Source organism: Patella vulgata, chromosome 6, assembly GCF_932274485.2.
Source record: "Patella vulgata chromosome 6, xgPatVulg1.2, whole genome shotgun sequence".
Taxonomy (NCBI): Eukaryota; Metazoa; Mollusca; class Gastropoda; family Patellidae; genus Patella; species Patella vulgata.
In genome coordinates this window covers 17,859,309-17,931,397 of record NC_065884.2, presented here as the reverse complement: position 1 = coordinate 17,931,397, position 72,089 = coordinate 17,859,309, and the positions used below count along the sequence as shown (strand labels likewise).

Below are 72,089 nucleotides of genomic sequence, written 5' to 3'. Positions count from 1 at the left end.
GACCCCACCGCTTCTAAAATTCATCATATCCTTACAAAAGCGTGTCTCGCATGCAAGCATTAAAAGCGCACAGGACAACAATGTACCCCCCCCCCCCGCCCCCACATCCGCCGCATACACCTAACGTGGTGCAATAGATGATTAGAAGTGGCGCAATGCATCCCTGTGATAATAATAAAGTAGTACAGTCAGGGCCGTAACTAGTTCAAAGCAACGAGGGGTGGGAGGTGTTCTGTAAAATTGACGGACAATGGCCGACAATGTTTTTGCAGGGGTGGGCGAAACTTTTTGCAGGAGGGTGGGGGGTGCAATTACGGGCCTACTCTTTATTTATAGCGATTTTTTTATTTCATGTACATCCTTAATATCGAAAGTTATTTTCTTTAATACTTATCTTTTCTCAGTCATAAAAAAAAAAAAATGTTTAATGAATCGAACTGGGAAAGAAGTGCTTTGTTCTGCGCGTCTATAAACTTATTTTTACAATGAAAAGAGTTGCATCGAGCACCCGAATTCGTGTGTGAACTAAGTGACACAGTATGTAAAAGTTCTTTTATTTTGATTTAATCCCCATTCACATCCACAAAACATAAAACTCGTTGACATAGAACTAGAAATAGTCGCCCCTTCACATAGCCATGACGGAGTTGCACTATCAAGTGTCTACTGTTATTCTGTATTCATTCAACTTGATATGCTACGAAAATTGAAATATATTTTAAATAAAATCTCCCTGGACATAATCTATAAAACATATACAAGACCTAATCTAGAATACACTTGTCAAGTTTGGAATGGGTGTAATGAGCTCGATTGCGCCAAATAAGAAAAAGTCCAGTTAGATGCTGTCCGCATTACTATTAAAGGAGCTAAATCGCTTTCTTTCGCAACTAGAAATGGACACAAATGAGTTGAAACGTATATAATAATGTAATATGGATGTCTATAAACTGATTTACATTCAATCGTTTATGTTTACTGTAATTTCTTATCAGTTACGTTTGGTGAAATACGCGAAGAGCCCAAATTGAATGGCAGTCTTTAAAGTCTGATTATTGCAGTCGACATCAGCAGTATTTTCCTGTGGGATATGGTTAGCCCCGTCCATTGAGTCGCTTCATTACAAATGCCGCTCAAAAGCATTCTGTCCAAAGTTTTAGGGAAGACCCCAGATTAAACGAAGGGCTGTCACGTTGCTGTACTTAGGAGAGATTTGATTGAACGGGAAGAATAGACACACTCCTCAAAAGATCAAGTATCAGAAGTCAATCCAGCAATAACCCTATAACAAACGTTCTTGCAGTTTTCCGATTTCCTTGCTATGTCAGATATTTGCAAATGGGGTCATAATTTCAAGGGGGGGGGGGGTGGCTGAATGGTTAGCGTGCGCGCGCTGTATCATAATGTCTGCCATTGAGTCGACTGGCGTGGTTTCGAATTCCCGGTTGTACGTGACAAGGAGTAGGGTCGCCTGTCCAACCTCTTGGGGTTTCTCCGGGTCCTCCGGTTTCCTCCCACAGCTAAAGAACCCTATGCGCAAGCGAATTATTGAAATAAAATTAAAAACCATATGTTAGTCCCGAAATGACCTAGTTTGTGTCGAGTGGACGTTAAACCCCATCTCTCTCTCTCTCTCTCTCTCTCTCTCTCTCATTTCAAGATTCTTGCACACACTGAATTATCAGTTATTATTTCTTCTGTCTTATGGTCATTTTGTCAATCTTGAGATATATTCCTCAACACCATTTCAATTCTCTTCTTTATTATCTTGAGAGGTCGGGTGTTCGATCCCTGCATTGGCCGAGAAAGTTCATCTGGATTTTCCGACCTGGTTTCCCCTTGTCAGTGGTGCAGAACGGAGGGCCTGACAAGGACATCTGTCTTGTCCTGCGGATGAGACGAAAAACGGAGGTCCCGTGTATACATTGGAATGCACGTAAAAGATCCCTTGGCAGTTGGAATTCGATATAAGAGTAGGCGATAGTGCCGCTGCCCGGGCAAAATTTCCCTCATAGCACACTGTATGGCGTATGCCCGTCTTCATTAGCCCAGTATAGGAGCAGAACAGTCGGACGTTAAACCCCATTTCATTTCATTTCATTTTATTATCTTGAATAATTTATTGTACTTATGAAGGAATGGATATTTTTTTAAGTTTATGTAACTTTTGTCCAATCCTTTAACTTTATGGTAAAATAAAATCTGTTAAAACCAAAAGATTGGACACCCTTGCTTTAAATGTATAGCCCCCCTTTCCCCGTTTTGTATGGCGATGTGTGTTGGTGTAACATTGAAGAAACGGGTTTGAATTTACATTTTCTGTTAGGATTTGGTGAATATTCATAATTTTTAGTCTTAAGGGTAAGAGGTTGGTTACTCTGAAATTTTGGGTGAACAGATTCGTGTTTGCTAATAGGCTACCCCCCCCCCCCCCCCACACACACACACACACACACACACACACCTCCTTTGTGGATCTCAATATAAGAGTTTTATGGTAAACCTCGCACACGCTTTGAAGAAATCTGTAGAGACGAAAATTGACACCAGAGTCAACAGGGAACTCAATAATTATTGTCAAGGTGTAGTTTATACTGTTACCGGACTGTAGTGTAAAGGGAAACAACTCCACAGTGACTATGGAGGCAGACCACCATTAATTTCCCCATTGACTTCAATAATTAATTCTGTCTCTTCTCTTTGCCCGGGTCCAGCGTTCCCCCCAAATTTGCGTTCGATCGAATGCTTTCCACTACAGAGAGAGAAACAAATGGTCATGTGTTTGCACCAAAATTTGTATGAGGTTGACCACCAAAATTTTATGGTACACAAACTTGAGGTAGCATGCTAAACACATGTAACTATTTATTGTTTAATGTGGTATTTAGTAACCGGACGAGAAAGCACATGACACAATTATATGGAATACACGTTACTTGACGGGTTTATTTCATCAATTTGATTAATAAAGACGGGAGAACCCTCGTCGAAATAAACCCTTCGAGTAACTTGTATTCCATATAATTGTGTCATGTGTATGTAACTATTCGCCGTACATATCACTGTAACCAACCTGTTAACTCTGTTATCCTTCCGCCTCTAAATCTTGAATATTTACCAAATGGTCAACCTCATACCAGTATTGGAGAAAGATATGGCAAGGTGTACCCCCATCTAGGGTGCAGTGCGGTTGGCCCAAGGTAAATTGGGGTAAAGTTGGAGCCAACCAAAGAGACCAAGAGTAACATTATGGTCATTAGGGGAATCTATGGTAGGAGAGCCGAGGTGGCTCACCGAGTAAGGCGCTGGCGCGATAGCTAGGAGATCATAGTTTCAATCCCGGTGTTGTCCCAGGCAGTTGCTCTGTATTTTCCGGCTTGGTTTCACCTTGTCAGTGGTGCAGAGTGGAAGCTTGACAAGGAACGTCGTTTAGCTGTTGGGGTGGGACGAAAAACGGAGGTTCCGTGTTTAATTCGCGTGCAAAAAAAGAACAATTAAAAGTTTGAATTCAAAATAAGAGTAGGCCGTAGCGCCACTGTCTGGGCAAAATTACTTTAAAGATACACTGGAAAATGCCCATCTTCAGAGGGGGTTAAAAGTAGGAAATTAAAACTCATCTAATTTCATTTAAATTTATGGTCGTCTGCATCCACATTGTACATTTTCTGCCCGGGGAGTTATGCCCCTTGATTAATAAAAGTGAAACCTATCGTGGATCGTTCACTCGACACAAACTAGGTCATTTCGTGACCAACAGATGGTTTTAATTTTATTTCAATAATTCGCTTGCGCGTAGGGGGTTTAGCAGAGGGGGGGGGGGGCGTATCGCTTGTGAAATTTGGACAGAGTGCAGAAGGGGGTTTAACTTTTCTGCAACAACTTGTATATAATAAAGAAGGGTATTGACAACAACTTTAGACGTCCTGTTTCCGAAACCTTGTTCACGGTTCAGGATCCACGCTTATCATTAGCTTTTTCATAATGTATTTTTTCAGGCTACAATAAGAAAAGTACCGTATCGCATTTTAGAAATTTCCAGCTGCAATTCCTTTCAGAAATATTTATTGATTATCAAATCTTGTATTGGCTAGGCCCTGAGATAAAATAAGATCGGAAATGAGATTGTAGACGGGCATGCGACATGAAGTGTTAAGGAGGTCATTTCTCTTCATCGAATTCCAGCTGTCAAAGACAGGGCCCTCACATGGGGGTGGGAGGTGCATATACCAGGAGGTGACACATCTTGGGGGCGGCAAATTATATAAAATAGTAAACCACATAACAGTTTTTACATATAAGTTGATAAATAGTTATTTAGATAAAGATTTGATAGTATAAAAATTGTATATTAAAATTTCTTTATCATTAAAAATCAACACAGGCACTGAACAAAGCAGTTACAGTATGCAAGTGTTTGGGGGCGGGGGGCGTCACTGAAACTTTTGCCCACATAAGCTTGTGAGGGCCCTGGTCAAAGGTACTTCCATGTGCACACTAAGATGTGCAAGGTTAGACCTTGGGTATTTGACCCTCTGAACAACTAATCACTTATTCTTGTAAACCAAATAGCAAATATACGCCGACATTTCATGTTAACTCTCTACAGCACAGCGGATTTGAGCATTGTTTTCAAACCTACCTGAACTTCATTGAAAAGTCAACTATGCATAGAGATTGTTTGGCTGGTCCTAATGGGGGACCGTATTGAAATTCATGCGAAGGGTTACTGCCCTGCCAGTATTTAATGCAGTTGTGTGTTTTCTAGAGGTCAGAGATTCGAAAATTTTCTTTCGGGCTTGGTTTTAAATTTGCTGGATGGGAACCTTTTCGACATTTAGAAATTCCTGCTCATGTCATCGGAAACTGGCGAGGATTGACCTAGTCCTTAGTGGGGGGGGGGGGGGCTATTAAAATTCAGATTTCACAAATGGTACATAAATGTTTAATGGGAAGCACGGATGTAGGTAGCATCCGAGCTCATTTGAATCTGGATTGGTTTTTCATCTCAATTTTGAAATCAATATACTCAAATGATGTCGATCAATCAAACGCCCACTAAATTCCCAGAAATATTTTGACAGGCGCACAAAAGCTTTGTTTCGTGAGAAGAAGAAGATAGTTAGAAGTGGGGTTTAACGTTTCTACTCGTCACAAACTAGAGAGAGAGAGAAATGGGGTTTAACGTCCACTCGACACAAACTAGGTCATTTCGGGACTAACATATGGTTTAATTTTATTTCAATAATTCGCTTGCGCGTAGCATTTGGAGGAAACCGGAGGACCCGGAGAAAACCCACGAGGTTGGACAGGCGACCCTACTCCTTGTCACGTACAACCGGGGATTCGAAACCACGCCAGTCGACTCAATGACAGACTTTATGATAAAGCGCGAGCACGCTAACCATTCAGCCATCCAACCCCCCTCGTCACAAACTAGGTCATTGAAGGACACAGAGAAAACCTCATACGGGTCTTCACTTTTATAAAAAAAAGGAAATACATGTATGTATAATTTATGACTTCTGTAACTATAAGTATTACTTCACTGGTAATTATTGACCTATTAAAGTAATTTATTTCTTTTTGTTAAACAATTATTGGTAAAAAGCACTTTCTTCGTGACTTTTTTTTGCCCTTAAGTGTTATGTATTATTTTATTGGGCATTATATTGAGTTATTTACCATAAATTGTTCTAAACTGACAGGTGAAAATGCAGGTAAGAAATTTTCTCACATAATTAAATCATATTTCCATAAGGTATTAAATGGGATGGATAAAATAAAACCAAGTACAAACAATTCAAACCATTAGATACAATTGTAAAAAACGGTATCCGCAAAATAGTGTAATCAGCAACTGGACTGTTCACCATAATACAAAATACATGATGAACAGGTGTTCGGAAGAGTAAGTTTACCCTGCCTGGCGCCACACCCGCCATAGCTGCATCTAAACCATTTGACGAAATGAAGGCATCTTTTACGTGCACGCAATGTATACACAGGACCGTTTTTTTTTTGTCCCATCAAAACAACCAGGCCCTGCTCCACTGACAAGCGCAAACCACGCCGGAAAATGCCTGTATCTGTTTAACGATGGCATTAGTTGGCTGTCAGTCGAGGAGGTTACCCTTAGCAAAAAGTCATAGATAACCAGTGTAATTTTCTATACAACATTCTAGGGAGTTTTCTGTAGTAAATTCTAAGGTTATCGTTTTGTCTTTAATCATGTTTTGTGAAAAGACTGCACAGTTATCCCATTGTCTCCAGTTTCTAGTTAACTGTCCGTTAGCTAACGAATAATGAAATTGACTTTCCAGCAACAAAAATGTAACGGACCGTTAACAGACCGTTAAAGTTTAACGGATCGTTAAAATAACTTTGTTTTGAGCAACCGGTCCTAGGTCAATATGACGGCCATAAAACTGTTTATGGGTCTTTCTAAGTTTAGTGGGCAAGTATCCCTGTAGTTGAAGCTTAGATGACAAATATCTCGATCTACTTAAAAGGAACAACCTCCCGCGTATCGAATTAACGGAGACACAAGCTGGTGATAGTTGAATGTTACTCCATGTACTAAGAAACCCGTCTTCATTAGCCCAGTTTAGGAGTAGGACGTTAAACTCTATTTTATTTCATTGTACTAAGAAACGGAAAGTTGACAATCGGAAAGTCAAAGTCTTAGTTATCACGTTTACCGTATACTCATAACGTACTTCAGGTATATTGTAACATCATCACCGCTTTATCCAGTATCAAATAATCGGAATTTAATAATTTAATAAATTTCGTAGAATGCAGTTAAAGTCCTTTTAATAGTATACAACGTGGAAAGACAAATTAACGGGTAGGGATAAGAATCTCATTTCACAAGAAATTGTGAAGAGACACCACACAACATACGCCATATTAAAGATACATTATGGGAGATTAGATAAAGAGCTGGCAGATATCACTATAATAGTTAAAAACTAGATAATATAAAGGGAATTTTCTGAAAATTTCAGTCAAATTGATCCACCCTGAAGCGAAATTTTAGCGATTGAATTTTCGGCCTAGCCTCGATCATCATTACTAAAGTCGGTACGATTAAAAAAAAAATAGTCTCGATTATCCATTTCATGATTAAATCATGAATGGAAGTCGAACAGCAAATCGGAATCTAATCCAATAAACATCGCAGGCTAGCTATGACATCGAGAGTTGATTATGGTCTGGATAAGTTAATTAATATCTAATTAATAATTTAGATAACATTTCAGACCTAAAGAAAGACCTTTAATAGGCTCTTGCATAATGTATGTTTAAATATGGGTATATACGCCCACAGGAGTTACAAGATTATGAACATCCTCACATTAACTTTATAAAGGTAATAATTTCCAGCCAATCGTTTGGGACAATGGGGTGCTAGATTTTTCACAATGATGATCAAGGAAGTTACCTTGAACGCAATTACAAAAATCGTCCAAAATTTAAAAGGCAAGATAATTATATATATCTGTCACTAGGAATAGGCTATATACATGACATATGATCTAGTTACATTAGATATATGGATCCTGTGTGTTTGATAAATGTAAATATTACATGTATATATTATGTTCCTTAAAAAAAATGTTACACCCAAAATGAATCTGGAGCAACGGTGGATAAGTGGGTAAGACGCTGGCTCGATAGCGTGGAGGTCGCCTGTTCGACCCCTGCATTGGCCGAGAAAGTTCATCGGCATTTTCCAGCGTGGCTTGCCCTTGTCAGTGGTGCAGGACAGGGGTTTGGTGAGAAAACTGTCTAGTTGTTCGGATGGGACAAAAACGAGGCCCTGTGTATACATTGCGTGCACGTAAAAGATCCCTTAGAGGTTGGAATTCAATATAAAAGCAGACAATAATGCCACTGCCTGGACAAAATTTCCCTCATAGTACACTGAATGGCGTATGCCCGTATTCATTAGCCCAATCGGGGCAGAACAGTTGGACGTTATACCCCATTTCATTTTTCATTTTCAAGGTAAATCCTGATTTCCTGTGAATAAATGTTCCAATTCCATAATGAACTAACCATGTAACAAAAATCAACGGGCATCCTCGTCAAGACTGCAAGGACGACAAACGGACGAACGGATATGCGTGACATGAACATTAAATTTAAATTGTGTCATATATAAAATAAAAGTGCATGTAACATATACTGCTATAAATATAACACACAAGAAAACACTGAAATGTATTTGTTTCGTGTTTATATTTGATTTGTGATGGGTGGGTTTACAAGCTTACAACATATAACAATAAATTATAATTTTACAACACCATGCCCTTATACAAATAAAGATCTCTTTGTTAAACAGCTGATTGTTGCTATACTAAAAATAAATATGTAAAAAGTTCCATCTTTTTATGGAAGGCGACCTAAACCCTTTCAAGAAGAAAATAAATCTTATCAGAATTTTGTATACAATCTAATTTGAACAATCTTGATTTAACTTACACATGGCATTCTGGCCTAATAGCAAACAGATCAAACTATATCAAACATTGTGTAGGTAATTTCTACTGGGTATTCCCACACACGACCAAGACACAGCGCCTCGATACAAATGCCAGCATGACATCTTACACTCCTCATCACAAACAGGTTCTTAAAAGAGAAACACCAGCATTATTTTGATTGATTTAATCGGTTAGTGGCGAGGCTTTTTGCAGAATTGATGAAAAGAGGGGTCCTGCCTAGTATACGGAAACACGTCAATGACACGGGGAAAATAATTTATTTTGTCAGGGAGAAGAAAATCTCATAGCAATGTACATATATAAATTAACGGCAGAAATAAAATGGTACAAAGAAATAAAAATAAATATTTGATACGATTGAAAAAAACCAAACAAACAAAAACAATAAATAAATGAACAAACGATATGAAGGAGGTTAAAACGATACGACCACAAGTATTAAGTTCAGTCGCTGAATACGGTAGAGAGATGGGGTTGTTGCCAGCCCATGGAATGGACCGCATGGTGTAGCCTGGTAGTTACGCACCTGTATAACAATGTATTGTATGTTTACATAATGTTCCTAATAATAAACCTGTTTTACCTGAAGTGTGTCCTGGGGTTTTTTATTTGTTTTAAAAAAGTGGGCATTTATCTACATTTCAAATTTTAAGTCTGAAGATAGAACTAATAGTCGACACGTGAACTTAATTTTAGGTCCGCAGAAATGAGAAGTGGCATCAAGGATTAGTTTAAAATTCACGCGTATAAGAACTTAATGATATGTGAAGTGGTTTCAGGAGCCCCGGAAATGAAATGCGCCCCCTACCCAGTAGACGACAACTGACACTGTAACTATGAGGAAATTAGGAACCAGTTAACAGGTAGGAAACAATAAGCTGGGCACTGTAGAATACTTCCCTCTAACTAACGTATGGTCATATTAGAAGAGATAATTGTGACATGGCTGCTCCTTTTCTTGCATCTTGAAATTGTCCCATTCGAACGACTAAACACACACTACTGTTTAGCGAGTCGTTATACCTTATATGTTGGAAGTTGGCTTTCCTTCAGCTTTACAAGACATATGCACAATACGAGGGGCAGGAGTTGGCCAGGGCAGCATAACGCTTTGAATATTTATATGCATGGTAATCTTTCCACATTAAACAAAAGAACACATTACATTCAGCATAAACATAGCACCGGTTAAAACAGCAAGGAAGCACAATCAATAACCGTGTATGTCGTCATGCAAATGTCAGCGTTTCAAGAAAAGAGTGGTAAGATATTGTTTCCACCACCATGCCTTGTTGACATTACTGGTTTCAACGATCTCTGTACCATATTCACCGGCTCTCTGGCCGCCATGATGAATATAACATCTAAAACTACGTAGATACAATACTGGGGATCCGCTTGACCCGGGGCAGGTTTTACCAGTATACGATACACTACATCGATATTCTGCCCCCGTCAGGTCTAGATTAATACCCAGATCACGCCCGAAGGTTACCATCTTTCTCCAACCATGCGGATGCCCTACGATGACAACGGTTTTTATTGGACAATGGGCGGATAACTCATCCTGTAAATTCAAATGATCAATTACGTCCTTGGGTGGCGGTTTAAAGGGAACCATCCAGAACGGAGTGGTGGCTAATCTAAGTGCTTCAAAGCCTCCTGTATTTAACATATGTTTAAAGTCCATGTCAAGACCTTTGATGTTTGCCGTGAACAAAGTGGTGTTTTTGAAATACACGCCAACTCCGGTACTAATACTTCCGTCTGCAAATTGTATTTGGCAGTTCTTTGCTTCTTGTTCGGTGAGTGGTTTTGGAAGACAAATGCAAATCTGATCAGATATTTTCTCTACAGTTCCAGTCGCTGTTCTTATCTGACTGTTTTCGTCCAGCATCCTAACGGTAGCCGTTGGTGCAAGATATTCCCCGGCTGGATTGACCGCCATTAAGATTTCTGGAATAGGTTGAAATTTTATAAAGTTACTTGCCAATTCGCTTCTGGTGCCATCAAAAAATGGTATGGTAATATCTGTCAATTTATTTAGGTCAAAGCAATGAGGTATGGCTAACAGTGCGCAATCATTGACCTTATACGGCATAGTAAGAGCGTTCGATCGCTCCTGGACACCATTTTGATTTACCGCCATGACATCCGGCATAAATAAACTGTCCTCAACCAAATCTAATTCTTGGATCATTTTCGGTATTGGTAGAAATGAAATCAGGGTTTTGTCTAATAGCTCCGAAGTCTCCAATAGGCCAGTGCCCTCACACTGAATTATATTTGACCTGTCCTCGCTGTCGTAGTTGAATTCAATCAGACATCTTTTAGCCTCTTTATCATTTCTGATAACGTGATTATTTGTTGAGATGACGTACTGACCGTCAAATTTACTCACATAACCAGTGCCGTACCATTTCGTTTGGTCTGGCCGGATGATAACGAGTCGAACTACCAGCTTGGCTCGATACTTGATGAACTCCAATACTTTATCAATCCTCCATTCTTCTGGAAGATGCTCCATGGATAAATCCGTAAAGGGTATAAATCCTTCATGTCCTGGGTTTTTTGGGCAGGTAATATTGACATCATCTACCACGTCAGATTCACTTCCAACTTCTACTTTAAATTCTGTAGCCGACATGATTTACTAGACCTAAAAAGAAAATCAAATGGGTTTAACGTCCTAGTGTTCTACACCAACCGGGCTAATGAATAAATAAAATGGGGTTTAACGTCCCATTGTTCTGTACCAACCGAGATAATGAAGACATACATACGCCGTACAGTGAGATGCGACGGAACGTGCACGCCGATGTGTATACGTTAATTCGTTTTTTCGGACCATCCGACGCTGGTGAAACCACTCTGGGAAATCCCGGGCAACTTTATCGGACAATACCGGCAGCGAATGCAAGATCGCCTGGTTACCTACTGAGCAACCGTGACTTCCATAACAAACCTATATACGAATAGAAATATAAGAAAATAAAAGCAGAATAGAATGACTGTCCTGGAAAATCTGATTTATGGTAGTATTTTATCTTGCTACTAAAAAGGTTGTATTTAAAGACCCGAAATTCCAGAATAAAGTTTACATAAGACTTTTTGGTCCAAAACTTATTCAAATCGACCAAATCTAAGTTATTGCCATTTTAAGCTTACATTGGTTTATATTGATGTCATACCGCGCCATTTTCATCTTTCTTGGACAAGGGAGCCTCGATGGCTCAGTGTGTAAGACGTTGGCTCACTAGCCTGGAGGCCCCGTGTTTGATCCCGGTGTTGGCCGAGAAAGTTCTCTGGATTTTCCGGCGTTGCCCCTCTTGTCAGTGGTGCAGGACAGGGGACCGGATAATGGACAACGTGTAGTCGTTCGGATGGGACGAAAAAACGAGGCCCCGTGTATTCATTGGCTTGCACATAAAAGAACCCATGACAGTTGAAATTCTATATAAGAGTAGATCATAGCGCCGCTGTCCGGGCACAATTCTCTGCATAGCACACTGTATGGCGTATGTCCGTCTTTATTAGCCTTGTCGAAGCATTTCATTTCATTTCATTTATCTTGGACAAATTTCCCACATAAAGGTATTTTTAAAGATGAGCCTAATTACCTAATAACAACAAACTTTATATTAAAATAGTACATATTTCTAACTTGTGATATATATGTAAACAGTCTAACTTGTCGTAAATTTATTGCCCTGGTGATATCGCTTCTTAATCAACCCTTCCGCCTTAGTATAAATTTACACAAGACGTAAATTACGGGAATTATCTACTAACAGTCTCTTCTTGTAAGATGCTGGGTATTACCGATTCCTTTTATGTTTACACAATTTTGACAAATTATCATGTAAAAAATACAGAAACCAGATTCTATTTTTATAATTAATGTAAACAAACCACAAAATCCTGAGGTTATATCAGACATTAAACGGGTGGCTTATCATTTATTTATCAGAATTCTAGAAATAACAGAATTCCCAACTGTTACATTCAACTACTTTATTTACTTACACGCCTCCATACTGTCAGTGTTATAAACAAGAAACGATAGAAAATGAAATGAAATGAACTGGGCTAATGAAGACGGGCATACGTCATACACGGTGTGCTATGAGAGAAATTTTGCCCGGACAGCGGCACTACGGCCTACTCTTCAATCGAATTCCAACTGTCAAGGGATCTTTTACGTGCACGCCAATGTGTACACGGGACCTCGGTTTTTCGTCCCACCCGAACGACTAGACAGCTTTTTTATTATTTGAGTTAAACATACGAGCACAGAGAAGTGTTATTTAGGATATTAAATGTAGGTTTAGATAAATAAACCACGTGGTCAATAGATATCGTAAAGACCGATAGAAGGGTGAATGTTTAACATGAAAGAATATAATTTTCCTACCGCCACAAAACGAAAATTGTGCCGTTTTGTTGAACATTTTTCAAACCGCGATCTCTATACTACTATATAAATTATGGGGGTTCATACAGAATAATCATTTTTATAAACTTAGACAAAGTAACTTATAAAGTTGAATATTTGGACTAGTATGTTTAATACACCCATTGCAAATTTTACTTAGAATAGAATATAATTTTATGGCATCGAAACGTCCTTTGATGACAGGGTTCACCATACAAAGCAATAATAATAAAAAAAAAGCAGCACATACTTAAAATGACAATATATGACGTTGATCCGTTACGCAGGTGTCGCCGAACAGTACTATTAATTGCACACTGTCATTTCGATCCAGGTAGACCGAGTACTTCAACGAGAGATAAATATACCTTTTTTCCCGGGGAATTATATCGTCGATTTATTTATCAATGTTGACCCTTAAAAGCAAACACGGTGTCTGTTATTTAAACAAAACTCTACACACAAATTATTTGACCTAATAGTAAAACTAAATATCTATTTGTGTTATAAAAGGTTAGCGTATCGACAAAACAAAATGTTGCTGGTCTTTTTGAGCCTAACAAACAAGCTAGGTCCCGCTCCTCCATTTTTAGCTTAAATCAAAATATGACTGAACTGTTCTAATCTATTTAATATCGGAGAAATCCGATGCCATTGAGAGTTGATTATAGCCTGGATAAGTTAATTAATGTCTAATTAATAATTTAGAAAACATTTCAGGCCTAAAGAAAGACCTGCAATAGGCAGATTTAGCTCTTGCGTAATGCATGTTTAAAATAACATTAACGATTGGTATATAAAAGCTTCTAAACATTTTCAAATATTTACATTTGTACTTGAGCATCATTCAGTTCATCAACATTTGGTCCATAATATAAGATACTCACCCTCTGCTTGCATGCAGTCGTATAGCTTACAAAACATATAATCGATATGCACACTTTGTTGCATCTAGTTCGCTTCTGGTATCATACTTCGTAAACACCCAAATAATACCAGCAAATATTTCCTCCCCGAAAGCTGGAAACATCTTGAAATAAACCCAGGTTTTCCCAGAGAATAGAGAAATTCGTGAGTTATTTAGCAACCGTCCATGACCTTGTAACAGTGTCTACAGTAACTAATCAGCAGCGTAAGGAGGTTACAACCGATATAAATGAACACTCGATTCACGGAGAATTTGGCTGCAGATATAGAAACTATTTATGTGGGGTTTTTTTTTCGTGTGCATAAAATACAGTCATTTGATCTCATTTAAACTGATAAAGTACACACTGACATATTTATTATTTTGCTATTTAATAGCAGGATAAGTGGGTTGTAGATAATATGCATTTATTATTACAAAAAGTATGCACACATTATCTATACTTTTTACTAGCAATATTGCAACACTCAATAAAAATTTCAAAATATGCACTAAGCAAATATGAAGTCATATTTTCCTAGAAAAGGTATATGAAATGATAATTAAACCTTTTTTGTTGCATTTTGAACATTCCCCGACAAAGTTTATGTCTTTTCCACAAAATGAATTTTAAGAGTATACTGAATAATCTTTTGGACAAGAAAAACAATTTTTCGATACAGACAGGAACCCATATGATCCTTAAAGATGCCGTTCCGTGCATAAACTCTGTTTTGGTGATAAAATTGGACTAAAAACATATTTAAACTAATTAAACTGTAAAAAGTTATCGTCAAATCTCTCTTTAAACAGTTTTAGTGGAAGAAAACTATCACAAGCTGTAAAAATCTATTTTAAGAAACCTTGTTTGTAACATGACTTGATTGAGAGGATGGCTTATTTAAGTAGCAATTAGAGCACTTGATAAAATTTCCCAATGCACTAACCAAATATGAAGTCATTTTTTCCTAGAAAATGTATATGAACTAATTTAGTTTTTAGTTGCATTCTCCCGGCAAAGTTTTCCTTAAAAGGGTTTTTAAGAGTATTGAATAGATTTTTGGGAAAGAAAAACAATTTTTTGAAAGCGACAGGAACCCATATGATCCTTAAAGATGCCCCCCCCCCCCCGTGTTTAAATTATGCTTTGATGATACTTGTGGACAAAAAATATATTTAAACTACTTTAGCTGTCAAAAGTTAGCTTCAAATCTCTCTCAAAACATTTTAAGTGGAAGAAAATTGTCCCAACCTCTAAAAATCTAATTTAAGAAGCCTTATTTGTTACACGACTTGATTGCATTTGTCGTCATTCGCTGTCCGTTTACTTAATCAAATTCTTTTTCCACCGTTTAAGCCCAAAGTCTGCAATAGTTTGAAGTGTCGCACTATTCTCACAACCGCTAACGATTCAATCAATAAAACCAAGCACCCCCTAACAACAGTTAACGGACAGGCTGTCATTCAGTGACTCCCTTACATTTTTGTTTTGTTGGCGTTTTTCAGGGAATGCAGTATTTTTCTAGTAATTGAGTTTATCTGCTTTGTAGGGCTTGATAAGAATTTCACAATATGTACTACTCACATATATGTACTACTCACATATAAAGTCATATCTACCTAGAAAACACCCACGAACAGATAATAAAATGTTCTTTCTTGAACTGCATTTCGAACATTCCCTAGCAAAGTTTATGTCTTTTCTGAAACGCATTTTTTAAAGTATTGAATAGGGGGGAAAGAAAAACAATTTTCCGATACAGACATAACTAATTTAACTCATGGTTTTATCTATAAAGTAAATTGTGAAGTATTCAAAACTAATAAACAAAAATCTAGTACAATGTTATGTGATTCGAATTTTTAAAGGAACTGTGTAATAAACACTCAAATCTTGTACTTACGCATGATTCATCATATAAGCAAAAATATACCTGCTAATTACCTGCTAATAAAGAAAAAGCTAGTACAATGTAATTTGGTGTTTAAGGATATATAGTTTTACAAAAATGCTCCAAACTTTCACATCAACAATTTCTTCATAAGCCCAGTCGGATGAGAGAAGTAGGAGGTTAAACTCCATTTCATTTCATTTCATCCAGGGGATCAGTCTGACTGACTGCCTTAATATTTGTCTGATCGCCTTGGTGTTGGTTGTAGGTGTCATTCCGAAAACAGTAATTTTTATCATAAATTTAAAACCTGGCGACCATACCAGTATGAAACCTACTCTATAGGCGACGGTGTTACTTCAGCGCTCTATTGGTTCCCGAAAGACCATTTTATGGTAAAATGACTAATTTCGGAATGACACTAAAACCGTGGCGAATATCAGAGACAAAAAGCCCGGTAACCACGCCCCTTAGCATAAACCATACACTGTATGTGACACCGTTACTTTAACATTTGGACTAACTTCATCAAACAGGGTTAGTTGGAATAGAATTAGGTTTAAGGTCCTACCATTCTGCGCCAAGTGGGCTAATGTAGTTTGCAGTGACATCAGACATTAGTTTCCCATCTGTTCGATTTCGTAATCACATAACAATATACTGGCCCTCCTATCAGTTACACCAACTTACCATTCAGTGAAAGTTTCAAGATATTGGGTATAACTTTTCAAGGAAATACGTGGGCTGGCTGAAAAGTTCTAAGCCTATCTGCGAAAGACCTGTACAAAGTCGATGGTTTATATTTATTTTTCTACATAGTCCCCTTCGAGGTGTACACACTTTATCCGACGATGTGCAAGGCCTGGATGCCGATCAGGAATAAAGTTTCTTCAGCTGACATGACGTCATCATTACTAAGAAAATGACAACCGGGTAGTTCTTTTTTCATTTTTGGAAACAGGTGGAAGTCTGGCTGACGGGGTCAAATCTGGACAAAACATTGTCAGGATCGGCTTCAAAACGACGCAGATTGTCCTACACGTTTCTGATCAATCGTCAATCAGCCATCACTATGTCATACGCAGCCGGGTAATGTTTTGAATAATTGCTGTAGATGGCCTTCCAGGACGTGGGTCTTCGTCAAGGCTGCCTCTGTCACGCTTAAATTCCGCAGCCCACTTCTTTACTGTGGAAAAGGAAGGGGAATCACCCCCTAAAGTGAAGACACTACAGTTGCAGTTCTTATGTCTATGATTCATTCAGTGATTGTACGTGTTGGTGGCAAAAGGTTGTTTTAACCCAACTGATCTGTCCTTTTTAGTCTTAAAACATTTCAGCCAGCCCTCATAGGATAATGGATTGCAGATTACATCAACATGGAGCTACTTAAAGTTACAATTTCATATTTTCTAAGAAAGTCAAAACATAATTATTTTTGTGTCTTTTGCTCAATAGGTTGTCAACTCACTATTATACAATCATAGGTTATATTTCTCACACTTAAAAATCTTCACACCGGAAATAATAACACAATTACCTCCCTTGTTTTCCTATTTCCCACCATGGAATAGCTATCTTCAAACGTTTGAATTTGAAGTTGAAAATGATATTTTTGCCAATTTCTCAACTGGCAATAGTGAATTATAGGATTAATAGGACTATTCTTTAACAAGGCAGGACTGTTTATAGATACCATCTATTTTAGGGCTTTATATTAATACATTTTAAAAATATAACTTAAAAATATGAAATCGCAACTTTAATTATAGGTTATTTTAGATTAAAAGAGTTGTTGCCATTTTTTTTTAGATAGAAATAAATAATTCTCGGCCGGCATACTCTTTGATTCTAAAGAAAATCTACTTGATATAGTAAATCTTACATTACTTCCGTGTGCGATTTTGAGTGGTATGACGAGGTATATTTTCTTTGATATAAACATAAATATACTTGTGAAATACAGAGAAGCTCTATTGTCATTTGATGCAAATTGTTTCATCCGTCTTCAAGTTGTGACGGTATAATTACGATAAATAGAAAGAAGTATGGTAAAAGAAATGACCTTTTAGATCTGATGTTAATCAGGGGGTTGACAACCTCATATCTAAAGAAGTAGTAACCTGTGTGTGAACTCGGATGACAGCAATATCCATGTAATTAACCCCTATAAAATAAATTTAGGGATGGATCTCTGGCAGCAGATGATTGTAGATGGATTTATAGTTATCTCAAAAGAATTCTATCCATTATATAGTTTTATTTATTAAGACGCTATTAAATTTTATAACTATAACTGTATTTAACAAATACAAATGAAAGGATTCACGTGTGAAGGAAATCAAATATTTGGAAAATTTCTTTCAATCTTGATTTGTTAGCCTCGCTTTAACATTGCAATCTGATTTCCACACGTTTTCGAGATCTACCTGTTCATGATTACACAGTATTTGTCCAGTTTTCAATTTTTTGATGTTATATACAGTTTGGAAACAACTTCCAGCATTTACAGTTCATTTCTTATATTTAACATTTGTAATAATGACCTCTCCAAATGACCACCAAATTTCAAGTTAACATATATATATCTTCCTTGTTGAATTACAATAATAAACCTGTCTCAAAATAAACATTTATTTGCGTTATGCTGTCTCATTTCAATAAATTGTATTTTGAAACTCAAACTAATATATTGTCTGTGACATTTTGTTGTAGTGGTCGTAACCATACAGTGATTAAAACGCCACACGAAAGTTTATTTTTAACAGCTGCTGAAACGATAAAAGAATATATTTTATCGACCAAAATATTGAACTATTGATACTTAGAATTTCAAGGCACTGCAAGAAAATTTATTTTTTGTCCCCCGCCTTTCGAAGAAAACAAGGGACTATTAAAATGGGTTCGCCCGTCTGTCTGTCTGTCCACCCGTCTGCCTGTCTGTCCGTCACACTTTTTGGGACACAATAACTGAGCTAGAAATGTTCAAACTTTGTGTAGGTTTTTATTAGGCAGAGATAGGGTAAGCAGAGATAAGCAATTTGATTGGTTGATACTTTGGGACACGATAACTTTAGTTCTAATTAAGTGAGAGTGATGAAACATGGTGTATAGTTTCATTACATCATAACCTTGACTAAGTTCGATAATAAGCATTGTCTGCTCAGAGTAAGCAGAGCGATAAGCAATTTAATTGGTCGAGACATTGGAACACAATAACCCTCCTTCTAATTTAGCTAGAGCATTCAAACCTGATGTAGGTGTTTGTTAGGCAAATGCCTTGATGGAGTTCGAAGATGAGCATTTTCTGCTTAGGGTAAGCAGAGATACGCAATTTGATTGGTTGATGCTTTGGGACACGATAACTTTATTTCTAATTAAGTGAGAGTGATGAAATTTGGTGTATAATTTTATTACATCAATACCTTAATAAGTTAGATAATGAGCATTTTCTACTTAGGGTAAGCAGAGATAAGCAATCTGATTGGTTGATGCTTTGAGGCCAATAACTTTGGTTTTAATTAAGTGAGGGCGATGAAACTCCGAGTATAGATTCATTATATCATTACCTTGACTAAGTTTGATCGATAACAACTCTGCTTTTAATTCAGGTAGAATGTTTAACCTTAATGTTTATGTTCATTAGTTGAATGTCTTGACTGAGTTCAATGATTAACACTTGGAGCTAAAGCTAAACAGAGCTAAGCAATTTCATTGGTCGATGCTTTGGGACAAGTTAACTTTGATTCTATCTGATAGAGAGTGATGTAACTTAGTGTATAGTTGATAATCAATTTGATTGCGTGATACTTTTGAAAAAAATAAATGTGTGATTAATTAATATGTATCATCTATTTATTTTGGGATTTCGATGGGGGACATCAGCCTCATTGTTGGCTTGTTTCACCCCGATGAGACACTTTTGTTCACAAATACTGTGTTTTAGCCGTTTTACAAGATTTAATTCCTTTTGGTCGGTGACTTTACGCTATATATTTAAATGGTTAGTTATTTGTTTTTGTCCATAAACTATCTATCTATCTATACTAATATTTGTGACTGTCGTTTGTCTGTCTGTTCGGGGTTGGCGGCTACATTAGGTCTGCCCCGAGTCTGAAATTTGGGGTATAGGGGTAGCTCGGACCGGGGAGTAACATAGGCCAGATGGCGTTAGTCTACCACTTCCGGTTTCGGGGTTATGACTCCCGAGCGAAGCCGGGCATTCTTCTAGTATATTATATTTGCTTGAAAAGGTTAAGAGAACCCTCAACGAAGGTCGGCTTAATTAAAATAGTAAATAGTATTCTGATTTAATTAGACTGGCAAAAACTGAAAGGAGAAAGACAGAGCGTCGCTGGAAAATATCAAAATTAGAAGTTAACAGACAAATTTATGTTCAAAAGAGACAAAATGTCAATAAGCTCTTAAAATCAGAAGAGGCAAAGTACTGTTTTCAGAGGATATGCTCTAGTCCCAGATACTGATGATGTTTCTGTTACTCCCTCGATAAAAGCACAACCATTCGAAACTCGCTGTGCATTTATGGCGAAGAATCCATCACATGAACTTTTCCTACATACGATGGTAAAGCTTTAACCACTTTGAACACTGTCTCGGGGGATGGAATCCTAAGATCGTTAAGGACTCCAAGCCAACGTCTTCTGAACTTGATCCCTTGCCCACTAACTCACATATTGGTGTTCTCCTTCCAGTAATAATATCCACCACTAACGGTAGCTTGACATCTTCCATTGTACCGCCTTCAAACAGGCAGTAGTTAAATCTTTGATCAAAAAGCCTACATTGGATAAAAATGTTTTAATGAACTATCGGCCAGTGTTAAACATGACCTTTATTTTTAAAATTCTGGAAAAGACAGTAAAGAAAATGTACAGATCCGAAAATGGTACGGCAACTGTCCTAAATTGCAATATAAATAATCTGATCACATGTGTCAATAGAGGCGCAATATACCTCCTCGTTCTTCTGGATTTGGCAGCCGCATTTGATACCATCGACCACTCTTAACTCCTGGAACGACTGGAAACCGAATTTGGTATAATCGGAACTTGCTTAAATTTGTTCGCAAAATATGCCCCTCGTGTGAGACTGTTAAAGTGTGGCGTTTTCCAAGGGTCTATTTTCGGTCCCTTGTTGTTTACAATGACCATGAAGCAGATTCTTCTCAAATCCCTATTAATTCAGCATCACTTCCATGCTGATGACTCACAACTTTTTGTCACATTTGTTCCGGACAAAATCAGACAGAAACACAGCGAAAACTGACATCTTGCATACAGAATGTAAAATTATGGATGAACATAAGCTGAACTCAAATAAAGAGAAAACGGAAACACTATAGGCCCCAAACCACGATTTAAAAATATTGCCTCTATCGGTGTCTAAATGGAAGTAGAACAGTAGGACGTTAAACTGTCTATCGGTGTTTAAATGGAAGTAGAACAGTAGGACGTTAAACTTCATTTCATTTCTTTTCTGAATGGAAGTGCACCGAAGTACTTGTGCGATCTCTTAAAATTTTACATCCCATCTAGACAGTTACGATCAATTAATCAGAAAAAGAAATGAGGTTAAAGTCGTTTGGAGGTCGCTCTTAGTATTATCATTGGTAATTGTGGTCCATATTATGTTCTAGTTCTTATCACGTGTGTAAATACCGCTCAAGGAAAATCGTAATTTAATATAGGTTAATCTATTGATAACGCGCGCAAAAAACGGAAATCATTAATGGATTTTTTTTTAAATTTGTTAATGCCTATTCAGAATAAAAGTACACGAAATGGGTGTTAAATTAATATGGAATGAACATACTGCTGTATAACGAAACAGTGTAATGTATAGCCACTGGCGGCCGGAAGGTAAAAATTTCCTAGATTCATAAAACATTTTCTGGGGGCCTCTTACTTTTTTTTACTGTAAATCGATCAAACACATCTACAATTACTTTGTGAGGTAAGGATAAAGAGCATAGATTGCTGTTATTTCTGTGATGTTTTCGGGATTGTCACTTTTAAAAATTGGAGACAACAATAATAATAATATATGCTAATCTATTTTTATCGCACGCCAAAAACGGAAAACATATACATTAAGAAATTATAATTGTTCATAAATAGAGAGAAGAAGGAATGTAGTATGATAAGTAATGTATTCTAATATACAGATATAATTCATAGTAATATACATTATGTCAACATAAAAATAGACACTATAAACTTTTTAATGTCTTTTTTACTGTCCTACTGAAAATTAGAACGTAATGAATGAATACTTGAACGAAAATTATTTTAGTATTAACATAACTGATGTCACTTGTAATCATTTTCAGTTTGTTGTATTTTTGTATTAAATAAATTGTTAGGCACCACGTGGTCATTATAAAAATATTATTCATAACCACATTGTTCACGAATAAGGATTACATCGTAAATAAGGAAAAGTTGATAATCAAAAGGCTATATCCGAAGCATAAAAAAACCTCTCACTGAACTTGCTCAGGGAAAGCATTAACGGTCACAGCTCCAGATTTAAACACCAAAAAAAAGAAGAAAGATAAACCGCTCTCAGATCACTTTAACCAAGATTTTAAGAAATAAGAAAGCAATATGATGAACTCCAGGAAAATCATCCGAGATTCTCCATACTGAAGCTCATAATTGTCTATCCCCCCCCCACCTCTTCCCAATTCGGTGAACCGTCCATTTTTCGGGCACAAACATCAGGGAATAAGACCCCCAACTGAGATTGGCCCCCTACGCCTATGATTAGATCTCATCCTAAGCAGAAAGCAAAAAAATAAGAAACTCTATCCCTAACCCGGGGGTAGTGAAACAAAACCTTCTAAATAAAACCTATGTGGCTCATATTAATTCATATTCAGACCCACCCCTCCCTCACAACACACACAAGCTCAAACCTAACCTTAACCACGAGCTAATTTTTATTAGGATTACCGAAATCCTATAACCTCTTTCTGCTAAATAACGACGTTTCGTAAACATTCAAGTAACGTTCGATATCTACGTATGGTTAGATCTATTTCATAAGGCTAACTTCAAGTTTGGTCAAAGGTCACGAGATGTAAACAGGGTTAGCGCTAATCTCAATCCTAACCCTTACCTCGGACCTGGCCCTAACGCTTACCTTAACCCTAACCTACAATCTCGATAACAATCACGTGCCCTAACCATATTTAGATCTCAGCGACCTTGACGAAATCTTGAGTTGGCCTTAAGAAAAAGATCTAGCCATATAGGTACTCATTCTTATGTCCACATAAACTTTTGACCATAAAACCTGTCACGTATTTAACAAGATTTATCATTTTGACCATTCTACTCATCACCTAAGATTATCTATTTGACATTTTGTCGCACGTCGTAGATTAATTGCATAATATAGCCCTGAATTAAGCTTTGCGCTTTAATTAATAATACTTGTCGAGACATATTTTGACCCACTTTGTAGATTAATTATCTAATATAACCGTGAATTAAGTTATATGCCGTTCTTCAATTAAATATGCATTATGTAAGATTTAGATAAGAGCTGACATTTCTTGCTAATAGTTCAATTGTTAATGGTACAGGTGTTCGAATCCATTCAATATCACGGCAATCCCATAGCTCAGAGAGTTGATTATGGACTTGCCATGTGAATAAATGTCTAAATAAGTATTGTTTAATGGTCGAGAGCGAGACATTAAGTAATATATAGTAACAACAAGAGGGCCGTGCGGTCCGAGTGTCTGTACAATATATTACGCAATGTCTGAAGCTCGAGACCATTAAACAACTTAAAATACAGACACTTGCACGTGCTTTGCAATGAAATACGTCTCTCGGGTTCAATATTTTAACTGGTTACACTTGGCACATTGCCCGTTCGTTTATTTGTAATAATGGTACGCCAATATCAAAGGATGGGATGACCTCACATCTGTATTTTAATAATATATAACATTTGAAACCAGAAACGTCCGGCAATAGACATATTTAGTTCTCGCTTAATGCATCTTTAAAAATACTGACACATATGTGTTGACTATGTGTTGTGTTGCCTTCAGGCAATTTTTAAACTTTAAAAGGTCAGAATAACGGTGGCCAGAATTAAATATTCAAATATTAATTGTTATTACTAAACTGAAAATGCTTTTGTCAATTTATGGTTATGTGTTCATCGGATTTGATTGGTAAGACATATTGTTCCAGCGGCTGCTTTCGTAGACCGTCATATATAGCTTTCTCAATATTACAGTGATCTTTAATATATTTAAACCATTTAATTCGACCCACCACTTTTGTTCAATTTACAACTGTTAAGGGACCCCTTATAACTATCCAAATATTTCCAGTATATGCACTTCGAATGTCAATGTCTAGATTATTTCCAAGACGCCATGAGCAGTCGATTTTTTATTTTCATTGATAACGTATAATTATTATCCTGCTTAATAATAAGATCGATGTTATTATTATGGCGCCTCTACGATCATCAATCATAATTTAAATAATTTTAAGAAATGTATGAATGGCTTGCAGTTTCGAGGACTGATATTTATAGAAATGTCAGTCAATCAACCACCATCGCATTACAAAATATTTAAAACATGACGGTATATATTATTTCCTTTTAAGGAAAAATTGGCGTGTAGTTGATATTGAAACATGTGATCACATGTCTCGAGGCAAACTGACAGAGGTTCCTAAAGGAATGTTTTCTTATTCCAGAATAATCAACTTTGTTGTGCGACACGGTGTCAGTCTATTAAAATCTCTTACAGTATTCCCATGTCAAGTTGCACACCCAGCATCGTTATCTTTCTTTCCGATGAACTAAATGAACAACAGACACGTGCAAGTGTGGAATACCAGTAAAGTTATGTACATTATCTCTCGAGGACGACACATGCTGCCTTAATAACGAAATACAAGATGAGGTGGTGATTTTGAAAGGCGATTTCAGTCTCGTTAATCAATAACCTTTCCTGAGCAATTTCAATATCAAAAGTTGACACCGCTAAGAAACTGAGGCATATGGCAAAGGGAAAAAGTTGTTTATTATTTTAATTTATTGGTGTCACAGTGTTATGTTTAGAGTTTGGTAATGTGGCCACTCCTGTTTTTTTGTGTTTAACCATGCAGGTGTGGGTGTGTGTCCATGATTGATAAGGCTAAAAATCGATTTTATTCTCTTAAAATAAAACACGGAACAAATACACGAAAAGATTTGTTCAAAATTGTAAAAATCTTACTAGTTCATAATTTGCAGAAAACTATTATTCCGAACATTGATCCAACTAACTGTTCCTCTGACTATTTTACATTTAAAATACAAGTTATAAGAGGGGAACTAGATGCTATAAATACAACCCTTGATTACAACCCACATATATCCGATAACTCTAATGTTTCTTCTACTTTAAGTTTCATCTACTTCAAATAGGTTGCATCTTGTATTTGAGTAATTAAATCGTCATCTTTCAAATCATGTACATTAGATCTTCTTCCTACTTATATTCTCGAAGAATGATTAGATTAAATTATTCATACTATTTTTTATATTGTAAATTCTTTATTAATTCATGTGTTATTCCTGGTGTTTTAAGTTAGCATATTATGTCATATTCCAATATCTTCAAAAATTATAAACCAGTTTCGAACCTTAGTTTCATTTCAAAATTACTTGAAAAATTAATTGCAATCCAACTAAAGAGTCATATAGAAGACAACTAAATCGATGAGCCATTTCAACGTGAATATAAACAATTCTACAGTAGGACACAATCTATTTTATTAGATGGCAAACTGTTTTATCTTTCGGTGTTCCACAAGGATCGGTTTTAGGTCTGATAAATTTTATATATACTCATTAACTAATAGCAATATTGTTGATAAATATAACCTTAACATTTACTTATATGTTGATGATACTCAGCTATATATTTCTTTTAACCCTATTTCATCTTTCGGTGTTCCACACGGATCGGCTTTAGGTCCGATATATTTTATATTATACTCATCAAATAATGGCAATATTGTTGATAATATAAACTTATCATTCACTTATATGTTGATGACACTCAGCTATATATTTCCTTTTTTATCTTTCACAAGGATCGGTTTTAGGTCAGATACATTTTATATTATACTCATCAACTAATGGCAATATTGTTGATAAATATAACCTTAAAATTCACTTATATGCTGATGATACTCAGCTATAGATTTATTTCAACGCTAAATATATATCTTCCTTTAACATATCTAAACAACAATTTGAAGATTAGTGAATAAAAACAATGGGTGTCTAAGAATTTTCTTAAATTAAATGACGATAAAACATAAAACTAATGGCAATATTGTTGATAAATATAACCTTAAAATTCACTTATATGCTGATGATACTCAGCTATAGATTTATTTCAACGCTAAATATATATCTTCCTTTAACATATCTAAACAACAATTTGAAGATTAGTGAATAAAAACAATGGGTGTCTAAGAATTTTCTTAAATTAAATGACGATAAAACAGAACTTCTTCTATTAGGTTCGAAATAACAATTAAATTTTCCATTCTTATAGGTGATTGTGATATTAACTACTGTTTTTTTTTAAGTTTAAATATTGGTGTGGTGTTTGATAATTTTATGACTGTGAAAGCCCAAGATTATCACATATCTAAAGTTTGCTATTTTAGTATTCACAATATTGGAAAAATACGAAACTATTTATCAAGAAATGCAACAAAAGCACTTATTAACTCCTTTGTGACGTCAAGACTTGATCATTTTAACCCTCTATAAGCTGGCTTACCCCTTAAACTTATTAACAAACTCCAACTACTACAAAATACTACTGCTAGATTAATAACCTTGAATAAATATACAAGTATAACTCCTGTTCTCTTTCAGCTGCATTGGTTGCCCATTATATATAGAATAGTTTTTAAGATTTTACTTTTAACTTTCAAATGCCTTCATAATTTAGCACCAAAGCATTTATATACCCCAGTCAGAACCCAACGTTCATCTGATAAATTAGTTTTAAAGAAAATACCGTAAATCTCTCTAGTTACGGGACACGTTCTTTACATTCTTATTTTTAAAGGCTTATAACAAATTTTAACTTGTCTATCATCTTTTTTGTATGTGTTTTTAGAAATAATTTAACTTTTTGACGTATTTTACGTTTTGAATGTATGGTTTTGTTACTCTGTAAAGTGCCCTTGAAGGCATCTGTGAAAGGGGCGCTATAAACATTTTGTAATAATAATAATGTAGGCGAGTTTGTTTGGAAGTGATATGTATTTTTTGTTAAAATTTTATTTAATTCTTTTCTTCTTCTAAGCTTTCTTTTTCTTGCTCCGCCATTGATTAATGTCAAAGTTGATTGATTCGAGAAGTTCCGATATCGCGCTAATATAAGGCGCTCCTATAAAATAATAGAAATCATTAATGATCAATACGCTGTCATTAATTGTTATCCTGTACGTCATACTTCAATGTGTATAACAATCGTGTATTTACTGATAATACACACCTTTTGACACCTAATTAACACGCGTACTGACAATTAAAAACATACACCGATTTATAGTAAATCACCGTCTACCCACACCCTGGTATACATCTAGTTTAGCCCATAGCCTACGTTTATAATTTTAGGAAACAATCAGTATTTTCGGCCTTTCAATTGATAGGCGTGTACGATGGTTGTGATTGATTCTACTGTCAAATTTGATCTACGAAATGAGATTTAATCTAATCCAATTGCGACAGCATTATACTTTATTGCTTGTCTGATCGGGTTCATATTGGAAATTAGATTTGTCGCTAATTTAGACACTTGGGCCCATGGGCAAGCAAGCAACCCAGCCCAAACCTCCTTTGATTCAGAATTTTAATGTAACAGGACAAACCCTAATAAAGGATCCCCAGTAACGTGGACAGGGCGATTTACCCCAATACTACCTCATTATTCTAAAAGATTATTTGGAAAAAAATGAGTCAATAAAAATTGCAAAAAATGTGATGGTCAGGTCAATGTATTGACATTCCAGTCAATCGTAAAATTTTAGCTAATTCTGCGAATTACCTTTTTTTTTCTTTTTTTTGTTGGTGGGAGGGGGCATAATTCAACCATTCGACCATACTATGAGGTAGTATGTGGCCGTATTTGGTAATATTTGGTTAGTATTGGGTAATATTGTGGGACCCCAATAAAAACCTTGTTGCAAATTCATCAGGGGACAAAAACACCCTAATGAGATATTAAAATTCAGGTGAAACTGTGTCTGAAATTAGTTTCATTAAAATGTCATGTAATACTAAGGTGGTAACATTATTATCTATAAACAATTGTAAAGGAGTCTATAAACCACTTCTAACGGGCGAGAACTCCTACTGAACATACCATGAAATCACCAAATTAATTCGACTAGACAGCGACACAAGGACGGACTTTTGAGAAGTGTATAAAAGACGAATGTACATTTCTTGTGATATGTGATCCTCGACCTTACACTTTCTTAATAGTTCTTAGGGATTAACTCTTTGTCATCCAAAGATTTCGGTCGTCTCAAGCCTAGTCGGCATTATTTATTACCCAGCCTAGCTCCAAAAATATATAAAGCCTGTTATCTCTTAGGCAGTATGTCAGGTACAAATTAGAGGGATTATTATCGGGATAAAATAATAGTATCTGGGACCCGATGCAAGTCTCTGATGTGTCATTTTCGAATTGAATTATAATTTTTTGTCGAACAACACTAAATGAAGATCTAACTACTTCCTGGTTAATTCTCCGCTGTAATTGGTTAAAATTAACCAAAGTATACGTTGATTGGCTGGATGAAAGATCAGGTTAGGTAGATTGAACTAAAACGTCTTAAAGATGTTGGTCTAGACCTTATTGTAGTGTAAAATTAAATATCCCAAATGAAAAATGAAATGTAGTTTAACTTCCTACTATTCTGCTCCGACTCGGCCAATGAGAACATTTTATCGGACGACGACCTACTCTTTTATCGAATTCCAACTGTCTCGTTCCCATCCGAACGACTGTAATTTGTCCCTTGTCAGATCTTTTGCCCTCTACCACTGCAGGGGCAGATCCGGAGGGGGGATTGGGGAGTCCAAACCCACCCTGCTCAGCTACGTAAAAAAAATTGAATGCCTTGCATCAATGAAATTAAATCACAATGTGTTTCCCTACATCATTACAAAAATGATTTCTCTCTTTAAAAAGCTCAATTTGTATGTATGCCTATGTAATTTAGAGACGATGATGACAGATGTCCTTAACAGGAACCTGGCAAACCCCCTCCTGCAAAAATTCCTGGATCCGCAACTGCACTGACAAGGGGGATATACAGGTCACAATTCTATGGAATACAATCACTGCTTATTACTGGGCGACGTTTCAACTATCATTGTTTGATAATGACTAGAGAAGCCTAGTCGAAACGTCGCTCAGTAATAAGCAGTAATTGTATTCCATAGAATTGTGACCTGTATATTCCAGTTCAATTACTAAATGCCATTGAAACAATTGACAAGGGGGAACCACATCTGAATATCACGATTAACTTTCTCGGTCAACGCAGGGATCGAACAAGTTAGCGAACCAACGCCCTACCCACTGAGCCACCACGGTTCCCCCCTAAACGAAAAGGAAACAGATGTGTAACGTTACATTTAGACTGATCTTGTGGCTTTTTAAAAATTCTCTTTTAGTACCGTAGTCTATGCTGTCATATATTGAAATGTATCAAATGGGATTATTCCGAATAGGAAATGAAATGGGGTTTAACGTCCTACTGATCTGCTCCGTTTAGGCTAATGAAGACAGTTACTTGACCTCACTCTGTTGTGCCTGAGTATATGGGCATATGAAATATTACATGATATAGACATGAAATCGACACCCTTAATGAAATTAACCCCATCCACCCAGTATGTTAAAGGTTCATTACAGATGATAAGTAATTATAAATCATAACATACGACCTCAGATAACATTCATTTATAAGATTTTAATTAGCAATATGCCCTTTTAATTTATACCAGAGAGGTGACGAAAAGTCGTAACTGTCAACTACTTGTGGATTTAATTTCCTTCAAAACTATTTATCATGGTTTTAACGGGCTAACAAGATAAATTAGCAACACACACGTTTAAACGAAGTGAATTACTGGACGGAGGATCATTCTAGCTTCGGCTGTTGGTAGAGCGAGGTCGCATCGTTAGTACCTAAAGCCATTGTATTCTTTACTTTAAATTTATCCCTCTACTGCTTAAAGAGACGGACAATTAATATCCTATGTATTTAGCTGATTAGGCTTTATGAAAAACTTACCACCTCGGGGTTTTCCGTTGCAATCTTTTTGTTGAGTGAAAGCTGTCTGATATGACAGATTGGAAGTGACGTATATTGATGGGTTTATTTAAGGATTCTTGTGCTCTTTATGATTAGAAGCGGTGGATATATTCTTCCGTTTTACTAACCTTTCCACAGTGTTGAACGTGGTTGTGGGAGGGAGCGCACATTAGTCGGGACTAATAGCAACGAATTCAGAAGGAGTAGCTGAAACAAGTTGATTGTCGTCATGGCTAAGATTTCTTTAATGTTCTTGCTCTCTCTTATGAGACAACAAGGTAATTGTTATTTTTCACAATTATTTCTTTTTGCATGGACCATTTAAATAACAAACGGGTCCACAGCAGTAGAAAGTGATGACCTTAACAAGCCTTTTGCAAATGGAATTTGGGCATCTAAATTATATAATCTGTGCTTGGCAAGCCAATAGTGGACAAAATGATCTGCTGTCTGCGTTGCCATATATTGCTTTTTGCCATCTAATTAGAGCTAGATTCTACTATCTTTCACTGCTCACCGGTCACTCATTTACCAACTACATTCTGTCGAGATAAGCACAAAACAGTAAAATAATTCTTAATTGGACTGCTACAGCAGTTACTAATGATGTGAAGGACCACTGTTGACTTAAGGTTCCCTGAATAGTACCCGTGTTGAACAGTTCACCCAAGTGTCTGTTCTTCCGGTTACAGCAAAAGATGGATTTTGTCAATACCTTTGGCTGCACCAATTCCTTACAATATATATGCGTGTCCATTCAAGGTTAACTATTCATTAAGGTAAAAATTTAAATTATTGCGCAAGGTAACGTACTCGTGCACACGCTATGATTCTCTTTTAAGTGTTGACATTTTTGTGCTGCGATATAAATGCAATGACCAGTGTCGTGCACATTGTAGGTAGGCTTCATTTTTCAGACAATTTACCCCTTGATGATAACCAGTAAATTTATTTTTTCACCGGCATACTTTATTCACATATACTAACACTTTTATAACCCTGCGCATCTAGTTCTAACAATTTTCTGAATAAAAGGGGCAGGAGATTACACCCCAATAGCGAGGTATGTTACCCTATTATTCTTTATGTGTAAACATTGGTAATATTACCAATTAACAACTCACTTTGTATTGTAACAGGGAAGCCACGGTGGCTAAGTAAGTAAGACGCTGGTCCGGTAGCCTGGAGGTCGCGGGTTCGATCCCGGTGTTGGCCGAAAAAGTTCATTTTCCGGTCTGTGGTGCAGGATGGAGGGCCTGACAAGGACAGCTGTCTAGTCGTTCGGATGAGACAAATAACCGAGGTCCCGTTGGAATTCGATATAAGAGTAGACGGTAGCAAATTTCCTCATAGGACACTGCATGGAGTATGCTAGTCTTCATTAGCCTAGTTGGAGCAGAACAGTTGGACGTTAAACCCCATTTGATTTCATCTGGCTTCCTTAATGCATCCGTATAAAAATTACCTTTTAGTTTACTAACTATCACCAGTGCTTGAAAACGATAAGAGAATACTTATCGAAACGTCGTGCTATATGCGTATAAACCAGTGATTGATTTCCATATAAATTATATTCCTTATTCAATTGAGAAGTTAGCTTAAAATTTAAGTTGAACTTGTCCCAAAATTAAGACACATATTTACTGAATTGTCAATGCTTGGCCCAGAATAAAATAGACTGGAATCAACTTAGTACCTTAAAATAAATGACTTGACATGACGAATGTGTACGAATAAATTTGTTGTTAGGGTTAAAAATAGTTGAGAAGATGTACGTTTGGCTTAGTGAAAACACGTTTTTAATGTTTAATTTTATGATGTACCACACATGGTGACAGATTAAAATGGATTTCCCACATCATCAACTTCTACATCTTATATCCTACACTGTACACTGAAAGTGTTAAATCAAGTGGCCAGACGTCTACAGACGTCTCGTCGCTTTTAATCACCGCCACTCTGCAGTCTCTGAGTCAGCACGCACCGCTTGTCCTTTTCTAACTGTGTCGGAGCAGCCAGAACTAACTGAAACTTTACTGCGCCGATTAGGATAATGACGACAAAATATTTAACTAAATTACTAAAGGTATCCAAGATGGTTTTAAAAACAACACGTTGAGATCGTGCCTGTTAATTTTTTCAAATAATGTGTTAAAGTGGCTAAGTGAGTAAGACGATGGCTCGCTAGCCTGGAGGTCGCGGGTTCGGCGTGGTTTCTCCTTGTCAGTGGTACCGGACGGGGGACTGACAAGGACATCTGTCTAGTCGTTTGAATGGGACGAAATACCAAAGTCCTGTGTACCCATTGGTGTGCACGTAAAAAATCCCTTGGCAGTTGGAAATCGCTATAAGAGTAGGCTGTAGTGCCGCTGTCCGGGAAAAATTACACCCATAGCACACTGCATGGCGTATGCCCTAAGCATTAAAATTGGCGCGATTAAGGATCATCGCATGTTATTAAAAAAGATGCATTCGGATAATGTTCGTGCAACAAACGACGACTATTGGCGTCAGACGTATGTCGCATTTGATTATTACCATCAAGTTAGGACAAATATGCCTCCGGAATACTTTTCAAAACTTAATTCCACAATACCGATGATAAATTGCCCATTATAAGCTACTACATTTCACAACCTTTGGTTATAATTGTGAACGAGTTTTCAGACGCATATGAAAAGAATAACTTTATATATTTTATATTCCCTTTTGGCGCCAGTGCAGACATTTATGCAGTGTTAGAAGTACATTAAAGTCATGTAAAACATCAGAGGCTAAAGCCACTGGCATGCATGTATCAGAATCGCCTAAATTGAAGTAAAGTGAATTGGGAAGCCCCCTTTTCTTTCATTATAGATGCAATGAGTGAGGGTTGCTGCGTATATTTGCGCTAACTAGAACACCCTATTCCACTTCTCAGATATTACTTTAAAAAACTGAAAACGGGCAAAGGCCTATGGAGGTTCTTTTCTAAGAATAAAAAATATATGTTGAAAAATATACATTAGCTGTTTGAAATAAGATAAATAATTTTTTGATAAATTGAACATATTTATATATTCGTGTGACAATGTTACATATGAAAAAATCAAAACACTTATTCTGTTATTATATCTTTAGTATAGATATTGGATCACAAAAAAAAGAAAAGAAATTTGTCTTAGTGTTTTTTTGTCTAGGTAATTAACTCCATGCGTTTTCACACGCATGTCTTGTCATGAATGACAAATTCGTAGATTAATTTTGACCCCTCAAAAAATTCAAGAATACGATATAACCGTGTATTATATGGGATTTAGCAGATGAGTGATAGATCACAATATATTAATACTGCTAAGCTGTCAAAGAAGTACACTGAATCCAAACGAGAAAAAGAATTCCAAAGGACAAATTCGAACAAATGTTAAAATTCTTGTAGGCTAATGACTTGTAATAATACTATATGTAGAAATACGTTCATACAAGATTAGGCTTAAACGACCATGGATAAAATCAAATTTCTCTGTTATTAAGAATGAATTCCCACGAAAGTATTTTTATGGCATATTTGGTATATATGCAGACGCGTGTCCAAAGGGGTGTCCGAGAGGCCTACACTCATCGAACAAACAAACGTGCGAAATATTGCCTCCGTGTTGGTCTCAATCCACTCCAAGCCTTGATATCGGAAATGCCGTCTCAGATCTTTTGATCTTATAAAATTCTCGGATAAATTAGTTCGAATATGTTTTTAGCCAAAATGCATCTTCACCAGAACGAATATTCTGCATATTAATAGTTGCTATTATTTAATGTTACTGTAGTAAGGGCGAATTTAAGTAGGGCTACTTTGTTTTTACGCATAACCTTCTCAGATCTTCTTAACTTAATTTCATTATATATGGCGAATGTCATTATGTATGGAGAGAAAAAGATTTAATAATAATATAAATTCCGGTGGCTATGAACACCAGTAGAGTCACCCGTCAAGTTATTACTTCTGTTGCAGTTTCAGAACAGTAGGACGTTAACCCCTATTTCATTTCATTTCTGTTTCAGTTTCTGTTACGTTATGCGTAATGTATTTTCTATTAACGTACGGCTTTGATCTCCAAATCATCACGATGAGAGCAATTGTGATTGATTGGGTAGTAAATCTTTGATGGAAAACAACAAATTGAATGTAATCTGTCAATCAAGAATATTTCATTGAAATTAGTTTGAAAACTCTGTAATTTGAAAAAGAAACGATAATAAACCCAGCAGTTTGATTTATACACCTAACTCCTATGACAGCAAGCGGGGTTGGATGGCCGAGTGCATACCACGCACATTATCTACTCTTAAAATACTATTAGGAACTTGACCAAATTATATTACGCTAATATTCCCAAATAACTAACTATATAATTTATTTTCAGATCCCTCCCACAAAGCACAGAACTACCACTGGAGTTATCTGGGAACGGAAGGTAATATACATTTTGTATAAATTGAAATGTTATAAAATAAATTTTCTGCACGATTAAATTCTGTCTGCCATTTTAAATATTTAAAAGAAGATGCATTGTGCAATTATTTCCATAGGTCACAGCTACATTCAAATTTCCAAACAAAACGAAAATAAGATGGTCTAGTTAATATAGGGTATGATAATTTTATCATATAATATGACGCAAATCCGGAAACCTTTTTGTGTTAAGTCAGCACCCTTGACACCATTTTATGAGTAGAGAGACAAGCTAACGGTTTAATTACAAACTAAAGTTATGTACTGTAATACTATTACATCTCTTTCGTGATTTCTTAAAATTTATTCCATAATTAATTATGCAGAGAGAAGTGAATATTTGTTTTTCACAATTTTTATAATTTCGACACTGTTAAATATAAGATTTATAGTAGTTTGTAGGATATACTTCCTTTTTGTTTGTTAATGGTATAAACACGATTATTTATATATTTGGGCTTTAAATGTTATAGTTATATAAGCCTATAATCAACTCTCCAGAAGATCGATGGTGAAGATTTAAACGGATCGAAATACTATCGTCATTTAATGATTTGATTTAAAAAAATGGCGATAATAAACAATCTGTGTCACATCTTGTCAAAACTTTAAACAGTGATAACTTAGCTCAGTGTAATGTAAATTGAATGAAATTTTCAATATATTCATTTAAAAAAATGGCGATAATAAACAATCTGTGTCACATCTTGTCAAAACTTTAAACAGTGATAACTTCGCTCAGTGTAATGTAAATTGAATGAAATTTTCAATATATTCATTTTGCATTATCTATTTCCGAACTATTATAACAAGAACTGTCAATTCTTTTTCTAAATCTTAAATAATGCATCTTTAATAATATAAATAAGGTTGTGGTTTAATAATAATATTGCAATAGCAAAGATTTATTAATAATCTAAACCGCATTTTTGTTCATTAATATTTTACAATAGTAAAGATTAATGACGTTCTTGTTTATTAATAATATTACAATAGTAACTATTAAAAACATTAAGTTTTAATCACAATGTTGATTGAATGAAAAGATAAGACTACGAAATTTAACAATTTTCTTCCTCAATATCTGAAAACCAAATTTATATTGATATGTTTAGTGATTTACGTTATGATTTAGTTACAAATAAAATCCATCGTTATGTTGCCATTATAGAGGAGAAACAAATGGTCCAAATATAAAATCCTGTGGTACGCCTCATTTCGGAATTGAAATATATGCAGCGGGAAGACTCAAATAACTTTCCGTGTGTGCCCTTTAGTAATATTGCTACATTTTCCACATTCGAGTTACATAATTTAGATATTTACTAGGAGTGGAGATAATTGGTACATAACTGCCAGTTTAAATATAGCAAATGGGACACTGTAGACGACGAGCAGCCTTCTGTGACAATTTTAATATCGCTAAATCATTTATATGTCATCTCTTGAGACATTCATAAACCACAAAAAAAATATAGCTTCCATTGTACTGGAATATATTGCTCATATTTTGGACGGACAGAGTTGTGGGCTCAAATATGGACGGAATAGGTTTAACGCTTTTATACACGTTTCGGCCCACTGTGATTTATAATTCTACCTGGCAATGCATCTGTTACGTGCACGCCATCATGTACACGGGACCTCGGTCTTTCGTCCCATTACAACTGGCAAGGGAAAAAGAAGCTAGAGCCCCGGGACCTCAATAACTTTCTGCTTTATAAAATTGATCGCTTTCTTTTGCTTACATATTTTGTTTAACTTCAGGTCCATCATCATGGCAGAAACATTATGAACACTGTGCAGGGAAGAGACAGTCACCTATAAACATCGATACCAATACCGTAGTATATGACGAGACGTTACAAGACTTTGATTTATCGGAGTTTCATCTTCTAAGGGGATCTCAACATCCTATGATAGTTAACGTCACCAACAATGGTCATTCTGGTTAGTTTTGTTTAGTTTTTTAGTTTTAAAAATAGTCTAACTTCGGAATCATATGCCAGTCGTCAGTCTTTTATAATAATAAATGCAGGAATATGGCACCTGCGGGCAAGACACACACTACTCAAAAATTGAAAGAAATTAGCAACAATTCGGGGTAAAAACTATTACTCGCTTTTCTTGTAATGGTATAAAACAATTTAAAGCTAGTTAACACTAAGGATTATTTGTCAAAAAGGAAAATTCCTAAATCCTTGAATGTTACAAATTGCGAAGTTCTGTAAATTAATCAGTTTGTTATCTAGCTTTTCGCCACCGGACTGACAATCTCCAAGAATTGCATATCACCGAAGAAACACTACTAGTTAATGATTAGTGGTACTCAATTGGATATTTAAAAGAACATTAATTTATGCAGTTTCAGCACGCTTTTTGGCCCAAGTTTAACATTTCTAATGTGTTTGTTTTACAGCAAGTGCAAGAGTTCCTGGCGAGATACATTGTAGTGGTGGAGGATTATCGGGAGCATATAGAACAGCTGAGTTTCATTTCCATTGGGGTTCTATTGATAACCGAGGATCTGAACATGGAATCAATGGTCGCGTTTATCCTTTAGAAGTAAGCATTTACCAGTATTCGACTATAGATGGATTTTAAGATTTTAATAAATGATAACACAATACTGATAACAATCAGTTGCTGATTAAGAATTTTACAATCTACCATGGAAATTCATCATGCACAGTATATCGGAAAGGTGGCATTGTTGATGGTCTTGGCTTTTTGTCTTCTGTCCAAGAACTGCACAAACGTATCATTTGAGGACATTATATAGATAACAAGCTTTTGTTCTTCTGTTGCATATGCCAGTCATCACATGGGATATTCAAAGGCATCTTTACAACTATTGATTACTATTGATTAAATCTGATTTAGGTTATCATAGTAATAACTATTTTAATTCTTACAGATGCACGTAGTTCAGTACGCAGTAAAATATGGTAGTCTTGCAAAGGCTAAGACAAAACCTGATGGGTTAGCTGTATTAGGTACTATGTATGAGGTAAGTCGTATTTCTCTTGTTATTATGTCTGTCATTGATGTAAGCAAGATACAAATAGTTTTGGTTATGGAGATTATAAAAATCATTCTGATTAAAATGAAATGGGGTTTAACGCCCTACTGTTCTGCATCGCCCTGGTTAACAAAGACGGGCTTACGTCATGAGTTTCCGGCTACTCAATGCAAAGTTCCAATTGTCAAGTGTTCTTTTTCGTGCATACCAACGTGTCCATGGTACCCGAATGACAAGAAGCTGTTATTTACCAGGACATCGTCCAGCACCACTGACATTTGATTAACCAGACTGAAAATTCTAGAGGAAGATTCTCGGCCAACATCGGGATCGAACATAAGATTTCCAGATTTGTGAGTCAACGCTTTACTAATTGGGCCTCTGCGACTCCCCTGGACAGAATGAGAAAAAGATATTGAAATAATTCAGTTAATTTGCAATAGATATTTTAAAAATTTCATTATTCTCTTCTTTGAAAATTTTCAGATTTCTGAACAAGATAACCCGTCCTTTGAGCCAGTCGTTGCGGCCTTAAAAAATATCAAACACGAAGGTACGTATTCATTCAAATCATATTGGGGTTCAAAAGACATTGTATGTCGACGAATACTTTACAGGCACACTGAAGAAACGCAGGGTCCCTGCAAACTATCGTGGGCAGATAAATTCGTTTATATATACCTGTTTAGTCTGGATGCGTAGGAATTGAGAGTGGGACGTTTTAATCAGGACACTAATTCCTTTTACAGGCAATGAAGACTCTATAACTAATCTAGACTTGAGAAACCTTTTACCTAAAGATTCCAGTAAATTCTACCGTTATGAAGGCAGTTTAACCACACCGCCGTGCTTTGAAAGTGTTATTTGGACCGTATTTGCTATACCCCAAAAGATATCAGCACCACAGGTATAGACTGCATTTTCTTTCATAATCTGAAGCTTGAGCATTGCTTGTTTAGTCGTTGTTAATGCAATCCCATAGACTTCATAATAAAGATATATTTAACATTAGTGGCTAAGTAATTAGGACGCTGGCTCGCTAGCCTGGAGGCCGCGGGTTCGCTCCCGGTGTTGGCAGTTGGAATGCGATATAAGAGTAGACAATAGCACCGCTGTCCGGGTAAAATGTCCCTCATGGCGTATGACCGTCTTCATTAGTTCCCAATTTGTTTTTGGACCAGCAACTGGGTCCAAAACGTTGCAGATCTTGTTGTTCTTCTTGAGAGCCACGCTCTTCGAAAAAAGCCCAAGGCTCAGCCAATTCAAGTATGAGACTTTGCATGTTTGTTCCTTGGACAATTACACATCAATTGACGGACTTCTATAATCGCGTAAGTGTGCTTGCCACATTACAAATTATTCCAATTCAATACACTATTTTGACCTAAATTAAAGAGAATTTATTCTGTTTTCTGTTTAATAAATACTGCTTTGTAATGTCGTTGTTCATTTATGGAAATAAATGTTATTTTTTAAACAAATCCTTAATCTATAATTTCAGCTTGCCGTACTACGATCACTGTTTCTTGAGGCTCATGGCGATGCTGGGTTGAAACCGACTGATGGCCACAGTCACACTGTTAATGTCCAAAGTCAGCCTGGTAGTTCTACAACAAATTCTGTTAAATATTTAGTAGATAATTTTCGCCCCTTTCAAGTTCTTAATGGACGAGTGGTGAAGAAAAGCTTCAAAGAGTTACATCCCATCTCAAATACTGCACCAACTACTAGTCTCACACAAGCAGATATCAAACAAGTTAACACAGCAATGGAATCGAGCCACCCTGTTGGCAGTTCACCCAGCAACAACATAGGTAACTTCAATCTTGAAAATGGACACAAAACAATATTATCCGGAGCGAATGCTGTGCCAGGATTTAACGCAGCTAGTGACACCAAGGCCGCGGCAACTCGTACACAGATCTCGGTGCCTGAACAGCAGCTAACATCAATTAAACTTGGTAGTGCTAACGAGGCAATCCGACAGTCTAAAGCTGGCCTCAGTTCAATCGTCAATGAGTCACCACCACCCGCCTCCACACCTCCTCCACAACCAACAACTCTCCAAACAACACAAGCAATGGCAACGCATATCAACACTGTTAGCGAACCTACTGTGTCGATACCACCGCGAGAAGTACCAATCAACCCCATTCGATCACCAGCTTGGCTTCCGAAAGGAGCTGTTCCAGTACAGTCAAGTTCTACATTTCCACCTTCTAACACCGCTAATCTTCAGATAACTGGACAATTACCATACGAACAGGCGCAACAACCACAAAATAATCAACCTATACAAACACAAATACCGATCAGTACACCAAAAATAACCCAAGAACAACAAAAACAAGTTCCAAATGATCAATCTTATCGGCAGCTACAACAAAATCTCCAAGGTCAATTTCCATCAAATGCTCAATTCAGTTATCAACCAGAGACTCAAGCACTGATTCAACCCCAAACCCAGCATCAAACTCAGACAAATCATCAACCCCAGCAAAATCCGCAAAAGCACCAATCGCAGCAACAGCATCAACCCCAGTCACAGCCTCAAACCCAACACCAGGCACCACGACAAACACAACAACCACAGCCACAACAACCAACAATATACCAATATCAACGACAGGTACAACCAGCTGTTCATACACAGACAATATATAAACCAAATATAGCTCCACCAGCAAATACAAAACAACAAACCCAACATCAACCGAGTCAGTTTACCCAACCACAGCAGCAAGTAAGACCTCAGCAAGCAATTAGAACTCAACCCCAACAACATCAAATTGTCTATCAACCCCAACAACAACCTCCCCAACAACAACAACAGACTGTTTATCAGCCCCAACAACAACAGACTGTTTATCAGCCCCAACAACAACATACTGTTTATCAGCCCCAACAACAACAACCCCAACCACAAGCCTATCAAGCCCAAACCCATCAGGCTGTTTATCAACCACATCAGCAAGTTCAACAACAGGGTTTTCAACCCCAATCTCCGCAACAAGTGGTTTATCATCCACCCCAGCCACAACGGGCAGCTGTGTATGTACCGCAACCTCAGAATCAAGGCTACATCCAGGCCCAGACTCCACAATATGTTTACCAACCACAACAAAAACAAAGAAACGCCCAGCAAGTGTACGTTCCACAACAACAACCACCACCACAACCACAGTCACAGCCACAACCACAATACGTGTACCATGCACCAACTGTGCAACACTCGTACAAACCACAACCAAATGCACAGAACACATATCAACCACAACAACCTAAGCTACAACGTCAGGTTTATAAACCCCCACAACCATTCTTCCCAGGACAAACTCGTCCAGCATCACAAATTATAAATCAACATAACACAAACTATGATAGAGGAACAATGGTCCAGTCTCTGAGGAGGGCTGAACCTGCAGGGGCCTCTACCCCTAACCCCTCTAGAACAGCTAATGAAGATTCGCCGTTTGTTGTGATAAAGCCAATACGGACGCCTGTTAGAGTGCGGACTGAATACGCCCAAGGAATGTATAATGGTCATAATGCCCCGAACTATTCGCCTTTAGATTCCGTTATTCGTTCAGTGGGTTTAAATTCCATGACGAGTGAGATACGTTAAGTCAAATGTACATTCAGCGTGATTCAAGAGAAATCTGACTCTGTCCCCCGAACAGATAAAGCTGGATCTTCAGCAGAAGAAGAGAACGTAGGAGCATCAAATCAGTAGTGTCTGATAATGTACTTATCCTGGTGTAGCATTATTAGTGGTCTAATTTAATCCTGAATTATATTATACAGATTTTGCCATGTACACTTGTAATTGATGGAAGTGGAGAACTATAGGCGGGTGTGTTTTATTTGTTCGGTGTAAAATACGTTTAAACGAACGTTAACGAATACGAAGAAAAAATGTGGATAATTTATAAACTGATATGAACTAATATATTATCAGACTGACCACCGTGGTCCTATGCTGTAAATATGTAAATATTCCCAGAGACACGATTCTTTATTTTTAAGATTCTTTAACTGGTGTTGTCAAATAAAAATGAAACAATAAGCCATTGATTTTGTGTACTTGATTGACGTCGATTGATTATTACAATTGAATAATAAATTAACGTGAATCGACCAATATCTGTGTCTAATCGTTCCGGTGGTATGATAAAACGAGATATCTCCAACAACAAATGAAATGAAATGGAGTTTAACGTCCTACTGTTCTGCTCCTATACTGGGCTAATGAAGGCGGGCATACGCCATACAGTGTGCTATGAGGGAAATTTTGCCCGGGCAGCGGCACTATCGCCTACACCTATTTCGAATTCCAACTGCCAAGGGATCTTTTACGTGCATTCCAATGTTTTTCGTATCATCCGATGGACTAGACAGCTGTCATTGTCAGGCCCTCCGTCCTGCATCACTGACAAGGGGGAACCACGCCGGAAAATCTGGATGAACTTTCTCGGCCAATGCAGGGATCGAACACCCGACCTCCAGGCTTACCCACTTACCCACGTGATCCCCTCTCCAACAACAAAGCCCATATCGTGGTTCATAGTAATATAATAAAAAGCGTATCCCATACTAAACTTTACCAATGGCCAAATGTGGATAATCAGCAGAGGGAACATGTTCTTCCCTGTAACCATGTATTAAAACTATATCCAGCCATAAATCGTGATTAATCCTCGGTTAATTCATCTTACGGTGAGATCCGCCCATTCCTGTCTTTATAGATTGATAATCTCTACTACCCGAATTAACGTCAATCTAAAGAATGCGATTGTGGTGTCTCATCGGGGCTGACAAATGATTATCTCAAATAGCAAATCATTTAGAGATTACCAACTAAAATCACCATTTATCAGATACTATATGAGATCGTGGTGTGAAATCGGGGCTGACGGTTGATTATTTCAAAAAGCAAATCATTTTCGAGATTACCAATCAAAATCACCATTTATCAGATACTTTATGAGAGAGGGGGGTGGGATTTAACGTTCACTCGACACAAACTGGGTTGTTCCCGGAAAAACATGGTCGGGGGAAACTGAGGGACCCAGAAAAATCCAACAAAGGTGGACAGATGAACACTCTCCTTGTCACGTACAAGCCTGGAATTTAAACCACGCCACTTGACTCAATGACAGATTGTATGAACTAGAACACACGCATTAGACCATGTCCCGCTCCCCGACCCTTTGATACTATATAACACATTGGACGGTCTGGTGGTATTTATGAAAATAGTCGAGGACACAAACAAAGGGGGTTCCTGGATTAGTCTTAACAGTATATTCAGCAAGTTTGAGTTACCATTTATCCAGTTATCTATGGAATTCAATTCAATTCAATTCAATGTTACTTGCATAATAAAGATACGTTACAGATTTTAGATTGCAGTTGTCGATTCAGAAAAATAAAGTTTGTGTTGTTGCTGATTTTGGACAAGTTTTACTCGTAACTGTGCGATAATGCTGTTGGAGAACAAACTTTCACATTGACCCGGTCTTTCTATAGTCATAATTAACTACACGGTTTCTATGGTAAGATTGTACATAATATAAACATCGTGTCTAATTAATCGGGGCTAAATGATAAGGTGTTGGTCGAGAATGTTTCTCATGGGTATCCTCTTTCGGCGCGGTTTCCCTTGTCAGTGATACATATGACAGAGAGTTCGGATGGGACAAAAAAACGAGGTCCAGTGTACACATTGGCGTGTACGTAAAACAACCCTTGACAGTTGGACTTCGATAGAAGAGTAGGTCGTAGTGCCGCTGTCCGTGTAAAAAAAAATCCCTCATAACACACTGCGTGACATATGCCCATCGCCATTAGCCTAGTCGGTGCAGAAAGTTAGGACGCTAGATCTCAATAACGGATTTTTTTTTTATTGGAAAACTTTCATGCCATTAGGATTAAATCTATTGCCCGCATGCTGTCCGGGATAAATTTAAGTACGATGGAAATTGCTAGAACTTTTGTTGTCCTGATCGTTTCGTTAGACACTACGCATTGGGCATGTTCAAATTAAATTAGATATAAAAGCCATATTCTCTTATAATAATAGCCCAAAAGTGACCTTTCTGAATAGGTAATATAAAAACCATCTCACACCAAGCACTAAAATATATTATATCAATTTTACTTCACATTACAATAAAACCTTACTATTATAATTAAAGAGGCCTTCCCGCGTACAAACTGTGTGATTTGTGGATATATTTGGACTAAATACAGATTCAAACTAATTAATTTATCAAAAATTTGCTTCAAATCCCCCAGCTATAAAAGGTCTTCTTTAGAAACCTTGTTTCTCACCTAACTTGATTGAGGGAGGGCCCATTTTTCAGAATGTGTTTGTCATTACTTACTGTCCATTTATCATACATCCATACATATTGTTTAATTGCAGAGTCTGTTATACGTTTACACCTCTCATTGTTCTCCAAAACGCCTGACCATCGATCATAAAATAACAACTGCTCCCTAAGTCAAGTTGTTAGTGATAACCTGACATTTTTCCCAGTACTTGCCCCATGGTAGGTTTTCGGGATTCCGGTATTTTTCTCGTAAGATTGCCGTCTACACTTTCCATATATACTAAATTTGCCATACTTTTATTGGAAATAAACACTCGATAAATACTTTCGTGGGAATGTATCTTTAATGTCATTGAATGTCTTTATGCTGCTAGATTATTTTAAACGAAATGAAATGGCGTTTGACACATCCTTCTTTTGCTGCTCCAGTCCGGACATGGGAGTAGCCATCTTATAATGTTCGCCGAATTCCACCTGTCAATGGTTCTTTTTGTGCACACAAACGTGCAGGACCTCGATTTTCCACCCATTCGGACATCACTGACAAAATGATTTCACACTGGAACTTTCTCAACCAATACTTGATATTACGCTAGCGCCTTACTCACTGAGCCATAGTGGCTCTATTTTCTCAAAACACGTTAGATATTTCGAAAAAGCTATAATACATGATACTAAAATAGCCTGAGAAAACCCATGCCTTATATGGTAATCAAATATTGTTCAAGCACGCCCCACATCCCATGAATGTGAATTCTTTATGGAGTTGATCGTAAATTTATCATGATATATCTAAAACAACGGCTAATACGACATTAAACGACACTTTTCTAACGTCTCGTACTATAGTTTTAATATTTGTCCTCAAAATGTCAAACGAGAACATAAGCGATATGTTGTAATTCTTACAAAACATTTACGATGGACAGTTATAGAAGTCGTTAGTATTTATGTTTCTCAATATCACGCATTTTCTTTTATATTGCTTCATTCATACATAGTAGGCCCCTGATGGCCTAATTAGAAATTCTAGCTACCATCAAATCACAGTCGTAATGTTTCACGCCAAAGCCATTCAAAATGTAGGGATATATCAAAAAAAAGACAAAAAAACCGTTAAAAACTTTAGCCCAATCTCGTTCACAAGGTTTTCGAAAAAGTGGGCTGCCGTAACGGAAGATAGCAGAATCAGTAGTCCGTGACCTTTCATGGCTCCTTAGCTGAATACTTTGTGAATGCGATAGCGACTACATTTTGTAACAGATTATTTTCAGATTTGGTATGAAGCATTGGGTTGGCAAGAGGACGAACCGTGTCGATATTCAGCGCTACGCAACCTCCCGTACTGGAGTTACCTGCCTTTGCCAAAAACTTGAGTTTCTAACATATTATTTGTCCAAATTCGAAATGAAGCATTGACACAACGAGAGGATGAGCCCTGTGGGTTTTCGCAGTTCCCCGTCGATCTCTTGCAAAATAGGGGCGTATCTGGCATGACAAAAGCTCGTTTATTTGTACTCTGACCTGGATTTTAAAACATTAATTCTATTTTGAGATTTCAAAATCTGTCATTGAAATTTGACATTATTGTTGGGAATTTTTATTTAATGCTTTATGTATATAACTCATACGATAACGACAATAGTTTCATAGTGTCAAGTTATCTCGGGTTAGACTTCATCCGTAAAGTAGGTCAGATTGACATATTGTACGCTGTAAGCATAAATTTTAATAAAATGAAATAAGGATTAACTATTGTTCTGCTATGAGGGGAATTTTGCCCGGACAGCGGCGCTACGATCTACGCTTCCACGTGACAAGGGATCTTTTACGTGCACGCCAATGTGTACTGGGGACCTCGGTTTTTCGTTCCATCCGAACGACCACAGGGCTGTCCTTGTCAGGCCCTCGACCCTGCACCACTGACACGAGTAAACCACGACGGAAAATCCAGATGAACTTTCTCTGTCAATACCGGGGTCGAACCCGCGACCTCCAGGCTGGCAAGCCAGCGTCTTACTCACTTAGCCACCGTGCAAACGATATAAACGTTATATGGCTAAAACAGTCCAGCCCCACCTTCGTAATCAGGGCCGTAACTAGCTCAGAGCAACAAGTGGGGTGGGAAGTGTTCTCAGGGATGCTGTAAAATTGACGGACACTGTTATCTATTGTTTTTATGGTCGACAATTTTTTCACCGGGGGGGGGAGCCCCCTGCGCCCCCTAGCTACGGGCCTGTTCGTAATCCGATTGAATCCATCACGGTAGATTTCTATCACTGAAATCCTTGAAAAATAAGGTTTTGTCCTAAAAATGCAAATAATGATTCGTAAGGTTAGTTGAAAGAATATCTATAAAACTTGTATGAATTAAAGACTTTCCTCGCACCCGGAAGATGATAGTACAACAATCCTTGGAAAAGACATGCAGTGATGTTTTTGTTTAATATGAACATGTATTTGTCCTTGGGGTGAGGGTTGTCTGGAGGCAGACGTTAAACGATGGCTATTGAGAGTTTTATTTGATTTGTTGGTAATAGCCTTAACAATTCTTGGTAATGGCGTATTATATCTTACATTAACGTCATTAAGTGACAGTTTGTTTCCAAATTCTGAAAAAAAAATCAGATGTCAATTGCGTTTTCAATGCGGAACTGTAGTTAAATATCATAAATCACAAATAAAAAAAAAGGGAATTTTTATTAGAGTGTTACAAATCATTCATAATTCCTACACAAAGTGATGCGTTGATCTATTGCAATAATAACACCTACGCCTTTACGCATATACAAAAAAAAAATAGTCATAGATCAAAAACGGGATGGCTTACCAAACGGAAATAACTAATACCGCAGACAAACCGCGATCCACAATAATAATCTGTCATTCAAATTTGGCTCGTCAAATATAAATTCTATTACGTTAAACATACATTATGCAAGAGCAAAATCTGCCTATTGCAGGTCTTGCTTTAGGCCTGAAATGTTATAAAAACTATTAATTAGGCATTACTTAACTTATCCAGACCATAATCAACTCTAGATGGTTATGCTAGCCTGCGATATTTGTTGGATTATAGTCCGATTTGCTGCAAAACTTTCCTTCGTGATTAACGATTAAATGGATAATCGAGACTATTAGGTTTGTCTTACCGACTTCAGTAATGATGATCGAGGCTATGCGGAACTTTCACCCGCTTAGTTCTCGGTTCATATTGGATCAATTTGTCTGAAATTTTCAGAAAATTGCCTTTACATTATGTAGTTTTTAACTAGTATAGTGAGAATTACCAACTCGTTATCTCATCTACCATAATGTATCTTTAATTAATGGGAATATCATATATAAAGGGGCCCATACACGTTCAATAATTCCGTCAATATTATTGACTCAATATATTGACTTAATAATATTGAACGTGTGTAGGCTATATTGATGTAAAATATTGTTAATAACCATCATTGCGTCAATATATTGACGGATCAAAACCATTTAGATTTTTATTGATGGTTCATCAATATATTGACGGACGGTCAATTTATTGAATGACAATATTGATCGTGTGTGGAGAATCTGTCAATAATTGCGTCAATATTTTAATTCCATCGGTTTTTTCGCGGTTCTTTTTCGTCAACTGCCATGAGTAGCGCAACAGTGACCGCTGCATCCACTTTGAAAAATGACCAAAAAATGGTGAAATTGTTGATGGAAATATTGAATCGTGCGTATAGGCAATTCCCGTCAATATTATTGAGTCAATATATCGAGTCAATATTTTGGGTCAATAATATTGATGGTTTTATTGAACGTGTATGGGCCGCTGAAAATGGGCAGGTAATATTTTTATGCCTGTTATTGCAGTGAAAAAAAGAATACAGGGCGAATCTGTTTCTGTTTTAAAATATTCATTTATTCTAAAAATAAATAAAATAAAATAATAATATTTGACAATGTGCATCAACGAAGTTTTATTATCTAAGATAGGTCATTTCACTATAAATTGTATTAAACAAAATATTTTAAATACAAAGGGGAGTAACGCAAGGTGACTTTCCGTTAAACCTGTTGACATTGTATACGGAATTAAAGTTGCACCATGATCTGTGACAGCTCGTGCATCTAAAAGGTTACGAACAATTTATAGCCATTATGTTGACAATATTTATAGATCATTTGATATTTAGCTTTTCGGAGCCTAACTCAACTCTGCTATTTCTTGGTCGGTTTTGATAAATCTTTAGATGTCCGTCTTCTCCATTATATATTTTTTTTTTTTTTTTTGGAAAGATATCGATTTGAAAACGGGATAAAACACTACCTACGTCATCACTTCTACGTCAGAGGGGGTTTGGTTTGGTATCCAAAGTTCATCGGTGACAAGAATTAATAGGATTTATGTACAATCAACTTTTACTGATTTCTCTCTCGTCAATAATTATTATCCAGTGAACAAACAAATAATTTTCTCGTCCACAAGGATTTCATGCCGTTGAGTAAGGAATTGGCATATAAAAGAAAGGAAAGATATTATCCCAGTATAGGCCATTGATATTCCTGTAGTTTGATTATAAATATCAAAATCCACCGCATTCCTTTACCATGAGTTATACAACGCTTAAATAAAGAGGATAAAGCGAATTAAAACCTATCAGGTAGTTTAATTCTGAAATTAAATTGTACATTTCTGAAATAATGTATCACTACGGGGCCCTTTAGATACACGATTCCACACTTATATAATTAATTCGTTATAACGAAATATTAATTCGTTAAAACGGACTATTAATTCATTAAAACTAACTATTAATTCGTTAGAACGAAATATTAATTCGTTAGAACGAAATATTAATTCGTTAGAACGAAATATTAATCCGTTAAAACAAATTATTAATACGTTAAAACGAAATATTAGTTCATTAAAACAAAATATTAATTTAACCAAATACTTAGTTCGTATTAACGAAATAAATAATGCGGTTAAACGAAATAATTAATGCGTTTAAAAGAAAATATTCTATTGTTCATACTAAATAGTATTTCGTTTAAACGAATTAATTATTTCGCTTCACACCAAATTTGAAAAGCTGGAACGGGCCGTGGGGCAGTAACTGAACATCGATAGGGTTCCTACACCCATGGCCCCACTGGTTAACACCCAATTTGTAAAAGGAAAAAATCTGTTAGAAACTGTGTGGGGAGTGGGGCGACTCTGAGTTTAAAAAAAAAGTTTGATTTAAACTGTATTCTCTTTCGTCTTCATAATGGGGGTAACCCATTTTTTATGATACCATTTTTTTTTTTTTGCCCCCAACACCGTTCACGTCACTGGCCGATGTGATATGTTCATTTGAAATAACAACTCCATTATTCGTTACAACAAGTTTATTTCGATTTAAATTTAACCCGATTTAACCTATGTATATTACGTATAAACGTCATTGTTTAAAAATATGCCAACGACCTTAGCGGTTGATTTGTTTTGTATAACCAGGTTAATTGAATAGCTATGTAATAATAACCGTTAACATATTACATATATTATGATATATCACTGATCAGTTGATAAAGTCATAACAAAAACAATTTGACACGTCAAAAATCGGAACCTGAAGTGTAAAAATATTGCCCGAGGGAGTAGCTCAGCACGTCCATATACAGCTGACGACAATAAATCAGAGGCGAGACATCTTGTTAGCTATTTACAGACCTATCGAGAATAACTTTTAATTCATTACATTTATTATGACAAATTGCAAATAATCTTTGACTTTTAAAGACTAAGGTTTAAATACTAGAACACGTGACATGGATACAATACGTATATTGTTCTGATATGGGAGGAAATGGTCGTGTGTATAATATACTGTTCACCAATCCACAGCGAGGAAAAGTGATGCCCATGCAAACTAGTCTGTGCTGATTTTGATGTCAAAGGGTGCTGAAAAAAATAACAACAGCACTCAATGCTTCACATCAAATTAAAAAAAGATCTGTTAAAAACGCTAAGACTCAAAGTTTTCGGTTAAAGAGAGTATATTATTCTGGAACAAAAAGTTGCCGAAACCCGATTTTTGATAGGATTCGTCCTACCATGACCACAATGTTTCAACTCAAGTTTAAGTTATAAACTACATGTTACGTTTCATCTGAATCGGACAAAAATTGTCGCCCACCGTAGGTCCACAAACTTTATACGTATTTCACATTTTGTGTAAAAGGCAGCTGCCATCCAAGAAGTTGTGGTGCTAGGTACGATGGACATCATATAGTTTAAGTTCCATATCAATCGGGCCCACATAGGTTTATGTATTACATGCATTCCCACTATGCGTTAAGGGCGTGGACAATTTTAAAGGCAAGTTTATGTCCGATATTCACGGAATTTTAACTCATCCGTGATTGTTGTGTAATGAACGGTATTTAAAATCTAATAAATATTGTGAACTCAAGAGGTTCCACCAGCTCAAAATCACGATTTTCGTACAATCAGGACTAATAATGCATATAATCCACGAAGCTACGTCCAGTGTATGCCAAAATCAAACACATCCGAGATCTTTAGGATATAAATATATTTCAAGTTTCATCAAAATCGGATAAAAGGGACGTCCGATCGAACGGACGGACATGGACAACGACATAGTACGTCCACGTGATAAAGTGAGAGTATAAAAACCACTTTCTATTCTAGCAAATATTTCCAATATTTAATCCCCAGATATCGTTATGCTTTCAGACAAAAAGTTTCATAGGGTGAATTGAGAAGGATTTTAAAGTGTGCAGCATCCGTTATTAAATGATGTGACATTTGTGGGCGTTAATGCAGAAAAACGTCGTTGCCTATAAATTATTGCAGACTACTCTTACTCGGAATTTGTATCTAACCGTCTTGGCTTCATGAGAAAGTAGCCACAAGAAATTAAGGGATAGTCTGAACTGGACTGCATGGTCTCTTATATAAAATTCTCGGGTAATCCTATAGACCTCATGCCAAACTTGACGTTTTCTTCATCTTGGACCCCCCGCTGCTCGATAACGATAAGAGGATACTTGTCGAAACGTCGTGCTTTTAGAATAAACTAGTGATTGTATCCCATAAAAACTGTGTTCTGTTAATTTGTTCCCTGATCGCTAAATGCCACTTAAAGAATATATTGTCGTGAAGTTGGGTGGAAGAGCCCCACCCTTCGCATTAAAGTACATCAAATAGTGTTTTACATCAAATAGCTGCTCCAGGAACAGTAAAACTGTAGCTACATCAGTTAAAGGAGCAAAGGCGCTCGATCTGCAGTTAAATGAAGGTGGGCAACTCCAGTTCTTAGGAAGAAATTCAATGGAAAGCGATCCAAGACAACACTTTGCTCATAGCCAAGATTTATTAAAATAAAATCTAAAATTTCCTTCCAAGGACTAGTTTTAAGTGTTCCGTTTTAAAAATTGACGAATCTTAATTCAAGTGCGTCGGAGTCCAAACACGCAAAGAATTGCCTCCGTTTTGACCTCAAAAGGGTGCCACCCTTACTGAATCAACAGATAAGCCTCCATAACTCAAACGGAGGGTCACGATGGTAAAGTGGGCAAGGTCGGTTGTTCGATCCCTGCAATTGGCCGAGAAAGTTCATCCAGATTTTCCAGCGTGGTTCCCCCTTTTCAGTGATGCAGGAGGGCCTGACAAGGACAGCTGTCTAGTCATTCGGATGGGACGAAAAACCGAGGTCCCGTGTACACATTGGCGTGCACGTAAAAGATCCCTTGACAGTTGGAATTCGATATAAGAGTAGGCCGTAGTGCTGCTGTCCTGGCAAAATTTCCCTCATAGCACACTGCATAGCGTATGCCCGTCTTGATTAGCCCAGTTCGGAGCAAAACAGTAGGACGTTAAACCCCATTTCATTTCCATAGCTCAAGAGGTGGTCAAACTGAATCAACGGCTAAACCTCCATACCTCAATCAGAGAGAGAGAGAGAGAAATGGGGTTTAACGACCAGTCGACACAGACTAGGTCATTTCGGGACTTACATATGATTTTTAATTTTATTTCAATAATTCGTTTGCGCGTAGGGGTCTTTGGCAGTGGGAGGAAACCGGAGTACCCGGAGAAAACCCACGAGGTTGGACAGGCAACCCTACTCCTAGTCATGTACAACCGGGGATTCGAAACCACGCCAGTTGACTCAATGGCAGGCCTTCTGATACAGCGCGCGCACGTGCTAACCATTCAGCCATCGGAAAAAGGGGCATAACTCCAGAACAGAAGCACCGATACATCGAAACGAACTCCGACAAGATCCTTTCATTCCTTACATACGTTAAGTTTCCACTAAGAGAGTTCACAAACTTGGTACATATTTTGCGTAATAAAAAGGTCCGATTAGCACCAACATTGTGGCCTATCACTATTTGCATAAAGGGGAGATATCGAAATCGGATAAAAAAAAATTGTGACTTCTAGAGTGCCGGACAGGAGCGACAACATAAAACATAAACATATAAGGACGTATAAAATGCGAAAAATCAAATGCAAAGAAAAGTCAGTGTCTCACATACAAGGCTAAATGTTGTGCTGCTATGGAAACGATTGTTTATACCGGTATACTATTGTCTATACCACATGGATTACAAATCGCACCACATGGATTACAAATCGCAATTCGACTTGTGCTCAATATTCATTTCCAATCCGATACCATTAACTGCTTTGACTATGTAAACCCTTTCTTTAAAAAAAAGCCAATTGAGAATGACCTCGGGATAAACGTATGCGTCTAGTCCTGTTATTAACTTTGGAGATGCTCAATTTTCTTCTTGACTGCTTTAATAATTACAGAAATCCATTATAGAGATAATGTGATTCCCTCCGGCAAAACAGAAATGCGCAACGCTAATGCGACGTTACAATTTAAACTTTTGCATTACACTTTTTTGCCTAAATGTCCAAAACAATACATGTGGCGTTTTAATGTTGATAAATTAAAAACTAGAGTGGTGGGGGCGGAGGGCCTGTCAAGGACAGTGTCTAGTCACTCGGATGACACAAAAAACAAGGTCAAAAATATGTGCACATTAGCGTGTACATAAAAGGACCCTTCAAAGTTGGAATTCGATGTAGGGTCCGTCATCATGAGCCCAGTCGGTACAGAATAGTAGGACGTTAAACCTCACAAACTACAATATTGTGGAAGATTAATATCGGTCCGAAAGGGTTCAATTCTGTTTAGTATTTACAAAGATATGTTGAATTGAAATGTAATCGCTCTGTGCTGCTTGTTACGCACTGTGGCCATTTTGTTGTGGGCGAACAGAATCGATAGGCCTGTTTAAATCTGGTTGAATCCAAGCCGGAGGTTATCTAGAGTTAGTATTTTGATGTTGTTTTCTAAATCAAATGTTAAATAATCAATCTGAGTAAATATTGGCGTGGATTAAGATGTGAAAATGTTTATATATTAGCGAATGCAAATGATGCATCATTACTTTAAATTACTATAAGTTTCAAAGTTGATAAAACATTTCTAGCTTTAAACAATTCAATAAAGCGGTTAGTGCCATATATCCACAGTCTGAATTGGTGTCAGATAGTTGTGTCCATGGATACTTTAACCAGAGACGGATCCTTGAAGTCGAGCGAAATATGCCAAAATTCAACACATTGTGGAATAAAAAAAAATAATACAAAACACACAATTTAAATTATATTTTTTAGAGAATGACCATTTTAATCTTAGTTCACTGTGAATTATTGTGATGAAATCGTTGTCGCCATATTGTCAGTGTTATTTGAGGTAACCAAGGATGTAAACTCGCTGCAGACACCGCTATCATCATCATCACTTATAGGATCGTCGCCGTTATTTATAAGATCATTGTGGGCATTGGGTGATGGTTTCTGTTCTGGATTTGTGTTAGAATTATCCGCCATTTTTAATTCCTGGCTTTGTTCTGGAATCTGTGAAATATTGTTATTTTGTGACTGTGTCCTATCAACAGAACTCTCCTCGGATTGCACATAGATTTTGTTGTTCTGATTACTTATTTTGATTCTATTTAAATTGAACACAGTGTCGTTATTTTGATGCTCTGTGACTGCATCTTGCAATGAACTTTGGGTCACAGCTTGATCAGAATCCCTAGAAAGATGACCTAGTCCCGAAACTCCTAAAGACATATCCGCTGGTTTGGATGTATATAGTCTACTACTTCCCGATACTGTATCCCAATCACTGCCGTCATTTGTTTCGATTCTGGTTTGGGTAACCTGTGATATTGATTCGTGAGGTTTATCTTGGCTTCCTTCACTTCTGCTACCGGGTTGGCTAACACTGACCAGTTCTGTTTTGCAAACTTTAAATCGATGATTTTTCGGTGCGCCAACTGTTTGCGGCGTCGTTTCAGTGTATGATTGGTTCTCTGTGCTATTTTCATTTCGATGTACTGGTTTTGGAGAACCACCCTTTAAATTGCCTGTCTTTGTTTCATTCGTTGACGATAGTCGAGATTCCCATGCACGTCTTGGTGAGCTTGATGGGGATACACTGGCTTGTCTTTCCGCTTGTCTGCGCCGATCGTTTAATATACTTATGGTATTATGATCACTATAAGCCGAGGATAAAGATCTACTAATCTTAACTCTCGGCACACTGGAACTATCAAGGAAGGAAACCCTATGACGTTGCGATCGTCTTATATAACGCGATTGTCTATTGGGACTCTCGTTGGGACTGGTGCTGTTTTCGCTGCTTTCGGAGGATTTCGAGCGTTTACTAGGTGCTGAAAGAATCACTGAGTCACATGAACTGTGCCTGTAGCGTCTCGGTTTTGAATAAGTACGAGGTGCTATGTCAACGGTGAGATTTTTCTTATCTTTATAATATGGTTCATCGACAAGTTCTACTTGAACCTCTACATCTTTCATCTCGGCGGCGTTTTGTAAAAATGAACGATATGAACTGACAGTATTTTGGCGGGATCCGTCCAAACGTTGCAAAAGAAATGAACGATATGAATTGTGCGTATCGCTGTGCCTTGGTAGTTGTAAAGATCGGACTGATGTAACAGTGTCGTAATGATTATTGCGTCTGATGAATGAAGTATAAGATGATACTGTATCGTATCCCATCGATGTTGTGTCCGATCGGAACTCTACGTCATTGTATTCGTTATCACCTTCCGTTATAATAACAAAACCCGTTTCATCATCGTCATCACCTTCACGTTTTTTCACACTATCCCTGAACCACTTACAACATTTTAAACAAATACAAGTCAAAAATGCAAGTACGGCAAGTATAGGTAATATTGTTAGATTTAGAGCTTTGGTTTTGTGATTTTTACTGTCTGAATTTACTGGGCTGTCATTGTCGGGGCCTTTCATATGTTTCGCCGGCACAAACACGTTTTGATAACTTTTCACACCCGAATTGTTACGGGTAATGTCGCCCGGGATCTTTTGTAACACCAATGGCGAAGGTGACTTTGAAGCATCAGGCGATTTTGAAATCCCATTGTTGTCCTCTAACAGTTGTCTTAGAGAAATAACATGTATCGGCAACATCACGAAGAGCACAATAAAAATAAGATATATCCATAATTGTGAAATCTTGGTGGACATTAGTTCGTTGCAAATCTGTTGTGCTAATCCTTTGGAATATACTTATAAAAGCGAATAATCACCAATAAAATCTACACGTACTGCCTTCATAACTGAAACACGGGCTTAGACATCCAGCTTGATAAACCACCGTGATTGACAGGCAACTAGCTGTAATGAATAACTGATTAAACCCACTGTATTCAGTCATCCAAACAAATTATATCACCTCCGACCTTGCTTATCATTAAGATTTGATGTAACTATTAGACTAGAACTGAAAAAGAAAACACATATGTTTACAAATCATTGCCAGTTCAACATGACACTATAAAGACATGCTCTATTTCAGATACATTTTGCGGACATATTTAAAGTAAAGGTCAACAAATTAAGGTAAAAAAGACCCACCTCTCCTCGGTTTTGTTATTGGTGCAGGGGTGTTAGGGCTGGCAAGGATGACGGTATAGATGTTCGGATGGGACAAAAACCGAGGTCCGGTGTAAACATTGGCGTGGATGTAACAGAACACTTGGTAGTTGGAATTCGAAATTGGACTACGTCATAGCGCTGCTGTCCCAGCCGAATTCCCCTCACAGACACAGCACACTGTATGGCGTATGTCCATCCTCGATAGCCCAGTTGGAGCAGGGCAGTATGACGCTTAAACCCCATTTCATTTTAAAGAATTTCAAAATAGGCATATGTTTCATATCATAGCAAAACATCCCTTCTTTGGGTGGCATTTAGCAATTGATGTACGTAATTAACATAACAACATAATATGGAAAACACTTAATATTTTCATTAAAGTTATGTTTCGTTGAGGGTCCTCTAAACGTTGTCAAGCAAATGAAGAAATCAAAATATGTAAGAAATGTTTTGGTTTGGTGTCCACTTTAAAACTAGCCTAATATATTTACCACTAACCGGCCTGTTTCTATATTCTAACAATAGACAGATGATAATGGCAACTTCTACTCGGATAGTGTTTTTGAAAAAGTTCTAGATGTATCCGATCAGGCGCTAGACTACATTATAAAGAACGAGTTAAAGTGGCGTCAACATTATATCTTTTAATGTGGCGTTCCCAAGATGGAAAATGTTTTGGTAAACCGGTCAAATTTGTTTATTAATTTGTGTATCGTATTAACAGTCAGTCGTTATTTGTAATCTCTTAGTTTTCGATTGATTATACATGTATTTATAGTTCTGGTTGTGCTAATGGTGTCATGAACGCCATCTTGAATACTATAGTGAAGGCTTTATAAAGGACAGATTAATATGGTTTTCAATTTTGTGAGTAATCTTAAATCTAATGAGAATTCTACACTGTCCATTGTGTGATTCAAAACCATATTTTCAGTTTATATAAAGAAATCGGCGTGAATCACATATAATCCCAACAAATAAACAAGCGATCAAAAGAAAGTACAAAAGTTATATTCTGATGTTAGGAAAAGGTGGTAAAAAGTCAACCTTTTCACAAAACTAAACTTTCGACAGATGCGTGCCCTGGGGATATAGGCTTTAGTAGAAATCCGTTGCACTTTGCAATGTAGCAAATGTTGAATTTTTAATTGATAAACGGTGACCCAGAGAGAGATTGATTCGTTATATTGTGGAATACCGCTTTATATCTGTATACTCTTGAAGAAATAAGTCTTTTTTTTTCTATTTTGTTCTCCATTTAAGCATATTTTCTAACTAAAATAGAACCAGTGTTTATTTTATTTTCATTTCACGGAGCAATAGGTCAATACTTGCACTTTTAAACAATACGGTTTTAAACAAAATCGACCTTTCTAACTCATAACAATTTAATTACCATTAGTATCAACAAAAAACTGCATAATAGGCTATGCTTTGACATAACTGATATTTGTACCACACAACAATTACCCCGTATCGGCTTATATTATGTAAGAACCTTTAGCTACCTTGAATAAATCCACGGATAAGGAGAACGACAACATACTTTGTTAGGCCCTACTAATAGTACTAATACTTTACCTTAGGACTAACTGATAACTTTTACTTGCCATCTTATGCTTGTCCCCCATGACTAGAAATATCGAATCCTATAATTTGGGGAAACCTATAGCAATTCTTTTCCACTAGAATAAATCGATTTTAATTCAGTACAATACATATTGTAGAAGGCCTACACGAATTTTTGTCTTAAGAATTGAGTTTATTTATTTTTTTATACGCGAATGATCGTTGAAATATATGCAAATATATGGAGATTACACAGTAGAGCTCTAGAAGACTAAACCTCTAGAAACTACCGTACCGGTCCATAGGCCTAACGTACCTCGGTTAAGTCCACATGCTCAAATTTTAGAGCAACTAAAATTTTATAAAACTAGATCTGTATTAAGTTATAAGTTTATTTTGGCTAGCTGTGGTATCATTACATCATTTCCTTACTGTTTATACCTACCGTTATATAAATAGATTGATTTAGCCTACAGGAGGTTAGGTCGTAGCATAGTGATCCCCTGTTCCCAAGACATCAACCACCCACCCACCCGCCTTGGACAGTTTCGTGGAGCTGACCTATACTGTCTTCTAATGAAATATTGGATGTTTTTCTCCTTGTCTTACAATGTAAAGTCTGTTGGGTGCTTAAATTTTACAGGCCAGATCCACTCATACCGCGATGTCAAGATCTCACAATTCACAGTAGGCCTACCAGTAGCCTATACATACCAGTACCATCGCTTTATCATCCAGTGAAATGACAAAGCCAGAATTACAAACAGTGAGTCGACAGCTGTGTTGGTATTTGTATTATATATATAGAAACTAAACAAAGAGCCACCTTGTTAAATTAAGACTGCCCTGCTTAGTTCTTAAATTCTTTGACTAAACTATAAAGAAATGATAGACTTGTTGTAGGCCTATTTGTATACATTGACTTACCTATACTTATTACATGAAAAAGGTAAATTATACACATCGAGTTTTAATCACTTCGTGGCGGTAATTTTTTAGCCATAATAAAGAAGTGACTTCCACCCAACCATGTCCATAAAACACACGTTGTTCAGCCACGCTTCCGGTTTTAAATGCAGACGACGCATTGGATTAGGGGGTGTTTCAAAATAGCAAGTTTGTATGATTTTGATCAGGATATTCGTTCAAATAGGAAATGAAATGAAATGGGGTTTAACGCCTTACTGTTCAGCTCCGATTGGGCTATTAAAGAAGCGCATATACGCTACACAGCTTGCTAGGAGTGGAATTTTGCCCGGACAGCGGCGCTGCGGCCTAGGCTACTCTTATGCCAAGGGTTGAAGGGATCTTACGTGCACGCCAATGTGTAGACGGGAGTCAGTTTTTTGTCCCATCCGAACGACTAGACAGCTATCCTTGTCAAACAATTCGACTCAATGCCGCCCTGAGTTCCAACCATCCAATCAGACGGTTGCAGCTGCATTCACAAATAATCGATGCCCGAAAATATCGCCCAAAGTAGAGTGACTCCAGACAAAATGTTTTAATCCAGAGTCAATTCAGTACAAATTTGTGATATTGAATTAAACGAAATGTAAAATTGGTGTTTTAATAGATTTGGAGCATTTTATTTTGCCAACTAGATGAAATAATATATTTTTTTTTCAATTGACCCGTCTGTCCGTAAAGTCAAATTGCCCGAATGTTAGGATGCCCCCCCCCCCCCCCCGGCTCGTACGCCTACGCTTGTCACGTACACGCCTTGAATCGAAATCACGCCTCTTGACACAATGACAAGCCTACTAAAGATATAAACTGCACGCGGCGCGTTTACTATTCCTTGACTCCCGCCGCCGAAAGGGGTTTTTTTTCTCAAATATATTGCGTTGTCACTTTTAAAAAGGCGTTTGTCCGAGTATAGTAGTGTATAGTACGTACTGCATTCTCAGAGTGCGTTAGCACGAGAGCTATGCCTATACATTACGTCATAGAAATATAAATTTCTATGCATTACGCAATGTCTTGCACGAGACCATTAAACAAATGAAATGAAATGGGGTTTAACGTCCTACTGTTCTGCTGCTATGCTGGGCTAATGAAGACGGGCATACGCCATACAGTGTGCTATGAGGGAAATTTTGCCCGGGCAGCGGCACTATCGCCTACTCTTATATCGAATTCCAACTGCCAAGGGAAATTTTACGTGCATTCCAATGTATACTCGGGACCTCGGTTTTTCGTCTCATCCGAAGGACTAGACAGCTGTCCTTGTCAGGCCCTCCGTCCACTTAAGATACAGACACTATCCTGCACGTGCATTTCAATGAAATACATCTCGAGGGTCCAATATTTCAACTTGTATAAATAATGTACGCTTGATGGCGTCACATCTGTATTTTAATTGGGGATATGGAATGTATAGAAGCCAAAACAGTTTCAATATCCAGGCCAGGCGGAGTGGGGTGTGGGGGGTTAGCCCCCCTCCCCCCCCCCCGAAAAAAAGTTTGGTCGCCATGCAGTACTCCTTTCTCGAGGTATTTACACGCAAGTAATTATATGCCTATATACATAAAACGAGATCTGATTTTAACATAGAAGTGAAACTTCTAGAACACAGACTTTCAGAAGAAAACCCTGTTATGCTCTCTGGGCTGGTCCCTGGGTAAAAAGACTCCCAGTTGCGAGGGTTACGATTAGTTAACTGAAATGTCGATCTTTTTTTCAACCCCATCTCACTTCGGTTGTATCTATGACAGATTAGGATAGAGTTTTTCTCACACTCTTTCTTTGTGTCTCCTATCCATCAAATAATTCACTGCTATCAGTTATGACCATCAGAATGGGACAATTTATTGTAGTCCCTCTGAAGGGCCTATAAATTCATACTTACATGTATTTCACATTTTGCGTAAAAGACAGGGCCTATAGCTCTAGAATGTAAGGTCTGATGCGTACCAAAGTCGAACTCATCCAAGAACTTTTGATCCTTAACACATAGTTTAAGTTTCCTCTCACGAATCGGACAAAAATTGTCGCCTCGGGAAGGTCCATAAACCTCATACATATTTCACATTTTGCGTATAAAAGGCCAACTCATCATTTGACTGAAAGTTTCGGTCCGATTTTAGAATTTCAGACTCAACCATAATTATGATGTAACGATGATATATTTGAACGGTTTTGAAAATAAGATAAAAATGGTGACCTCTAGAGGGTCCACACATCAGGGGCCATAATCCAGAAAGATGCGGTCCAATATGCGCCAATACCGAAAGGAACCCAGATCTTTATATCAAAATTGGATGAAAATTCGAATCTCTAAATGGCCCACAACCTGGGTATTACATGCTTTTAAGGGTAGCGGCTAATTTGTCGGACAGTTTCGGTCTGATTTTCACGAAATTTGGTGTAACAGTGATAGGTGACCGCGTAGGTGACTAGAGACAAAATAAGTGAAAATATTGATTTTGATCGAAATTGAGTTTTTCACAAAAATGAGTCTATAAATATAATATCTATCGACACTAAAGATCAAAATAGCAATAAAAGATTTTAGAACACATTTATTTGAACGTTTTGTAAGAGTACCGTATTCTTAAATCTGTCCTATTTCTTAAAGTTCTCGGCGAAATTAGTCATTTTTCTTCGCTCGCTGCGGGACGATCGGTCATTCCTCTTGCATAATAATTTCCATCGTTTGAAAGCGGAGAATGTCTAGTTTACAAATATGATCAAATTAATGTCGATGAATTGATTTTGAACGGATACAATCGAGTTTTAAAACCCCTAAAAAATATAAACCACCTCCGCTTGTTGCTATGCTGTCTACACAACTCGATTGCTGATTGGCCCAGATACCGAGTGAAAAGCATTATGGTTACGTGGCTGACTCGAGCGGGCGATAAATATTTGGTTTTGGCGATAATGTTTTTGGGTACCTACATGCGATTCACTCTGATAAATGGCAGACAAAAATTTGGGTACCTACAGGTACATGCGATTCACTCTGATAAATGGCAGAAAAAAAATAATTCTGATCGTATATAGATTGCCGTTGAGTGTTAATCCAAGCCACATGGCTGGTTATGTAAATTAATCGACATGCGGGTGGATGTCATTGAGTAATACTAATCAACTGTCACGGGTCAATGATAAAACCGTCGACAACTCCTTATTATTTACTCCGAATAATTAATCCAAGCGGTGATTATCTGATATCTCCACCGGTGGATATCTCATATCAGCTTTAAAAAAATAATTTAATGGCCAATAATTTTCTTTTCGAAGAGAACTTTATTGATAGATGAATTCCCTTTACTGTCGCTTCTACATACGGCATGCAAAGTAAGGAATGCATTTTGGATATTATTGTTTAAAATTCTCTTATCACCATGGGTCGAAAAAATGAGAACGACCAACGAGTCGAATTGCGACGATTCTCGAGTCTGCCATTGTTTAATTACATAAAAGCCAGAATGCATGAAAGTGAACGTAAGTATTTCTTGACTATGAATTGACATTTCTATAAGGACTCGTATTTTGATACCGTTACGGTACCTGAAAATAATAGAGACTTTTGGCAAGCGCAATTTTCCCATCCGTATCACGTATCCGTATCGTATACGTGATACGTTGCGTCAATGTAGTTTTCGAGTTTTGGCAGAATTTCGCGTCGCGTACTTATGCGTTGCTGAGCTGAGGTTAGTTCTATTACAGCATCACCACCAGTACTAGTCAAGTGCCTAGCCTATACAATTACCCGGATGGAGTGAAGTCCTTCGTCATTCGCCGGGCTATTAAAAAAAAATGTAATGTCGAATTTTATTAAAAATCTTCGACTTCCATTCGACAGCAATTTCTGGTTTCACTAATGTGTCATTTCAGAAAGTTTTTACCTCTTTATCATAGAACAAAATCATTTACAGATTTGCAAGGTCCCACCTCCCTAAATTTAGCACGTAGTTCAACCAGCATGCAGACAGGAAAAGTATGAAAATTCCGAGAAAAACCCATCAAAAATAATGATGAAATTCCAGTCGTTATCATGGTTAAAATCACATCAAATATACACCTTCGTGTTCTGGGATAGCCTACGCATAGATTCATATAAACGCTATGACACAACATTTCAGCGTCTAAAAGTAGCAAAAAGACGGTACAAAGACGGCAAGGTTATACGGACCTTTTCCGTATGAAAGCTGTTCGATACGTGCTGACGTATCCGTTGCCGTATCACGTATGGGAAATACACACACATTGATGACGTCACACGCGAAATCCATACGGGTACGCGATACGGACCAGAAATTTACGCTTGCCAAAAGTCTCTACTAATAGACCTATCGTACACGCAAAATCTTATTTTAATTCATGTGTTAAATGAACACGCGTAGGCCTACAGCTGTGGCGGCTTCTTTGATGATTATCCAATTAATAATCTTAATCTCGTGACCACAAGTTGGCACTAGGGTGCTAATTAATTGATGAGATTAACTGTTAATCTCACCAAAGTTATAATATACAAAACAGACTACTAACGTATAGATTATTCTTCAGTATAACACTATCATGTGAATATGCCGTATGTGTTATGGATGTTTCGTCACGAAAGGAGTGCATTTACTACGATTTTCGCCGTCAGCACCCTTGAAATCCTAAATAAAAAAAATATTAAACGACAAAATAGCAAATAAATGGCGGAAATCGTCGGATCAAATTTTTACTACGATTTTCGTCTTCAGCACCCCTGAAAACCCATGGAAAGATATATTCACGACAAAACAGGTTGCTATGGGATTTTGTTTTGGAACATACCAAATCTTTGACTTGCTTTTTCTCAAAACTTACTTTTGTGAGTTGGGTAGCTTCGATTGGACAGAGCCCAGTCAATTTTTGCCCGTTTCAAACAAACTATACATCAAATTGAAGGTAATGAGTTGAAGATTGTGAAAATAACAATAACTCAATTTTTAAAATTTCCTCACTGCGACTCAGTATGCTATGGGGGCGGGGCACATATTTGAACGGTTTTGACAATCAAATAAAAACTGTGAGGTCTAGTGGGTAAACAAGCTAAAAATGTCGCGATCTTTCGGTTATAAACATTCATTGTCAGTTTCATCAAAATCGGATAAAAAAAGTGACCTATAGAGCGTCCGCAACCTTGGTATTATTATGCATAGATTTGTCAAGTTCAGCATCGCAGAAAACCACCATCAACTGTGTTTGCATATTTGCATAGTATAAAGGGATTTAGAAAAGAAATAAATTTTCACTTCATTGCTGAGTAATTTTCAAAGCCAGAAATCGCTCAGAAAGCGGCCCCCGGACCGTCGCCTAAAGTCATGGTAATCCCCCCAATCAAGAATTGCTTCCGCCCGCCCCGATATCTACATTAATTTGCAATATTCAACAATTGGTGAAGTGCGACCAAAAACTCATTAATGACGACAAATTGATTCTGTCACTTCAAACATTAGGCTACAGATAATATTGTAATGGTTAGAATTGAGAACTATCATTTGATTGTACCTTTTATCGGCCGTTTATCGACAGGCCGTCATAGCATAGAATTTATCTTTGTGTTAATGATATTGAACTGGTTAAATGTTTACTCTGCCTCCGAGTTTAGCATACAATTTATGACTGATCGATCTGCATCACCAACAATTAACCACCGCTACATTGTCATTCGGAAAACACTTTGAAGCAGAAACAGTGGTTTAGAGGTACCATGATTTTCATATACTCCGTATAACTGCAGAGCAATCATGACTTCTACAACGTATGTCAAAGAATTGAATCGAGAAAGCCATACTGATTTCAAGCACCTGTTTCAACCCTTACAGCAGATAGCAAAATGGACTGGTTTACATAGTGTTCAAATTGGAAAAGAATCGCGATTCTACATAGTTAAAAAGGTCTTAAATTGGATTAAGCTATTGATAGTGTATTTTGTCATAGTATCAGCTCCTTTCAAATTCCTCTACGTTGTTCTGTATAACGATTCCGGAAGCGACGGACGGATAATTCCAATACTTGCCGTATTTGTTTACTTTGCGGCGTCAACATACATTACAATTGCATCATACTTCTCCGTGTCTAAATATTTTTCAAGTTTCTGTGAAAGTTTAAATGAACATCAACGGCTATATGGAAATATTCAAATTAATCTGTATATTAAGATTGTGTGTAAATGGGCGAACTGGATTGTTGTGGTCGTAACAGTTATTCCAACAGTACTTTATAGCTTTATTACTTTTCATTTTCAAGATGACTTGAGTGATGTTTTTCGTCCATTGTCTTTCAAAGGTATACTTAATACTGTATTGACGCTATCGTACGTATTAAGTAACACATTCTTTCTAACAGCGCACCAAGTTATCCTGGTTATGTTTCTTATCCTAACTTTCACATTATTTCTGAGGCAATTTTCACATTTGAATGAAAGACTGGAAAAAAGTTTGGCAGAAAAATTATCACCGTCTCTACAAGAAAAAACCATTGAAACAATAAGGCAGGAATATTCAAGTCTTCTAGCCAGTTTTGAAATAACTAATTCTGTAATTCATCATTATTTATTTGCTTTATATGCTATGTGTATACCGATAGTATGTTTTCTGTTATATGGTTTGCTAAGAGGAAAACTTACGGGAGGTGAATCATTGGCCATGAGTGTTCTAGCGATGTTCGTTGTCTTCTTTGTGCTGGTCCTCACTATAATTGGTGCAGTTTTTAATATTATGGTAAGAAATAAAATTTCAATTTCTGTACGGGACAATTTATAGTGAATGTATACTGTCGTCCGTTGACTTCTTTATAATTTAAAATCAGGAAAGATTTATAGTGGATGTATACTGTCACCTGTGGACCCCTTTAAAAATTTGACAGGGGAGATTTGGAAGCGCTCTAGCGAAATTCAAAACCCTGTCGAAATCCAGAATCCCCAAAACAGTACATAAATAAACACAAAGATAAGTATATCGATGTTGATAAGACGGAGATCAACAAATCGATGACATCTTTAATCTGAGTAATATGCATGATAACACACTATCTAATAAATTTATTTGTTTTCATTAGGCCCACAGTCCTTTGAACGTTTTGATGAAAGTTGATATACAGTCTATTACCGACAAGGCAGTCCATAGCGTAAGTATATTATCGTATCTAGAAAAAAGTGTAATGACCCCGTAATACTAATACTTCTAATACATGCCAATATCACTAATGTATTTAGAAACACTATCTAGAAATCAATATTACTGATTTATCTGTAAACACTGTAATTCCAATGCATGTCAATATCTCTGCATCTCAATCCTTATCTAGAAAAACTGTGATACTAATACATCTCGATATTACTGCAATTGTAATAAATATCAGTATTACTGATGTATCTATAAACGTGCGATTCCGTCCCTTTGAATAGAAATCAGAGTTCCAATATTGTAGTTAAAGGTATAATTTATTCAAGTCTATATCAAAATATATGAAATAAAAATACGAATATATAAACAATTGTGGATGGTGTAAATAAACAAATATAATCAATTATGGCTGGTGTAAATATGAAAATATAAACTAAATATAACTCGATTTGTGAGAGATATCTGATGTCTAAAATCTTTTAAATGTTAACTAAAAATTAAAGTAAAACAAGTATAATCGATTATAATAAAATCGTACTTTTCCATTTACTAATTTATACTTAAAGGGCTAATCCCGATATTTATTGGAGAATAAAACTGCTTGGTTTTTTGTTAAAATCCCTTAAAATCATCTAGCTAAGGGCCAAGCAACTAACTCAATATTTGTGATAAGTTTTCAAACAAATTAAACCCGTCAGTCTTCATATGGAAATGGAGACCGGTGTCCCAAGGTGAAATTTGCCTTTCGTTATCAAGTAGAGCACATGGGTCATTCACTATATAGACCTCTCACGGAACGGGAATCAATTATCAGGTCACCCAACGAAAAAACTGCCCCGAAATCTTAAAAGGGTTACGTGTCCGGATAAGCAGTTTTGACGTTCAAGTCCAAACGGCTCAATATTTTGAGCTGGAATTGTGAGAGACAGTAAATACACAATTCCTCTATATTTTGGCGCTTAAATTTCATACGTACTCCGACTTTTATTTTTGAGATTCTCTTGAAATCGGGATAGTCCCTTTAAAGCAATACATTATTAAATCATCGAAATCTAAATATAAACAAGTATTAATTCGTTTTTGTATAAAGAAACTTATCTATCAGCGACAAGGAAATGTTACTTTAGTTTTAAAATAAAATACGCAATTTAAATCTTATTAATTAAATACGTATGCAAATTATATATGAAGATATACACAACTACATATCTATACACACTGTAATGCATGCCAACAGTGTTGTCACTATGTTGTTGAATACAACCCCTGTAAATTCAAACCGTTTTCTTCGATTCTTTCACAAAACATCAATGCAAGTCGTTAGACAAATGTAGAAGGATAGGAGGTAACCAATTGATAATAATTAATGGAGGCGGGGGCGGGTGGTGAAATAGCTTTATTTAACGTATCGCAGAGAATTAATTAAATATTATATATACAGATGAAATATTTGGTCGGATCCATTCCTTATATTATATGAGGCACAAATCGAGCGCCCGCTTATTCATTATCATATCTCTTGGTATATACGCGTATTTTTCTCTAGTGTAAACGCATATTGCCGTAAAAAATTCTTAGTGTAAACCGGTCGTAGTTCAAAATATTTAGTAGTGATCTGTATTGATATAAATGACACCTACTTCCTTCCATCCAACCTAACCATTTGTGTTTTCGACAATACATCTATTTCATTGGTTTTATATTTTTTCTTCACAGCTTTCACTGTTCGTATCCCGATTAAACGGACCAACAGTTGGATATCATGTATATAATTTATTTACCTTGGATACACATACTGCGTTAGCGGTGAGAGTCATATGTTTTTTAGTACTTTAATGTAGATAACAATTTTATTGAACATCATTTCTTATCATTAAATTAATATAATGCCAGACAGTGACATTTCGGTTATGTTGATTGTGACATGGTGACTCTCCGTGGTCTAAGATTAAGATCATAATAAACATGCTCTTGGCCAGGAAATGTCAAATGTCAGTTGTATTTCACTTGGCGTGTTTGTGAGTTACCGCCCTTACAGTAACATATCCAGGACTGGACAAAAGATCATTACATTAAAACTTGCGTACTGTTGAATAACTGGGAAATCAATCCTCATAGTAGACATAGTTCAAGATAACTTGATCTAACTATATAATAACATAGGCCACTCGGATCGAGTAATCAGTTAGCCTATTACAACTGAGTAGGCTAACTAAGACATAAATCCAAATAGGCTACGAAACATAGTCCACGCACACTCGTTCATTTTGTTGTAATTAGTATATTGAATAAAATAGAACTTGTTTATCTTTCAGTTTATTATTTATTATAATCTTTTAGTTTATTGTTTATTATAATCTTTCAGTTTATTGTTTATTATAATATTTCAGTTAACTGGGACCTTGTTGACTTATGGAATTGTGATGCTCCAATTTTCTGAATCTGGTTCTTCTGGAAACAGTGTTTGCAACAGCAACAATTCGTTAACGTCTTAGTATTTACCGTTTGAATACTGTACGTGTATGGATATTTTCACAGTTACCCAGTAACCAGTCACATGAATCTTTACAAAATAATCTTTGACCGATTTTGCAGCTGAGCGAATACGACCATATCCGACGCAACTGCTACGCATATTGTCATTGACAACAACTGGTTGCATTCACTGGCAGACAAGTAAATAATTAGTTTCAATTGGTCATAGAGCGTTTAGACCGAGAGTTTGATGTCGCAATAGTAGCATCCAGTCTTTCACAATTACTTGCACTTGCAACCAATGCTTCCAACTAGTACCCAGGCGCAAGATCGGTCAACGCCTGACTTAACGAACGTTGTTTTGGCGTTATCTTTATTCTTGTAACTCAATACCATCTACAGTCTTCGGCATATTGGTCGGTGAACAAGGCTAAACATATCTCACAGGAGAATACTACTGGTATAGACTGGAATAACCAGACGCCAAGGGGTGCCATTCAATTTGGAAACTTCGCGTATTTCGGCCAACATAACTGATTAGAAATTGCAGTAAATAAACAGAAACGATTGAATATAAATCGTTTATATACATTCATGTTACATTATTGTATGCGTTGCGACCCATTTGTATCCATTAGATACCAAAGAGATTTAGCTGGTTTAAATAGGGTTTTTTATATTTTACTAACTTTGGCTAAATTGAAGACAAGGAAAATCGAAATTGTGAATATTATTATGCATTTATAATATTTGTATTTTGCGATTCCGCGCATTTTATCAATGTTTTTTTTCTATTTGCATGTTTTGTTGATATTTTGTAGTTCTGTTCGAAATAAAACCATTCATCTGTTGTGTTAAAATATTTTGTTGACAATCAATTCCTAGTTAATCACCCAGTCAGTCAGAATCTGAAACCTGTAACACTTCGCCAATAAAGTTTATCCATTTACTAGTTGAATTTTTTAAAGGATAATGACTGTTATTTATTGACTCGACTTGTCCCGTATGACTATTTGAATGACACAGCTGGTCTGCCAAGCAATTGCTGAGATATAATCGATTGTGTGACAAATCGACATAAGCTTTCGGAATAAACTTTTATAGAGCATATACTATGACATTACTTCGAAATCCTTGCAAATAAAAAAATGAAAAAAAAAATGAATGTTTATTCATAATCAGTTTATACCCAGACGACTATTTTAATGTGCAGTGTAGCTAATCGGTAACTCGGAACACAAAAGTACAATAAATATTCATAGTAGAGTTGATTTATGAATCATTACACACAATAATTAACATTTTAGATTACAAAATGTTTTGGGTACTGATAATAATAAAGATGGTTTCCTATGTCTGATTTGATCATTTTTTTGTATCAAAATGATATTCATCCTCATTTATCTGTCAAAAGTTTGCTTAAAATCCCTCTGAAAACAAGCCGCACAAATATATTTTAGTAGCTCATTTGTCAAGCTTGTATTGACGTTACTCACTGTTCATTTACCATAAACAAAGATGCCTAAGTAAAGTCTTGGATTACCCCGCAGTTTAACCGCCGTGTATCTCACTGTTCTCAAAACCGCTAGCCATTCGATCAACACATAACAAGCGCTCCCTCCGTCACTTCCGAAGACAACAAACCGACAGTCTGTCAGTTTGTGACATCCTTACATTTTTCTTGTGTGCGCCATGGGTTTGTTGGGGTTTTTTGTGGAATCCGGTATTTTTCTATTTTAGAGTGGGTGTCTCCACTTTCCATATGTACCAAAAATGTCATATACATTTATGGGAAATAACTATTCTATACTTTCATGGGAATGTATCTTTAAACACCTGTCACAATGTCTAAAAGGGTCTCTCCGATTTATTCTGTAGTAATTAAGTTTATTTGTCGTGCACTCTGGTTTGTTTGGTTATAGACCTATTGTTGTAATAGAAACGTTGATAAAAATGTGATGTGTTCTGTTTACTATTGTTGGATGTAATTTATTTAATACAAGTGAATAATGTTACATTAATGTTTTATATTAAACAAATTGGTTTATTCCTGACTAATGGATTCTTTATCGTGTCTTTACGTACGATTTTAGTTACATATTAATCGATCACCGTTTCATAATTATGACGAAACGTTTCCGTTATAAATTAATTGGATTGGATTATTTGGGATAGGTCTTGTGCATTAGGCCACGCCAAATGAATAGGAATAGAAATTAGAAAAATACTGGATAGTCTATATGCTTCCGGTCCTGATGGTCCGAATGATCTGGTAACTCGTACGGCATCCTTTTAGATACCAACTGTTCAAGACACAATTAGAACGTCATCTTTGATTGAAAATGGATGCAGTTCAGTGTTTCAGCAGATTAATTAAGTGTGCCAAATTGGTAGCACTTTATAGACCCAATGTTCATAGCTATGAAAAAAGGCCGATTCTGAAGAAATTAATGTGTTGGTTTTGGTTTTTGCTTATCCACGGACTCCTTTGTTTTTTTCCGGCAAAACTTATAGCTGTCATTTTCACTGAAGAAGCAGAACCCAAAATAATTCCTATTTTAGCTGCTATTATCTGTTTCCTTGGTTTTGCCTACATTTCATCATTGTCGTATTTTGCTCTAACAAAGAATTTTTCGAAATTCTGTGAAGCTTTGAATTACCACCAGCGCCGATTTGGAACCATGATCAAAATGCCTTTTATGCAAAAGGCGAACACAATTGTACCCTATATCATTGTCTTTGAAGCCGTATTCATTTCTGCCGGGATTAGCAGTATTATTATAATATGGAAAGAAGAAATGGAAAAATATGTGTATCCTTTTAATTTTAACAGTTTAACATCCACTACCTTGGTGTTATTTATAGCAATACTCTATGAATTTATTGTTGCTTCTCATGCAATTATTTTAGAAACAATCTTCATGGAGATTTCGATTTTATTTATCTCAGAATTTAAGAATCTGAGCAAACAAATTCGAGACAGCATAAGCATATTTAACAAGAAAGAAAATCAAAACACGGAGGCGTTAGAAAACAAGATTGAGAAGTTACGCCAGGAATTCATCAGTTTAATTGAATGCTTCGAATCTTCAATTTCACTTGTACGTCATTTTTTATTCGGATGCTTTGCAGTATTTATTCCTACATTTTGTTTCATGCTGTATGGTTTTACAAGAGGTTCCTTAACAACGGCCGAATCTGTATATCTCCTACTGTTATCGGGGTCGATACTCATGTTCATTGTCATGTTTACAGTTACAGGGGCGATACTAAGCGTCAAGGTAGGGAGTTTTATTATTTAATCGATTTGATTTATTATTCTCAGAAATGATCGAATTTTCCTGTGAAAAAAATCATTTAAGGATTTTGAAATGTGATAGTTATTTGCATTTAGTAATATTTTACGACAATTTGTAATACTATTTGATAATTTATGCGAAATTGTATTAGACGAATAATATAAGTGCACAAGAGAACATGAGTTGTAATTTGATAAATACATATGTTTTATTTGTATTCTCGATTGTCAGTATATTAGCTATGGTATGAGTTTATTTAAAATGCAAATTAAATTGTTTATGAAATATTGTGAGAATAAGAGGAAAGGGGGCCCAAGTTCAAGGATAGATTCTATGTCTAAAAGCACGTGATCGGAAAGTTACCATTTCATATTTGGCATGAGTGACCAATCACATGATTAGTTACATCATAATTAGCCAATAGAATAATTAATGGCTGTGAATCTGAGAATATATAATTAATATAATGTGCGTTTTACGTTAGACACCAGGCAGATTCTTAGAGAGGAGAGACCATTGGGGTTCAAGGGGCACCATCTGGTACCATATGATATATTGGGATCCGTCAGTAAACTCGTTCTACGGAATATTGGGGTCGAGAGAGTGGAGAAATGACTTTGTTAT

The 72,089-nt window shown here is 36.7% G+C and overlaps 4 protein-coding genes across 4 annotated transcripts; 2 read left to right on the top strand and 2 right to left on the bottom strand.

Annotated features, from left to right (window-relative positions):
* Positions 1 to 8,229: 8,229 nt before the first annotated feature.
* LOC126824237 (uncharacterized) lies at positions 8,230 to 14,076 on the bottom strand. Its single transcript, XM_050553435.2, has 2 exons — positions 13,836 to 14,076; positions 8,230 to 11,172 (listed from the first exon to the last, which is right to left on the bottom strand). The coding sequence occupies exon 2, from the start codon at positions 11,158 to 11,160 to the stop codon at positions 9,754 to 9,756; it is 1,407 nt and encodes a 468-aa protein (XP_050409392.1). The 5' UTR covers positions 11,161 to 11,172; positions 13,836 to 14,076; the 3' UTR covers positions 8,230 to 9,753.
* Positions 14,077 to 30,246: 16,170 nt separating this feature from the next.
* On the top strand, positions 30,247 to 41,658 carry LOC126824230 (putative uncharacterized protein DDB_G0271606). Its single transcript, XM_050553421.1, has 8 exons — positions 30,247 to 30,424; positions 34,547 to 34,597; positions 36,403 to 36,585; positions 37,055 to 37,200; positions 37,553 to 37,645; positions 38,144 to 38,210; positions 38,407 to 38,564; positions 39,159 to 41,658. The coding sequence occupies exons 1-8, from the start codon at positions 30,376 to 30,378 to the stop codon at positions 41,280 to 41,282; spliced, it is 2,871 nt and encodes a 956-aa protein (XP_050409378.1). The 5' UTR covers positions 30,247 to 30,375; the 3' UTR covers positions 41,283 to 41,658.
* An 11,948-nt stretch (positions 41,659 to 53,606) lies between these two features.
* LOC126824233 (uncharacterized) lies at positions 53,607 to 58,646 on the bottom strand. Its single transcript, XM_050553426.2, has 2 exons — positions 58,508 to 58,646; positions 53,607 to 55,856 (listed from the first exon to the last, which is right to left on the bottom strand). The coding sequence occupies exon 2, from the start codon at positions 55,598 to 55,600 to the stop codon at positions 53,729 to 53,731; it is 1,872 nt and encodes a 623-aa protein (XP_050409383.1). The 5' UTR covers positions 55,601 to 55,856; positions 58,508 to 58,646; the 3' UTR covers positions 53,607 to 53,728.
* A 5,586-nt stretch (positions 58,647 to 64,232) lies between these two features.
* Positions 64,233 to 68,986, top strand: LOC126824239 (uncharacterized). Its single transcript, XM_050553438.2, has 4 exons — positions 64,233 to 65,286; positions 65,624 to 65,692; positions 67,408 to 67,497; positions 68,082 to 68,986. The coding sequence occupies exons 1-4, from the start codon at positions 64,312 to 64,314 to the stop codon at positions 68,184 to 68,186; spliced, it is 1,239 nt and encodes a 412-aa protein (XP_050409395.1). The 5' UTR covers positions 64,233 to 64,311; the 3' UTR covers positions 68,187 to 68,986.
* Positions 68,987 to 72,089: the final 3,103 nt, after the last annotated feature.

Coding starts and splice junctions, on each gene's coding strand:
- LOC126824237 (XM_050553435.2), bottom strand. CDS start 11,160: ATGTCGGCTACAGAATTTAAAGTAGAAGTTGGAAGTGAATCTGACGTG.
- LOC126824230 (XM_050553421.1), top strand. CDS start 30,376: ATGGCTAAGATTTCTTTAATGTTCTTGCTCTCTCTTATGAGACAACAA. Junction 34,598..36,402: donor GAGTTATCTGGGAACGGAAG/GTAATATACATT, acceptor GTTTAACTTCAG/GTCCATCATCATGGCAGAAA. Junction 36,586..37,054: donor CACCAACAATGGTCATTCTG/GTTAGTTTTGTT, acceptor TTTGTTTTACAG/CAAGTGCAAGAGTTCCTGGC.
- LOC126824233 (XM_050553426.2), bottom strand. CDS start 55,600: ATGTCCACCAAGATTTCACAATTATGGATATATCTTATTTTTATTGTG.
- LOC126824239 (XM_050553438.2), top strand. CDS start 64,312: ATGACTTCTACAACGTATGTCAAAGAATTGAATCGAGAAAGCCATACT. Junction 65,693..67,407: donor CCGACAAGGCAGTCCATAGC/GTAAGTATATTA, acceptor TTTTCTTCACAG/CTTTCACTGTTCGTATCCCG. Junction 67,498..68,081: donor ATACACATACTGCGTTAGCG/GTGAGAGTCATA, acceptor ATAATATTTCAG/TTAACTGGGACCTTGTTGAC.